This window comes from Triturus cristatus, chromosome 12, assembly GCF_964204655.1.
Source record: "Triturus cristatus chromosome 12, aTriCri1.1, whole genome shotgun sequence".
NCBI classification, from domain to species: domain Eukaryota; kingdom Metazoa; phylum Chordata; class Amphibia; order Caudata; family Salamandridae; genus Triturus; species Triturus cristatus.
This window is the reverse complement of record NC_140595.1, coordinates 838610185-838682273: the sequence shown is the minus strand read 5'-3', so window position 1 is coordinate 838682273 and position 72089 is coordinate 838610185. Positions and strand designations below refer to the sequence as shown.

At 49.3% G+C, this 72089-nt stretch overlaps 1 protein-coding gene across 1 annotated transcript; it reads left to right on the top strand.

The window, feature by feature from the left end:
- The first annotated feature begins 16611 nt into the window (after positions 1-16611).
- On the top strand, positions 16612-68352 carry GP1BA (glycoprotein Ib platelet subunit alpha). The gene is made up of 2 exons (XM_085637870.1): positions 16612-17565; positions 65544-68352. The coding sequence occupies exon 2, from the start codon at positions 65547-65549 to the stop codon at positions 67425-67427; it is 1881 nt and encodes a 626-aa protein (XP_085493996.1). The 5' UTR covers positions 16612-17565; positions 65544-65546; the 3' UTR covers positions 67428-68352.
- Positions 68353-72089: the final 3737 nt, after the last annotated feature.

Below are 72089 nucleotides of genomic sequence, written 5' to 3'. Positions count from 1 at the left end.
TGATTCCCAAACCTGGTAAAGACCCTCTAAGAGCTAATTCGTATCGACCAATCTCCCTGCTTAATGCCGACTACAAGATCTTTATGGGCATTTTGGCAGGGAGATTGGCGAAGGTGGTCCCCAAGTTGGTCCATTCAGACCAAAAGGGATTTGTAGAAGGTAGGCAGATCCAAGAGCAAACTCAGCTAATGATAGGCAATATTGATCTGGCCATTACAAGATCGGATCCTTTGGCTATAATAGCCGTGGATGCGGCCAAAGCATTCGACAGGGTCTGCTGGGTCTATTTATGGGAGCTATTGGCAGTACTAGGGTTTGGCCCAATTTTCATTCAAACCCTGAGAAATTGCTACCAAGGTGCATCTGCCCGTATCCTATTGAACGGGAAATTTACCTCAAGCTTCAACATCCAGAGAGGGACCCGGCAGGGTTGCCCAATTTCTCCACTCTTGTTCAATATATATACTGAACCATTAGCCCAAGCCATCAGACTAGATAATGACATCCATCCCTTTAAATCTCAGCTCTATAGCTGTAAATTAGCTCTATATGCCGATGGCCTGACAGTATATACAAGTAACCCTGGAGTGGCTCTTTCCCGTCTAGAGTTAATTACGGAGGGATTTGGGGCTCTGTCGGGCTACCTGGTAAATAAATCCAAGACAGAGGTGATGGGCTGGAATGTCGGAGGAGCCGATTCTTCAGAACTAAGATACCTGGGTATCTACATAGTTAAAGATCTGGCAAGAGTCCCCCTCGTAAATTTGACTACAGTAACTAAGGAAATTGATCGCCTTTTTTCTAGATGGAGGAACCTCCCTTTGACCATATACGGGAAAGTTAATCTGGTGAAAATGATCATTCTCCCTAAACTCTCCTACGTCTTTTCTGCTATTCCTCTCTCCTTTCCCCAAAATCTAATAAGTAAAATCCAGAGTAAGATTGGGAGTTTCATCTGGGGGGATAAGGGTACCAGATTATCTTGGAAAAAGTTGAGGCGTAGGCTTGTCAAGGGGGGGTTGGCACTCCCGGATATAAGCTGGTATGCAGTAGCTTTCCAGTTTAAAGCTATCCGCACGCTACTGTTGAGACCCGAGGATTCGGTGTGGGGGAAACTGCTGGGTGAGATGGCAAGAGCGGAGGTGGGGGGAGGAAGCGAAGAAGCCTTCTTGTACAAGTTTGGCGCTCCAAAGTACTTCAAATAAGTTTGCCTAAAGGTTTTAAGGGCAGCCTTGGCTCTTTGGCATAAAGTTAGAACTACATGGGGGATAGGGTATTATTCACACTATGCGCCCGTATGGGATTCCCCCGGGACACCTCATTGTTTAAAGGATGGATTGGCTCTACCTATCAAGAGGGCTGGAATAACAATCTGGTAGACTCAGAGGGGATTCTCCCCTGGGAGGTTTTGAGGTCCAGGATTGGCACCGGTTTCTCTAGGTTTAAATTCCTACAGCTGGCTTCGTGGTTTGAGGCTGAGAAAGAGCAAGTGAGAGGAAATTGGGAGATAGAAAGGTTATGTCACTCCGCCCTGGTAATAAAAAAAGATATATTGGTGTGGTATAACTTAGCCCTAGAAGCTGTAGACCCAAAGACCTCCCCTTCGACTAAAGTTTGGGAGCAGTCCCCCTTTGAGCCAACAATAGAAGCATTGTTTGAGCCATCATTGAAGTTGCTGTATAAATATATTAAAACTGCGGCTTTAAAAAAGAACCACTTCTTTGTCATCAACAGGCTCTATTACACCCCAGCACGAATTGCGAAATATGCCCCAGCGCCAACCCCGAACTGTCAAAGGTGTAAGTTTCCTCTAGCTAACGACCTCCACATATTTTTCGAGTGCCCAGAAATAAAGACCTTCTGGAAGGAAATTGGAGTCATCCTCAAAGATGTGTTTAAGTCCAACATCGAGGTTAATATGTCACTAATTTTCTTTGGAGATGATGGCTCATTTTGCACGAGGGCGTCACAACAGCAAAAAGGTCTACTGCTATATTTGGTTCTGCTTGCACGCAGAGAAATATGCAAGAGATGGAAGGACCCTCAACCACCTAATAGAGAAGACTGGCTCAAGGTTACCTTTGCTATGGCTTATCTGGAATATGGTGGAGTAGAGGAAAAATCTACTAATCTTTGGCATCATTTTATGAGTTGGGGACACAACCTACGACTAAATACTCAGGTCAAATGATTACACCAGATACCTACACTAAACTAGGGACTGGTCGACCAACGGAAACATATGTGGTAAGCCGGGTGTTGCCTTCCCCACAGATCGTTTAAGCGGCTTCATAAGATCCACAGGTGTTTATTGGTGAGATGAAGACAAAAAAAAAAAGAAAGACACCCATCAACTCACCTGAAGCACCCGACATCTGTGGGCATTGGTCCATCCTGCCCTAGGTCACTGGCAAGTGACCCAGACTCTGTCCCCTCTACTTTCAGGTTCCTTACATCCTAGATCCAGGCTTGGATCTCTCCAGACATTTCTCCTCTTCACGGCAGCAGCAGTTCTTTGCAGGCTTCCATTGAAATCGACGACGCGACCCAACACCAAAAGACACCTATGCGCCCGGCTTCCCTGGGTGAGATAACTCGAGTACTCCGGTACTCTCGTGGGTGCTAGCCCTAGAACTACCTAAGACCAAGAGGGTTTGGTCCTGACTCGATTAGAAGTGTCCCTAATCTTTAAAATTCCAACCGCGACGTTCCCCATAGAAGATAATAGGAACCTGCGGTTGTGTTTCCACACTGCATACAGTTCCCGTGGGTCCCCTGTGTCACTACCTTGGGTGGTTCCTTGGGGTCCCAGCGATTCTAGAGGCAATAGGCCTAGTGCCTATTACAGTCGTGGTTCTTATACCAATTTTTGGGTATATGGTTTGGTACGCCCCTAGCGCCCAAACGTGTATTTGTGCTTTTACTGATGCTTAATCACTTGTAACTTTAGTACTTCGAACTCCAGTCTCATAAAGAGACTAGAGGGGAGTGTGCTAACCTAAATACATATATTTTAAATATATACCTGGTGTGGTTGTCCTTTCATTTGATCATTCAAGAGATTATAGACTGGTAAAACAAGCTGCTTTACATTCCTTCAAGACTTAGCCTGAAGGCTGCTCTCCATAGCTACCACTAGGATATCTTTCACATAAGGTTGTCTTTAACCATTCACCATAAGGGGTTGTTTGGACTGATACAAGGTGCCCACTAGAACTAGTGGACAGCGTATATCAGGCCACCTTCTCACAGTCAGGTTGCCTGTAGATTTTACCCTTGACAGGCAGACTGTCCCCAGTGTCCACCTCATGGGGGTAGTCTGACTAGGGGTCAGGCTAAACATATGTCTGTACTGTTGCAGAACTTGTCTGCATTCAGTTTGTTGATGGTCAGTAGGGCTGCTTGCCAAAGCAACACCATCTACTGACCCATCATCAGGGTTCTGTGAGAGCAGGTCAGGGAGAGGGTCACTCTCCTCCTCCTGTTCCTCATCAGTTGCCATGAGCAAGCCCATGTCAGCCCTGTCAACATATGGTTTCAATCTGTTGACATGGAGCACCCTTAGGGGGCTCCTGGGAGTTCCAAGATTCCCCAGATAGGTGACTTCTCCCTTTTGCTCAACTATTTTATGGGGGCCACTCCATTTGTCTTGGAGGGCTTCTGGGGCCACAGGCTCCAACACCCACACTTTCTGTCCTGGCTGGTACACAGTCAGCACAGCCTTTTAGTCATGCCAAGTTTTTTGTAATTCTTGGCTGGCCTCCAGGTTTTTGGTTCCCTTCTTCGTGTATTCGGCCATCCTGGAGCGGAGACCAAGCACATAGTCCATCACATCCTGTGTGGGGGGTTTGAGAGGTAACTCCCAGCCCTCTTTTACCAAACATAATGGACCTCTTACAGGGTGTCCAAACAGCAGCTCAAATGGGCTGTAAGCAACCCCCTTCTGAGTGAACCTCTCTGTATGCAAACAAAAGGCAGGGAAGAATAAGGTCCCATTTCCGCCTAAGCTTCTCTGGGAGTCCTTTAATCATTCCCTTAAGGGTTTTGTTGAAACATTCAACCAACCCATTACATTGTGGGTGATAGGGAGGGGTGAATTTATAAGTTGCACCACACTACTTCCACATTGCTTTCAAATACCCTGACATGAAGTTTGTATCCCTGTCAGAGATGACCTCCTTTGGGAAACCCACTCTGGAGAAAACTCCAATGAGGGCTCTTGCCACCACAGGGGCTGTGGTGGTCCTCGGGGAATTGTTTGGGTACCTGGTGGCATGATCCACTACCACCAGGATAAATATGTGCCCAGATGCAGTTGGAGGGTCAAGGGGACCAACAATGTCAATCCCTACCCTTTCAAAGGGTACCCCCCACCACAGGTAGTGGTATCAGGGGGGCCTTTGTTGTGCCACCGGACTTGCCACTGGCTTGACAGGTGACACAGGAGTGACATAACTCCTTGGTGTCTTCTGACATATGTGGCCAATGAAAATGTGGAACAAGCCTGTCCCAGGTCTTGTTTTGGCCCAAATGACCTGACAAAGGGATATCATGTGCTAGGGTCAAGAGGAACCCCCTAAACTTTTGAGGTATTACCAACCTCCTGGTAGCTCCAGGGGTTGGATTTCTACCCTCAAAATATAGGAGTCCTTCATCCCAATAAACTTTATGGGACCCACTAGCACTCCCAGCAGCCTGCTGTCTGAGGGGTTCAAGAGAGGGGCAGAACTGTTGCTCCTTACTCAGATCTTCCCTAGAAGGGCCCCCTGCCCCCAAGAACTCAACCTGATCAGGCTCAAGTCCCTCTGGGGAAGTTCCTTCTTCAGATTCTGCTTCTCCTCCCTCAAGTGATGAATCTGTGATCTGAGACAGAGGGGAAGGCACTGCCTTAACCCTACTGCTCCTCTTCTTGGCAAGCATCTGGTCCATGGTTTCAGAATCCAGAGCTGGTTCAGTGTTATGCATTTTGGCCTGTGACCTGGTCACAGCAAATACCTCTGCAGGAATGCCCAACATCTCAGCATGAGTTCATAACTCTACTTCAGACCAGGCTGAAGTCTCAAGATCATTGCCCAATAGACATTCTACAGGGAGGTCTGCACTTACTACAACCTTCTTGAGGCCAGTTACCCCTCCCCAGGAGAAATTCACAACTGCCAGACTATGGTTGGTCCTGACATTGCTTGCATTGGTCACCTGATACATTTCGCCCAGAATGATCTGTCCAGGGTCCACCAGATCCTCTGCTACCATGGTGACACTAGCACCTGTGTCCCTAAATGCCAAAGCCTGTTTGCCATTTATTACAGGCTGCCATTTGTATTTGCCCAGATTACTGGGGCTCACTAGGAAGGACATATTAATGTCTCCATCACAAATCAGCAATGCCTGAGTGGGTACTCTGACTAGGCCAGAGTCCACTTCAGAACCCAGGGTCAACCCTACTACACCCTTATTCTGTGTATCACCTCCACCAGTAGCTGAACTAGGGGGAACAGTTGCCTTAGGGGCAGGAGTGGTGGTGGTTTGGTCTTTGGACTTGTTACAATCAGAAGTCCAGTGCCCTTTCTGTTTACAGAATTTGCACCAGGGCTTCTTTTGGCCTTTTCCCTTGTTGGATTGTGAATCCCCACCAGATGCAGATATTTGGGGCCCTTGTGAAGACTTCTGGTCTTTTGATTTATCTCCACCTTTCTCAGAGCCCTTAGAATCCTGCTTCTTTGTGTCACCCCCTCGGTTCTGGGTTTTCTGCCTCACCCTGGTTCTGACCCATTTGTCTGCCTTCTTTCCCAATTCTTGGGGAGAGGTCGGATCTGAGTCCACCAGGTATTGATGCAACAACTGGTTCTGGCAATTATTAAGGATCTGTTCTCTCATCATTAGATTATACAATCCCTTGAAATCAGTAACCCTACTGCCAACCAGCCAACCCTCCAGAGCCTTGGTTGCACAATCTACAAAGTCGGTCCAGTCCTGAGTCTGTGCCTTTTGGGTGTCTCTGAACTTCAACCTGTACTGCTCACTGGTTGAGCCAAACCCATCTATCAGTGCACTCTTCAGGACTTCATAGTCATCAGCATCCTCTTCTCTAACAGTGAGGAGCTTGTCTCTACCTTTATCTGAAAAGGAGAGCTACACGATTGCTGCCCACTGCATTTGGGTGACCTGTTGTACTCTACAGGCCCTTTCCATAGCAGTTATCCACTTGTAGATATCATCCCCACTGTGGTAGGGAGGAACAACCTTGCTCGGGTTCCTATGGTCTGGAATATATTCTCTGCCTCTCGGTACACTGTTGCTGCCACCAGGGGGTTCTAACCCCTCTCTTCTAGAAGCTCTCTGGAGCTCAAAGGCTTCTCTATCTAATGCCAACTGCTTGGTTTTGAGGGCAAATCTTTCTTCCTCATATTGCAGCAGTTTGTACATTCTGTCAGAGGGGGTCTCCCTTCTAGGAAAGTAGGAGCTCTTCTGGTGGACAGATTCTCTGCCAGAGTGATAGGAGTGGTCAGACTCCCTAGAAAGGGACCTAGGCCTTTCCTCCACTCTGTCAGTTCTCTTAGGGAGAATTCCTCTGTCCTTTTCAGACCCTTGGGGATCTGGCCCTTTAACCACAGAGTCTTGGTCATCTTGATTTTCATCATCTGACCCAGATACTATAATTGACCCACTCACTGATTCAGACCCATTAGCTCCTAGAGCTAATCTAAGATCATCTGCTGTCAGCAGATCTATCAGGTGTAGTGTAGAGGGACTCTGTCCTAGCTTCAGGTGCCTTGCAGCACACATGGCTTTCAAGTCAGAGAAAGTCATGTCCTTATACTGAGGCTGGGTGGACCCACTGGTTCCAACCCTTAAGGACATTCTAGTGTTGTACTACCTACACTAGTTTGTGGCCTACTGATCCTAGCTTGAGCGGTAGATAGGGTGTGCTATCCCTTGACACACAGCTCTAAGTTCAGTAGAACTTATTGATACTAAGCTTGGTTTTATATGTACCTTGAGTACCTATAGTGGTCTTCAGTTAGTAATTCAAATAGAGATTTTCTGGTAAAACAATAGCAAGCTGGAATCCCACACGCTGCCCACCAATGTGAGAAGTTGGCCTGGTATATGCTGTTCACTACTTAAAGTGGACACCTTGCACCAGTACAATTCGACTCTTATGGTAGTAGGTTTAAGACAACCTTTAAAGAAAGCTATCCTAGTGGTAGCTGTGGAGAGCAGCCTTCAGGCTAAGTCTTTAGAGGAATGTAAAGCAGCTTGTTTTACCATATAATCTCTTGAATTACCAAATGAAAGGACACCACACAGGTATATATATCAAATATATATGTATTTATTACTAAACAACTCTCCACTAATGTCTTTATGAGATTAGAAGGCAGGAACATATGCACAAATCAACGTTTCACAATAAATTAAGCACAAAAATGGCTGGGGTCCTAGGGGCGTACCAGACCATATACAAAAAAAGAGACTTAGAGACAACGACTTGCAAAGGGCCAAGGCCTAGGGCCTTCAGAAGCGTTGGGGCCACACTAAACCACCCAAGGCAGGTAAGTAAAGGACCCACGGGGGACACATGCAGTGTGTTAACACAGCCGCGAATCCCTATTGACTTCAATGGAGCAAGTCGCGTTTGGAAATTAAGAGTTTAAGGATACTTCGGGAGAGTCTACAAGCAAGTCACTTACAGGGTAAGTAGTTATAGAGCCAACACCCACAGGAGCACCATAGTGCTGGAGTTACCTCACCCAGGGAAGCCGGGTGCATTGGTGTCTTTTGGTGTCGGGTCGCGGCGTCGTTTTCAATGGGAGCCAATGAAGGTTTGCTGCTTGTGAAGACAGGAGAAGTGTCCGGTGGAATCCAAGCCTGGATTCAGAAGAAGGAAGACCTGAAAGCAGAGGGGACAGTGTTCAAAGTCACTTGGCAGTGACTGATGGATGCCCACAGTCGTCGGGTGATTTCAGGTAGTCCACGGGTGTCTAGACTCTTCAGCCACGAGGTCCAGGAGGCATCGACGATGACCAGGAGCTGGATTCAGCATGTCCCACAAAGTCTGCAGCTTACTGCTGTGTCGGTGACCAGATTGGAGCCAACAAGCCTTGGCAACAGCAAGTCTTGTGGAAAGGACAAAAAGCTAGCGGTGCAGACCAGCAAGGTCTGAGGGACTCGCCCAGCGAGGGTAAGTTAGGGCAGGCATGGAGCAACCAGGGGAGCCCTTTGGAACTGTAGAAAAGTCTTCAGGGGACCCAAAAGCCAACCGGCAAGGGATCGCGAAGACGCCTCAGGAGGATCCACTCAACAGGGGCCCACGGTCACTCGGGATGGGGTAGGCCTCTGATCTTTGGAGGGATCCCTGATAGAGGCTTGGACCACACGTGGCCCAATGCACAGTTTCGTAGAACGTCGTGAAGGGGTTGCACTTGAAAATAGTGCACGGTACCCAGGGATTGCGGTTCCTCGTCACTCGTGGGGTCCCGTTGCCTCAGCGTCGCTGGGGACTCGCGATGGCCTTGGAGAAGTCAGGAATTCCTCTTCCTGGGCTGCAGGGACTTCGGGCTCCGGCGGGAGCGGTGGAGTTTGTGACCGTAGTTTGCAGTCTTTGGTACCTGCCAAGCAGGGGAGTCAGTCCTTGACTCCAAGGGAGATTGTTCCGTCTTCCAGAGGTAGTGGAACGTCGAAGGTCCGGGATTCGTCTTCAGAGCATCGTCCAGTGGTATCTAGTTTGCAATGGCAAGGGTTCCCTAACTTATACTAGAAGGAAGGGAGAGACTAGCTCTATGGCCTCACCTATGGGAGAGTCAGGGGAGTGGGTGGCTACACCCACTTCCCTTTGTCCAGTTTCATGCCAGAGCAGGGGCAGGTAGCCCCTGAGCTGGTTTGAGCTGGTTTATGCACAGAGGAGCCTACTGCTCCCCCAGTGCAGGACTTCAAAGCACTCAAGGAGTGCACCCAACCAGCCCCAATACACTAAACCCTGTCTGGGAGGTGGTCACACCTCCCTGTGACAGGATACCTATTGTTGGGCCTCCTCCACTGCGAGTTTCGGTCATCAGCAGGAGGGCAGCCCAGTGTCTGTGACTGGTGGCATCCATTTTGTGATGCCAGGGCTCTTCAGGATTCTACTGTGTTTCCACAGTAGGTACATGTCTATCCTTCTGGAAGGGTGGGATCATACTCCTACACCAGTTACTGGTGTGGGGGTATGATTCCAAAGCGTTTGACACCAAACACGACATGTTTTGATGCAGCCATTCCAAAGTTAGCATTTACCGCAAGGTTATAATGCACTTAAGAGTATATGGTTTGACCACAATCACAAACAGCCCCAGAGAATGGACTATGAGAGCTGCAGAGGGACCCTGCTCAGGTAAAGGCACCCCCTCACATGGAAACCAAGCACCCTGCCCACAGGATTGATAGGGCCTACCTTAGGGGTGACTGATAGGTTTAAATGTGTGTGCAGGAGAGATATAGTGAACCTATACCTCAGTGAGGAGTGCTAACACTACCTCACCCAGGCTGCAGTAGCAGGCCTGTGGTGTCAGATTTAGTCTGCTTCCCAGGGGTGGCATAATTCATGCTTCAGCCCCTGGTAGGCCTGTGAAGTACCTATGCCCTTGGTACCTAAGGTACCATATACTAGGGACTCATAAGGCACCACAGTTCTGGCCTAGTCAGAACTCCAGCTCAAGCTGTTCTTGTCTGTGATGGAGGAATAGATGTTGCCTCTTTATTTGTGAGCCCCAGTAATCTGAGCAAATACAGACAACAGCCTTTGATCAATTGTAAGGAGCCCATGGCATATAGGGACACAGGACCAAGTGTCACAATGGTGACAAAAGATCTTGTGGGCCCTGAGCAGATCATACTTGGTGAGCCTGGGCTGAAGTGGAACTCAGGACACATGCAGCAATGTTCGGCAACTCTGCAGATGTGTTTGCTGTGACCAGGTCACAGGCCAAACTGTCTTCAACTGAACAGGCCTCAGATCCTAACAAGCATTGGCATAGCCAATAGGTCTCGCCTTTGGGACCTTATAAGTGTTTAGCCATGCAACAGTTGCATAATTAAATACTTGTAAGGTCCCAAAAGCGAGACCTATTGGCTATGCCAAGCGATCAAACATCAAAGTGGCCGTGCGACCGCGACAGTGAAAGTAATCGTGGCAAAAGCGGCGCGCATGCCCGCGCACATGCACTGTAGCTCTAGGCTGGCCTGGTAGCACATTTTGGAGCCCTCTCAATAAGTCTCGCCAGACCAGCGCATGCGCTGGGTCAGGCGAGACCTAAAAAAGGGACCAGGTGCCTTCCAAGAGAAGGAGCAATAGGGGTAAGGCAGTGTCTTCCCCCCAGTCTGAGAGTGAGGGTCAGTCTCCTGAGGAAGATGATCCCAGTCTCTGTGAAAGAACTGTCTCAGAGGAACTTGAACCTGTTCAGGTTGAGTTCTTGGGAACAGGGGACCCTTCCAGGGCAGATGCGAGTCTGCCCAGTCTGCACAGCTGCCCCTCTCTTGAACCCCTTAGACAGCAAGCTGCTAATGAGGCTGCTAGGAGTGCTAGTGGGTCCCACACGATCTACTGGGATGAAGGACTCCTTTACTAAGAGGGTAGACACCCCAAGCCTGGTGCCACAGGAGGTTGGTCATATCTCTGAAGTTTAGGGGTTTCCTACTGACACTTGCACATGATATCCCTTTAGTAGGCCACCTAGGCCAAAGTTAGACTTGGGACAGGCTTGTCCCTCACTTTCACTAGCCTCATATGTCAGAGGACACAAAGGAGTTTTGTCGCTTCTGTACTACCTGTCAAGCTAGTAGAAACGCAGGACGTACCACAAAGCCCCCCCCCCCCCCGATACCAGTACCTGTGGTGAGGTTCCCTTCGAGAGGGTTGAGATTGACATAATTGGTCCCATGGATCCTCCAACTGCCTCTGAGCACAGATCTATTCTAGTTGTGGTGGACCATGCCACTAGGTACCCAGAAGCAATACCCCTTAGAACTACCACAGCTCCTGTGGTGGACAGGGCCCTCCTGGAATTTTTTTTCCAGAGTGGGTTTTCCTAAGGAGGTCTTAACTGACAGTGGTGCAAACTTCATGCCCAGTTACATTACTGCTATGTGGAAGGAGAGTGGAGTAAATAAAACATTTACCACACCCTATCACCCACAATGCATTGGGTTAGTTGGAAGGTTCAACAAAACCCTGAAGGGCATGAGCATGGGCCTCCCATAAAAGCTTAGGCGAAAATGGGATGTCCTGCTGCCCTGCCTTCTCTTAGCCTACAGAGACGTTCCTCAGAAGGGGGTTGGCTACAGCCCTTTTGAACTTCTGTTTGGACATCCAGCTAGGGGTACCTTGTATTTAGTGAAGGAGTGATGGGAGTTACCTCTCAAACCACCACTTAGCACGACATAGTGGACTATGTACTTGGTCTCCGCTCCAGGATGGCTGAATATATGAAGAAGGCAAGTAAAAACCTTGAGGCTAGCCAAGCATTACAGAAAGCTTGGCATGACCAAAAGGCTGTGCTCACTGTGTACCAGCCAGGACAGAAGGTATGGGGATTGGAGCCTGTGGCCCCAGCAGCTCTCCAGGGCAAGTGGAGTGGGCCAGATACCATTCTTGAGCAAAAGGGAGAAGTCACATACCTGGTGGACCTTGGAACTCCCAAGAGCCCCCACAGGATGCTCCATGTGAAAAGGCTCAAACCATATGTTGACAGGCCAGACATGGGCTTGCTCATGGCTACTGATGAGGGATAGGAGGAAGAGAGTGACCCACTCCCTGACCTCCTCTCACAGAACCCTGATGATGGTTCAGTTGATGGTGTAGCCTTGGCAGGCAGCCCCACTGAACAGCAACAGACTGACTGTAGGAAGGTCCTCAATCAGTACAGACATCGTGTTCCCTGACTCCTAGTCAGACTTGGCGTACCCATGAGGTGAACACAGGTGACAGTCTGCCTGTTAAAAATAAGATTTACAGGTAACCTGACCATGTCAGGGACTGTATCAGGGCTGAAGTCCAGAAGATGTTGGAATTGGAGTAATTGAACCCTCAGATAGCCCTTGGGCTCGTCCAGTGGTCCTGGTACCTAAACCTCATACCCAGGATGGTAAGAGAGAGATGAGGTTTTGTGTAGATTACAGGGGGCTCAATGCAGTCGCTAGGACTGTTGCTCATCCTATTCCTAGGGCAGATGAGCTCATTGATACTTTGGCCTCAGCCAAGTTCTTGAGCACATTTGACCTCACTGCTGGTTATTGGCAGATCAGGTTAGCTGATGATGCAAAGCCAAAAACAGCATTTCAACCCCTAGTGGGCATTATCAATTTGTGGGGATGCCCTTTGGCTTGAAGAATGCACCTGCCACATTTCAAAGGTTGGTGAATAAAGTTCTCACAGACCTGCAAGACTACAGTGCAGCTTATCTAGATGATTTTGCTGGCTTTAGTTCCACCTGGGAGGATCACCTGGTCCACCTGAGAAATGTTCTGGAGGCCCTGAAGAAATCAGGCCTCACTATCAAGGCCACTAAGTGCCAGATAGGGCAGAGCAAGGTTGTATACCTGGGCCACCTTGTGGGTGGAGGCCAGGTTCAACCATTGCAGAGCAAAATCCAGACCATCGTGGACTGGTTCGTATCAACTACCCAGACTCAGGTCAGAGCTTTCTTGGGCCTGACTGGGCATTACAGGAGGTTTGTCAAGGGATATGGATCTACAGTGACCCCCTTGGATGATCTGACCTCTAAGAAAATGCCTAAGAAAGTTCAGTGGACAGTCAGCTGTCAAAAGGCATTTGATGACCTGAAGCAGGCCATGTGCACTGCTCCCATTCTGCAGAGTCATGACTATTCCAAACAATTCATTGTCCAAACAGATGCATCTGAGTTGGGGGTAGGGGCTGTGTTATCACAACTGAATGAAGATGGTCAGGATCAGCCAGTAGCTTATATAAGCAGAAGCCTGACCCCCAGTGAGAAACGTTGGTCAGCTATTGAGAGGGAAGCCTTTGCTGTGGTTTGGGGTCTGAAGAAGCTGAGGCCATACTTGTTTGGCACTCACTTCATTGTTCAGACAGACCATAAGCCCCTGCTATGGCTAAAACAGATGAAGGGTGAAAACTCCAAACTTTTGAGGTGGTCCATTTCCCTACAGGGGATGGACAATACAGTGGAACATAGACCTGAGAGTAACCATGCCAATGCAGATGGACTCTCCAGATATTTCCACTGGTCAACTGGTCATGGTTAGTCTCATGTCCTTTCGTTTGGGGGGGGGGGTTGTGCAGCAGATTAGGATCTGCTTCTTATGGTTACCCCCACTTTTTGCTTGATGTTGCACTGTTTTTGACTAGTCTGACTGGGATTCTGCTAATCAGGACCCCAGTCTATCTGCTTCCTCCTCTAAATTGTTACACATGTACTTTGGTACACTCCAGATTGGATACTGGGGTACCCTCATAAGTCCCTAGTATATGGTACCCATGTACCCGGGGCATAGGTACCCCAGAGGCCTCCCATGGGCTGAAGCATGTATTATGCCACCCATGAGAGGACATGCAAAATGGAACTACATGTCTGCTACTGCAGCCTGTGTAAGCTGGTGCTTCAATCACCTACTTTAGATATAGGTCCACTATATCTATAGGTCACTACACTTGAAACTTATAAGTCACCCCTATAGCAGGCCTTATCAATCCTGATGGCAGGGTCCTCAAGGTTCCTTCAGACTCTTGACTTTGAGGGTTATTCACCAGTGATCCTCAAGGCTCCTTCAGACTCTTGACTTTGGGGCTCAGCTTCCAGGGACCCTCAAGTCTCCTTTAGACTCTTAACTTTGAGTCTCAGCCTCCAGAGGTCCTCATGGCTCCTTCGGACTCTTTACTTTGAGGCTCAGCCTCCAGGGACTCTCAAGCCTCCTTCCGACTCTTGACTTTGAGGCCTAACCTCCAGTTATCCTCAAGGCTCTTTCGAACTCTTTACTTTGAGGCTCAGCTTCCAGAGACCCTCTAGTCTCCTTCAGGCTCTTGGCCTTGAGTCTCAGTCTCTGGAGGTCCTCTAGGCTCCTTCGGACCCTTGACTTTGAGTCTCAGCCTCCAGAGATCCTCAAGGCTCATTCAGACTCCTGATTTGAGGCTCAGCCCCCAGAGGTCCTCAAAGCTCCTTTGAACTCCTGTCTTGAGGCTCAGCCTCCAGGGACCCTCTAGCCACCTTCGGACTCTTGACCTTGAGTCTCAGTCTCCAGAGGTCCTCAAGGCTCCTTTGAACTCCTGATTCGAGGCTCAGCCTCCAGGGACCCTCAAATGCAAAAACAACAGTTGATGGACAGAATGCAGAATAATGTCATCCTGGCTGAAGAGGGGTGAAACCCCGAAACCGGTCCTTGGATGCTTGTTTCCGGTCCAGGGAAGACCTGGCTTGGCAGTTCGGGCTGGACTGTTCCCATGAGGCACAGGGTCAAGACTGATTTACATATGGCTAGGTCTAAACTGGGGTGGCATGGTGAGAAAAAGAATGATGGATTTAACCCAGATCTCTTGACTGGGGGTGAATGTTTTGATTGGTTCTGCATCCCGTCCATCATTTGTGTGACTTTTGCTTTTTCGTCCAGGGACCCTCAAGCCACCTTCGGACTCCTGATATGAGGCTCAGCCTCCGGGGACCCTGAAGCCACCTTGGGACTCTTGATGTTGAGATTCAGCCTTCAGGGACCCTCAAAGCTCCTTTGAACTCCTGTCTTGAGGCTCAGCCTCCGGGGACACTCAAAGCTCCTTTGAACTCCTGTCCTGAGGCTCAGCCTCCAGGGACCCTCAAAGCTCCTTTGAACACCTGTCCTGAGGCTCAGCCTCCAGGGACGCTCAAAGCTCCTTTGAACTCCTGTCTTGAGGCTCAGTCTGCAGTGACCCTGAAGCCACCTTGGGACTCTTGATGTTGAGGCTCAGCCTCCAGGGACCCTCAAAGCTCCTTTGAACACCTGTCTTGAGGCTCAGCCTCCGGGGACCCTGAAGCCACCTTGGGACTCTTGATGTTGAGATTCAGCCTACAGAGGTCCTCAAGGCTTCTTTGAACTCATGTCTTGAGGCTCAGCCTCCAGGGACCCTCAAAGCTCCTTTGAATTCCTGTCTTGAGGCTCAGCCTCCAGGGACCCTCAAAGCTCCTTTGAATTCCTGTCTTGAGGCTCAGCCTCCAGGAACCCTCAAAGCTCCTTTGAACTCCTGTCTTGAGGCTCAGCCTCCAGGGACCCTCAAAGCTCCTTTGAACTCCTGTCTTGAGGCTCAGCGTCCAGGGACCCTGAAGCCACCCTGGGACTTTTGATGTTGAGGCTCAGTCTCCAGGGACCCTCAAAGCTCCTTTGAACTCCTGCCTTGAGGCTCAGTCTCCAGGGACCCTCAAAGCTACTTTCAACTCCTGTCTTGAGGCTCAGCCTCCAGGGACCCTGAAGCCACCTTGGGACTCTTGGTGTTGAGGCTCAGCCTCCAGAGGTCCTCAAGACTTCTTTGAACTCATGTCTTTGAGGCTCAGCCTGCAGGGACCCTCAAAGCTCCTTTGAACTCCTGTCTTGAGGTTCAGCCTCCAGGGACTCTCAAAGCTCCTTTGAACTCCTGTCTTGAGGCTCAGCCTCCAGGGACCCTCAAAGCTCCTCTGAACTCCTGTCTTGAGGCTCAGCCTCCAGGGATCCTCAAAGCTCCTTTGAACTCCTGTCTTGAGGCTCAGCCTCCAGGGACCCTCAAAGCTCCTTTGAACTCCTGTCTTGAGGCTCAGCCTCCAGGGACCCTCAAAGCTCCTTTGAACTCTTGTCTTGAGGCTCAGCCTCCAGGGACCCTCAAAGCTCCTTTGAACTCCTGTCTTGAGGCTCAGCCCCCAGGGACCCTCAAAGCTCCTTTGAACTCCTGTCTTGAGGCTCAGCCCCCAGGGACCCTCAAAGCTCCTCTGAACTCATGGCTTGAGGCTCAGCCTCCGGGGACCCTGAAGCCACCTTGGGACTCTTGACATTGCCTGGAGCCCTCCCCCCCCCCGGTTCTGTGTCTATCAGACTCATACTCGTCCCACCCCTGGCATGCCGCCCGGTTTCGGTGAGCAGTGAGTGCTTTAACTACATGGAACATACACAACATGGCCATGGTGCTATTTCTTTCCAATTCTGCTTGAGGTGGTAACATTGTGCTAATACTCAAAGCGGTAACACGTGTGGATTTGAAACGGTTGCCGTGGTTTTCAATCATCCCTCTGAATTAAGGATACCCCGGCGTTGCCTCCCGGAGCCATGCCCCCCCCCCCCCGCCCCCATCCCCGAGCACATACTTCTGGCAGGGCCTGGCCTTGTCGATAAGGATTGTCACATACCCCAGGACCCTCGGTGACGCTTCACTTTCAAGGGGGGGCTTCACGGCCCCGGACATGGAAGACGGGAGCCGGCAGGAACCAAGGGCAGCTGATAAGAGCTCCGTGCAACTTTCGGAGGGCAGCAGAGGGGCGTGTGAGGATGGAAGGGGCGTGTGAGACGTGTGAGGAGGGAAGAGGCGTGTGAGGGGGGAAGGGGCGAGTGAGGAGGGAGGGGGCGTGTGAGGCGTGTGAGGAGGGAAGAGGCGTGTGAGAGCGTGTGAGGAGGGAGCGGGCGTGGGAAGGAGGCCAGCACAGACCAGAGCCACCCGGAGACCGCCAGACCTTAGCAGCAGTGGACATCAGGGACGGCCGTGGTGTGTAACATACAAAGGACACGGAGCATTGGAGACAGCCCTTGTGAGTGACATGCTAAGGACACGGGGCATTAGAGCCAGTCCTGCATGTGACATAGACCATTGAAAGCAGTCCTGTGTGTGACATGCTAAGGACACGGAGCGTTAGAGCCAGTCCCGTGTGACATCCTTGGACTCTAGGAGACCAGTCCTGCACGTAACATGGACCACTGACAGCAGACCGGTACGTGACATAAGGACACGAGGCATTGGAGGCCAGTCCTGCATGTGACATGGACCTCTGAATCAGTCCTGTAAGTGACATGCTAAGGACACGGAGCATTGGAGAAAGTCCTGCTTGTGACATGGATTACTGAAAGCAGTCCTGTGTGTGACATGGTAAGGACGCGAGGCATTGGATGCCAGTCCTGCATGTGACATGGACCACTGAATCAGTCCTGTATGTGACATGCTAAGGACATGCACTGGTGGAGCCCAATCCTTTGTGTGACACCTTGGGGGTATGGACTAGTGGGGGGCAGCCCTGTACGTGACACATTAAGGGCATGGACTAGTGGGGGGCAGCCCTGTACGTGACACATTAAGGGCATGGACTAGTGGGGGGCAGTCCTGTACGTGACACTGTATTTACACTGATCTCTGCGACCAGTCCAGCGAGTGACATCCCAAAGACACCGAGTACTGGAGCCCTCTCTTGTGTGACACACTCGGCGGAGAGGAGACCCCTTTTGTATGTGCCATACTTGGAGTATTGGAGGGCACTCCTGGATGTGACAGCAAAGCACTGCGGGCGGATCTGTGGGACACGCTCAGACTGTCGACGGCCAGTCCTGTTTGTAAAAATCTAAGGCTCGAAGGTAAATGCTGAGCGTCACCTGCACTGCTTCTCCCTGTGCTGTACCTGCTCTGTGTGTGAGGGAAGCTTGCACTGCCACTCCCTGTGCTGTATCTGTTCTATGTGTCAGGGTAGCTTGCACTGCTACTCTCTGTGCTGTGCCTGTTCTATGTGTGAAGGAAGCTTGCACTGCTGCTGCATGTGATGTACCAGCTCTGTGTGTGAGGGAAGCTTTCACCACTACTCCCTGTGCTGTACCTGCTCTGTGTGTGAGGGAAGCTTGCACTGCCACTCCCTGTGCTGTATCTGTTCTATGTGTCAGGGTAGCTTGCACTGCTACTCTCTGTGCTGTACCTGTTCTATGTGTGAGGGAAGCTTGCACTGCTGCTGCCTGTGATGTACCAGCTCTGTGTGTGAGGGAAGCTTTCACCACTACTCCCTGTGCTGTACCTGCTCTGTATGTGAGGGAAGCTTGCACTGCTACTCCCTGTGCTGTAGCTGTTCTATGTGTGAGGGAAGCTTGCACTGCTACTCTCTGTGCTCTACCTGTTCTATGTGTGAGGGAAGCTTGCACTGCTCCTGCCTGCACTGTGCCTGTTCTATGTGTGAGGGAAACATGCAGAGCCTCTGCCCATGCTGCACCTGTTCTGTGTGTGAGGGAAGCTTGCACTGGTGCTGTGCCTGTTCTGTGTGTGAGGGAAGCTTACACTGCTTCTACCAGAGCTGTACCTGCTCTATGTGTGAGAGAGGGTGGAACAGGGAGGACCTGGCTTGACAGTTTGGGCTGGAGTGTTCCCATGAGGCACAGGACCAAAACTGATTTGCATATGGCCGGGTCTAAACTGGGGCGGCAAAGTGAGCAAAAGAATGATGGATTTAACCCAGATCTCTTGACTGGGGGTATCATTTGTTGCCGCTGCACTTATCGCCCTAAGTGGGATGGGTATGCCCAGACGTGGGTCACTTTGCCACTGGATTCAAGCTAGCCTGGCTGATATGAATCCTAGCCTACCTGATATGGGGTAAAACCCCCAAACCGGTCCCAGGATGCTTGTTTCCTGTCCAATGAGGACGTGGCTTGGCGGTTGGGGCTGGACTCTGCCCATGAGGCGCAGGGTCAAGACTGATTTGCATATGGCCAGGTCTAAACTGGGGAGGCAAAGTGAGCAAAAGAACAACGTATGAATCCAGATCTGTGACTGGGGGTGGATGTTTGATTTGTCCTGCATTCTGTCCATCACGTGTTTGTGTGAGAGAAGCTTGCCTTGCGGCTCGCGGTGCAGCACCTGTTCTGAACGTAAAACGGGGTTACACTGCTGCCACACGTGATGCCTGTGCAGTAGATGAGTGAAGCTTGTAAAATTATGCCTATGCTGTACATGTTCTAAGTGTGTGAAGAGGTTGCACTTCTGTTGCTTATGTTTTACCTCTTCGGTGTGTAAGAGACACTGCACTAACCTACCATGCTATGTGTGTTTTGATGTATAAAAGAAGCTTCCGGTCCTGCTGCCGACGCTGTGCCGGTTCAGTGTGTGAGCGACGCTTGCAATGCTGTTCCGCATGCTGTACCAGTGTGATAGAAGCTTCCGGTGCTGCTGTCGACACTGTGCCGGTTCAGTGTGTGAGCGATGCTTGCAATGCTGTTCCGCATGCTGTACCAGTGTGATAGAAGCTTCCGGTGCTGCTGTCGACGCTGTGCCGGTTCAGTGTGTGAGCGACGCTTGCAATGCTGTTCCGCATGCTGTACCAGTGTGATAGAAGCTTCCGGTGCTGCTGTCGACGCTGTGCCGGTTCAGTGTGTGAGCGACGCTTGCAATGCTGTTCCGCATGCTGTACCAGTGTGAGAGAAGCTTCCGGTGCTGCTGTCGACGCTGTGCCGGTTCAGTGTGTGAGCGACGCTTGCAATGCTGTTCCGCATGCTGTACCAGTGTGATAGAAGCTTCCGGTGCTGCTGTCGACGCTGTGCCGGTTCAGTGTGTGAGCGACGCTTGCAATGCTGTTCCGCATGCTGTACCAGTGTGAGAGAAGCTTCCGGTGCTGCTGTCGATGCTGTGCCGGTTCAGTGTGTGAGCGACGCTTGCAATGCTGTTCCGCATGCTGTACCAGTGTGAGAGAAGCTTCCGGTGCTGCTGTCGACGCTGTGCCGGTTCAGTGTGTGAGCGACGCTTGCAATGCTGTTCTGCATGCTGTACCAGTGTGAGAGAAGCTTCCGGTGCTGCTGTCGACACTGTGCCGGTTCAGTGTGTGAGCGACGCTTGCAATGCTGTTCTGCATGCTGTACCAGTGTGATAGAAGCTTCCGGTGCTGCTGTCGACGCTGTGCCGGTTCAGTGTGTGAGCGACGCTTGCAATGCTGTTCCGCATGCTGTACCAGTGTGAGAGAAGCTTCCGGTGCTGCTGCCGACGCTGTGCCGGTTCAGTGTGTGAGCGACGCTTGCAATGCTGTTCCGCATGCTGTACCAGTGTGATAGAAGCTTCCGGTCCTGCTGCCGACGCTGTGCCGGTTCAGTGTGTGAGCGACGCTTGCAATGCTGTTCCGCATGCTGTACCAGTGTGAGAGAAGCTTCCGGTGCTGCTGTCGACGCTGTGCCGGTTCAGTGTGTGAGCGACGCTTGCAATGCTGTTCCGCATGCTGTACCAGTGTGATAGAAGCTTCCGGTGCTGCTGTCGACGCTGTGCCGGTTCAGTGTGTGAGCGACGCTTGCAATGCTGTTCTGCATGCTGTACCAGTGTGATAGAAGCTTCCGGTGCTGCTGTCGACGCTGTGCCGGTTCAGTGTGTGAGCGACGCTTGCAATGCTGTTCCGCATGCTGTACCAGTGTGATAGAAGCTTCCGGTGCTGCTGCCGACGCTGTGCCGGTTCAGTGTGTGAGCGACGCTTGCAATGCTGTTCCGCATGCTGTACCAGTGTGAGAGAAGCTTCCGGTGCTGCTGTCGACGCTGTGCCAGGTCAGTGTGTGAGCGACGCTTGCAATGCTGTTCCGCATGCTGTACCAGTGTGAGAGAAGCTTCCGGTGCTGCTGTCGACGCTGTGCCGGTTCAGTGTGTGAGCGACGCTTGCAATGCTGTTCCGCATGCTGTACCAGTGTAAGTGTGCACAGCGCGCTGGCTCCACCGCTCTCACTGCTGAATCTATTCTACCTTTGTGAGGGAAGCTGAGGGTGCTGCTGTCGACGCTGTGCCGGGTCAGTGTGTGAGCGACGCTTGCAATGCTGTTCCACATGCTGTACCAGTGTGATAGAAGCTTCCGGTCCTGCTGCCGACGCTGTGCCGGTTCAGTGTGTGAGCGACGCTTGCAATGCTGTTCCGCATGCTGTACCAGTGTAAGTGTGCACAGCACGCTGGCTCCACCGCTCTCAACGCTGAATCTATAGTCCCATTATTGGCAACACACCCCACCCGCACCACAACAGAATATGCATGCATAAATAAATACACAACACAACTTTTGTTTGGGAAAAATATTGCTGCAGGTTTATTCCATGAAAAAGTAGGCAATATGGTGGGTTATCTTACGGGCGATCCAAGGGCCGGCAGCCGTACCAACCTATGCTGCCCTGCCCGCCTGATGAGCCACGCACTGTGGAGAATCCAATCAGCGCTACCCTTTTGGGGGTGATCCCCTTACTGGATCATGTGACACATTGGTCCCTTATTACTCACGCCCCTTTCAGAGCAGGCTCCATCAGGTGGCCCCAAGAAAGGCTAGAGCCGGTGTCCAGCGCCCATATTTCCCTCGCATTAAAACATTTGACTTTAAGGGACAAATGAAGGTTATTTATTTATTATGTCTGTGCTGGACTGCTGCCTTCCTCCCGACCCTGAGTGTTTTAGAGCAGCACCAAGAGAATGAACAAACACCCAACGTGCCCCGAACTCCACCCGAGTGAAACCCAGACGCTGCCTAACTAGTATCCGAGCACTCTCCAGTCAAGCAAACATCCTATACCAAACGTATCTACACATTTGCGCGTGCCATTACATTGTTTCGGGAGGATGCACTTCCAGAGAATAGTTTAAAGAAGTGGGGGTCTCTATCACGTGGTGTTTTAAACACGCCCATAAGCACTCTTTATTTTATGCCTATATTGCAGATGGTACACTGGCCCGTCAGGGACGACCGCTGAGCATAGATGCAGCTGTCCGGGCTTAGGCAGTTACAAAGATGCCGGCGCCCCCTACACAAGAGGTCGGGGGGGGCATGAGCTGATGCTTAGGCACGGGAAGCAATTTTGAGCTCATGGTGCAGAGCACTAGGCCCCCTTCCCCTGGAAGCATGGAGGGCAAATCGCAGGGGCACGCACCCACCCCAGCGTGGCTTCACCTCGTCGGGCCTACACAGGGATGCCCGCAGCGCAATGCACCCGTAGGCTCCTAGTGGGGTGCCCCCGCAATGTGCACCGTGTGGTGGGAGGCACAGCAGACGTGCACCAAGAAACGCAAAATTCGCAAGCATGTTTGCATAAACTAAATAAAATTGCAATTGCGTTTCCAATATTAGCGCTGTGAAAGCCCTGCACTGCAGCATTTGCATTGCACGAGTCTGCAGTCAAATGAACTTGTGATGGAATTGAGGCACAGGTGCCCTCCTAACTACTGAATCGACCGCGCGTTTTATGCTTTACCTGTTTGTTCTCAGTTCAACTTAACACACCCGAGACTTGGACAGGCTTGACGATCCACCGCCAACAATAGCCCTTGCCCAGCGTGACTTTGAGCATAAACCCTCTGAGGGCCCGCCCGCAACTCTACCATTCATGAAGATTGGCCCCCGGAGAACCCGGCCTCCTTCGAATCTAGAGAATAGGAAGGGCACGTGTGTTTAAGGTATACAAGAGCCACAAGAACAAAACTCTCCCTTGAACACCTATCAAAAGTGGTATCTCAACCCCTGTTGGATTGATTGCATACACCTGAGCATGACATCGACGTGAAGCAGTATTAAAACTATCGCAGAGAGACAACGAGGTGCAGAGTCCTGTGATCTGTGACATGCAGAGCTCATGGTGCATCCAGTGGCGTGTAATGTGGACATCACATCCAGAGATGAACCAATTACACCACGTGCGTAGAAACAAAATGGCCCGGCAACACTAACATGTAGTCAGAGCAGACTAATGCAAAAGAGAGTCGAGGGGAGTCGAAAATGTGCGCATGCCTAGGTGAGCGCAACGTGGCTCATGCTCTGGGTAATCAATCGACGCAATGGACTGCGTTTACAAGTAAGGTCACCGGGATAACATGCTAGAAAGTATCCTAATAACACGCACAACCAACAGGGTGGTGAATCACATCAAGTTACGGTACAGTAATAACACGCCTGTGTTCAATGGGATCTCAAACATTTCTATCATGAGAGCTACTTGTGCCTAATGAAGCTTGTCCCGGGCCACAACCTTATTAATGCTTTAATAAGGACCACATCAAACAGGGTTACATTGGTGGCCCCCTGGGCAAGATTACTAGCAATGAACACATCTGTGCAGTTCTAAGGTTTGCTAGCAGACTGTACAACAGACGCGAGACCCTGACGATTCCCACTACTCGGTGATCGCCCCGCCGAGCACCACAAAGGCCGTGCCCGGTCGCGAGCCCTCCACTTGCCGCTTCCTCATGATTTTATTTATTTTTTGCAGATTTATATAGCGCGGGTTCGACCCGAAGGTATGTAGGGCTTAACATAGCACGATATTTACATTACACATTCAGGCACGGGGAGATTAAGTCATTTTCCCAGCATCTCAGGATGTGGACGCGACCTCGAGGCTCGAACCCTGGTTTTCCTGCAAGGTTTCCCGCTCGGCCATGACGACCCACCCCACCCCCACGGATGGAGCCGCTTGATGATGACTTCCCCCGCCACGGCCCCTGATCGACCGGGCCGCTCCGGCTGGGGACCCCACTCACCGCGTGGGCAGAGGGCCCCCAAAACGGTTGGGACGCTCTATTCTGCAACAACCTGCTGGTTGTCCGATGCTAGTGAAGCCACTAGGTGCCAGAAGGAAGCGGGCCAGCGGTCTTCCCGACCCCCAGATCCCCCCCCCCACACCAGCTGCCGCACTCCGCCCATATTCTGGCCGGGGGAGGAGGGCCTGTTCAGAGTTTAGGATTATGCGGGGGGACCTGGACGTTGGGCACCCCACGTAATGGCGAGGCAGTTGCAACCGGGCCCACGCAGCCTCTAATACCTGCTGCCGTACACCACAAGCGTTGGAATAACGGTGTTTAAACACATAGCCTTTACCGTCATAATGGAAGACCTTAACCCCTAGCCACCGTGACACATAAGGATTACACCCCGCCCGTTGGCACCGCCTGCCCAGTCATGTTGGGACCATGTGAGGCCCGACCCGCTGACGGGCGAGGCCTCCCCCACCTGAAGAAAATGCCATTGCTTGTAATGTAAAAATCGTACACCCCAACATTGAAACAGAGGGGTTTTTTTGTTGGTTTTTTTGTGCATCTTTTATATAGCGTGGACTCGACCCGAAGGTATTGGAGCGCTGTACATGAGTACCGTATTTACATTACATATTCAGGCACGGGGAGATTAAGTGATTTGCCCAGAATCACAGGACGCGACCTCGAGGCTCGAACTCTGGTGTCCTGCCCAAAGTCAGCAGCTGCACATGAGCACCGTATTTACATTACATATTCAGGCACGGTGAGATTAAGTGATTTGCCCAGGATCACAGGACGCGACCCCGAGGCTCGAAACCTGGTTTCCTGCACCAGAGTCGGCGGCTGCACATGAGCACTTTATTTACATTACATATTCAGGCACATGTATAGTCCAATCTCCCCCCTAGCCCCCCCGTCGTCCGGAATCGCCACCAGAGCAACTTACTTGCTGGGGCGATGAATGAATGCGTTTTTTTATATAGCGCATAGTTACCCTCGGGCATCCCAGCGCTTGTCCAGGGCGACCAACCACCAAAACAGCTACAGATGTTCACAGCGTCAGGCAGGGAAAAGAAGAGTCTTTAGACGTTTACGAAACCGGTCCAAGCTCGTTTCAGAGCGCAAGCCAATCGGAAGCGCATTCCATAAGTAAGCCATGTTAACCGAAAATCTGCGTCCACCAGCCCACGCCCTTCTCACTCTAGGAACTTGGAGCAGATGATTCTGGTTGGAGCGGAGATCTCTGTTAGCCTTATAAGGGACAGCTAGGTTCCTCATAATAGGGGGTCCCTTCCCCTGCAGAATTTTATGCGCTGTGCATAAGGCCTTGAATTTGACCCTTTCCCGCACCGGCAACCAGTGCAGGGCCTTCAGAGCGGGTTTAGCTGACTGCGTCCTGGGAGTGTTCATAAGCAGCCTAGCAGCAGCATTTTGGACCTGCTGGAGTTTCTTAAGAGTCGCTTCAGGGGCGCCTAGGAAAATGATATTACTAAAGTCTAGTCTGGATGCAATAAGCCCCTGAATGAGCAACTTCCTGGAGGCCCAGGGAAGCAGAGGGATAACTTTGCGTACAGAACGAAGAAGGCCAAAACAGGCTCCCGCCGTTTTCTTTGCCTGCGTTCTGAAAGATAGATCTTGCTCGAGCCAAATCCCCAAGCTCTTAATTTCCTTTCGGGGACTCAGAAGAGCTCCCATACAGCTCGGCCAGCAGGTCACAGGGAGAGAAGGGGTTTTATTCCCAAGCATTATGAGCTCCGTTTTTGAGCCATTAAGCTTTAAAGCCGAGTCACACATCCAAGTGTAAATTTTGGACATGCAGGAACGCAGAGAGTCTGGATTGTCGTTAAGATGGGAAAGAGCAATCACTAACTGCGTATCGTCAGCATAGCTTACGATTCTGAAACCAAATGGGGCCACCACGTCCTCCAGAGGGGCCATATATACATTAAACAATGTCGGGCTAAGCGACGAGCCCTGTGGCACACCACACTGGAGGGGGATAGAGGCCGAGTGAGCACTGCCTTCCGAAACTTGATAAGTCCGGTCGTGAAGAAATGATGTAAGCCACTTCAGGGCAACACCTGTAACCCCTATAGCTGACAGCCGCTGGGTAAGCACTTGATGGTTCACAGTATCAAAGGCCACACTCAGGTCCAGGAGGATCACTGCCACTGATCCTCCTGCATCCAGAATGCACCTCGCTTCCTCCACGACTGCCAGCAAAGCGGTATCGGTGCCCTGGCCGGGTCGAAATCCCATTTGGGAATCACGCAGCAGGTCATTGGTTTCCATAAAGTGCGACAGCTGACGATTTACCAGTCTTTCAGCGATTTTGCTAAGTCCAGGAAGCAGGGAAATAGGCCTAAAATTTGCCAAATCAGCTGGATCTAGATTTGGCTTTTTTAGGAGCGCCTTTACCACTGCTTTCTTCCAGCTAGATGGCACCAAGCCCTGGGCAAGTGAAGCATTGATCAAATGCGCCATCGGGGCCGCAATAGTAGTAGCTACCTGCTTAAGAAGTCTCATCGGCACTGGATCCCTAGGAGATCCACTCTTCATAGAACCCAGTTCCCTAAGGACTTCATCCACTGATACTGCCCCAAAGGAGTCCAGATATGCAAGGTCTCCTGAAGTCATACTGTCCGTGATAGTACTCTGGCCAGCCAGAGGGAGGGCACTTAGAATACTTTCAATTTTCCTATGAAAATAGTTGGCCAACTCTTTGCATTTCTCCCCAGGACTATCATGAGATACCAAGGGCTCGGGAGCTATAAGAAGTTCCTTTACCACTCTAAAGGTCTCTCTGGATGAGTTTGAGGCATTTTTTATTCTTTCCTCAAAAAATTGGACCTTCGCATGGCGAAGAGCGACTTTATACATCCTAATAGCAGAACGGTACTCCATTCGCCTGTCTTCCCTCCCTTCCTTTCTCCACGCCCTCTCCCTCCTCTTACAGCCCCTCCTAAGAGATCTCAACTCGGAGGAATACCAGGGTGCCGAACCCCTTCTCTTCTCCCTCTTATGCAATCTTTTTTTTGGGGAGAATAACATCGAGAGAGCTGGTCAGCCACTGATTAAAATTGGTATCTGCGATGACCGGATCTGACACCAAAGGAGGACGCATCTCTTCAAGAGTAATCGTCCAGTCATCCACTGATAATCTAGACCAAACTCTCTCTAAAGTGTAGACCCTAGGGAGGGGGGTGGCCAATGAATCTACCACATTCCCGGAACCAAGAAATGGTCGGACCAAGGAAGAGAATAAGAAGGCAGAGTTCTGAGACGGGATATGTTGGAGAAGATGGGATCCAGCAAATGACCCCTATTATGCGTGGCTCCCGCGTTGATTAGGCTCAAATCATAGGTTTTCAGGTCACACTGCAGATCTACTGCCACAGCGTCCGCTGGGTCATTAAAATGGAGATTGAAATCCCCGAATACCATAAAATTGGCCGTGGAGGAAGCCAGTAACGTAATTGTTTCCATCAACGAGCCGACAAAATTCCCGACACCGACACCGTATTAGAAATCCGTAGAGAGAACTGACAGCTCTCGCAGTCTGCCACCCCCCCCCATCTGAGCCCTACATACAAAAGTATCTCTATATATAATAGCTATACCGCCACCTCGCCCCCAAGACCTATCCAGATGGAAGATAAGGAAGCCTGGTGGGAGAGCACGAACTATGTCCACCCCAGAGTCCGCAGTTAACCACGTTTCTGTCAAAAACAGAACATCCAAGTCATGATCCTGTAAAAGAAAATAGATTTCTAATGAGTGGCTTGGGAGTGAGCGGCAATTCAATAGGGCCATAGCCAGAACATTCTTACCCTTCACTACGTGAGTCGATTGACAAATCTTACATCCGGTAAATAGCTTAGGGCCCTTATAAATATACTTGCATGAGGTATTCTTAGGAGGGCGTAGTAACAAGATATCCTCACGCGAATATATAGGCACCCTGTCTCGAGGATTGGCCAGAGGATCTGGCCCTAAGCCCGTCTGGGCCCGGACGAGCACAGACGGGCTGGACTCTGGCGTGACTCCGGCGAAACCGCTGCGCGAGACCGCTGCGTGTAGACATGACTTCCTTAAATAGAGGGCGAGCGTCCTTATGACGCTGAAGCTAGAAAGAGGCTAGTGCCGCCCGAGACTCTGACTCCCCCAATATGGCTGCCAGAATGCCAAGTAGCCAGGGACAGGACCCGCAAAGCGCGGTGCTTTCAACAAAATTACAATGCGAGTGAGTGGGCAAGGATAAAAACAGGGGGCAAACGAACTCAAAAATAAAACAAAATAGAATAACAGGAATTAGTAAAAACGCCGAAAAAAAGGCACAAAGACCACAATATACGCTGCGCGCTTAGAACGCTGTAACCGCTCTTGGAGGTCAATTAGCAGCCTGACAAGACTGACCCTGAGATTTATCTGCCTTAAATAGAGGGCGAGCGTCCTTATGACGCTGGAGCTGGAAAGAGGCTAGTGCCGCCCGAGACTCTGACTCCCCCAATATGGCCGCCAGAATGCCAAGTAGCCAGGGCCAGGACCCGCAAAGCGCGGTGCTTTCAACAAAATTACAATGCGAGTGAGCGGGCAAGGATAAAAACAGGGGGCAAACGAACTCAAAAATAAAACAAAATAGAATAACAGGAATTAGTAAAAACGCCGAAAAAAAGGCACAAAGACCACAATATACGCTGCGCGCTTAGAACGCTGTAACCGCTCTTGGAGGTCAATTAGCAGCGATGCGGCTCTCTACCCGTGTGTAACCACCGCTGCCCTCTCCCCAACCCAAGGTGCCTCCAGGGCAGCTGGCGGGAAGAGGAGGCAGGTGCTGGACATAAATGTTCCAGGCCCCCGTCCGGTTGCCCGATGCATCTCCGGCCGAGGAGCATTCCGGTGCCTGGCTCTCACAAAATATTGCTGCAGGTTTATTCAGAAACCCGCTCCGTGAGCTAGTCCCCATCCCCTCCCTCGGCGGACCGGGATTGAGCAATGGCCTATACCGGCCGCACATACTAGTGAGGGGAGGAGGGCGGGGAAGGGGATACACTCACCGGAGGTCAGATCGGCACGGACTCGTGGAGAGGCGGGGCAGACGGCGTGTCCAGGACATCTCCCGAGCGAGAGGCAGCGACGGCGTGTCCGGCGCAAAGAGGACGCCAAGATGCCTAAATACCTCCCCACCTCCTCAGAGCACCGGAAGTGACGCGCCTCTTGCGTCAGGTAAGGAGACTCTTCCTCAAGTCCCCCATTATTCGTGGGGGTGGGGAAGTGCCCAAATGCGACTAAAGGGGCTGCCCGTTGAGGGTGGCCCCCTGCGGGGGCCGCGGGAAGCTGCATTCTACCTTTGTGAGGGAAGCTTCCGGTGCTGCTGTCGACGCTGTGCCGGTCCAGTGTGTGAGCGACGCTTGCAATGCTGTTCTGCATGCTGTACCAGTGTGAGAGAAGCTTCCGGTGCTGCTGTCGACGCTGTGCCGGTTCAGTGTGTGAGCGACGCTTGCAATGCTGTTCTGCATGCTGTACCAGTGTGAGAGAAGCTTCCGGTGCTGCTGTCGACGCTGTGCCGGTTCAGTGTGTGAGCGACGCTTGCAATGCTGTTCTGCATGCTGTACCAGTGTGAGAGAAGCTTCCGGTGCTGCTGTCGACGCTGTGCCGGTTCAGTGTGTGAGCGACGCTTGCAATGCTGTTCCGCATGCTGTACCAGTGTGATAGAAGCTTCCGGTGCTGCTGTCGACGCTGTGCCGGTTCAGTGTGTGAGCGGCGCTTGCAATGCTGTTCCGCATGCTGTACCAGTGTGATAGAAGCTTCCGGTCCTGCTGCCGACGCTGTGCCGGTTCAGTGTGTGAGCGACGCTTGCAATGCTGTTCCGCATGCTGTACCAGTGTGATAGAAGCTTCCGGTCCTGCTGCCGACGCTGTGCCGGGTCAGTGTGTGAGCGACGCTTGCAATGCTGTTCCGCATGCTGTACCAGTGTGATAGAAGCTTCCGGTGCTGCTGTCGATGCTGTGCCGGTTCAGTGTGTGAGCGACGCTTGCAATGCTGTTCCGCATGCTGTACCAGTGTGATAGAAGCTTCCGGTCCTGCTGTCGACGCTGTGCCGGTTCAGTGTGTGAGCGACGCTTGCAATGCTGTTCCGCATGCTGTACCAGTGTAAGTGTGCACAGCGCGCTGGCTCCACTGCTCTCACCGCTGAATCTATTCTACCTTTGTGAGGGAAGCTGAGGGTGCTGGCGCCAAAGCTGCTACTGTTCCGTGAGCGAAGCTTTCACTGCTGTTGTCATACTATATCTCTTCTCTGCTTGACAGAGGCGTGCATTACTCGCGCCCATTCTGTACTCATTCTGTGTGTGAATGAAGCTTTCACATCAACTGTCAGTACTGTTTCTAGTGACGTTTTGAGAGAAGGCTGAATTGCTCCTGCTATCGCTGTGCCTAGTCTCTGTGTAAGGGAAGCTTGCACTGCTGTTTTTATGCTCTTCTGGTCTGTGTGTGGGAAGCCTGCACTATTGCTCACTGTGCTACCAGTTCTCTGTGTGGGAGAGGACGCTTACACTGAACTGCACTTTACCTGTGTGTGTGAGGGAAGTTTACGCTTCTGCTGCTTGTACTGCTCGGTATTTACAACTGCTGTCAATGATGTATATGTTATGCATGTGTGTAATGGAAGCTTGCACCGCTACTACACATGCGGCATCTATTTTGTTTTTGACAGCCGCTTTTGCTGCCAATGTTGCACCTGGTTTGTGTGTTTGTGCCTCTTGCATTTCTGCTGCCTGTAATGTAGCAGTAAGAAGTGTGTGATGAACGCTTGCATTACTGCTGCCAATGCGGTGCCTTTCTATGGCTGTTTAATAAGTGTAAGAGAAACTTACAGAGCTGTTTCCAGTGCTGTACTTGTTCTTTGCATGAGCGACCCTTGCACCACTGCTAACTATGCTGTATACATGTCCCATGTGTGAGGGAAGCTTGCACCGCCACTGTCCGTGTTGTATCTTTTCTGTGTGTGTTTGAAGGTTGCACTGCTGCTTCAAATGCTGCACGTGTTTAGTGTGTGAGAGAAGCTTACACCACTGCAGTATATGCTGTACATGTCCCATGTGTGAGGGAAGCTTGCACTGCCACTGTCCGTGTTTGAAGGTTGCACTGCTGCTTCAAATGCTGCACGTGTTTAGTGTGTGAGAGAAGCTTACACCACTGCAGTATATGCTGCACGTTTCCCATGTGTGAGGAAAGCTTACACTTTTACTGTATGTGTTGTATTTGTTCTGTGTGTGCGCAGCATTTGCACTGCCGCCTCCAGTGCTGCAGCTCTTTTGTGTTTGACGCTTGCACAACTTCCAAAACTACTGTTTATGCTGTCATATCTCATGTGTGGTGGAAGTTTGCATGGCTGCTGTCCTTGTGGTGTGTGTAAAGTGTGAACCGCTGGTTGCAATGCTGCACCTGTTTTGTGTGTGAGTGATGCTTGCACCACTGCTGTCTGTGGTGTACTCGTCTCTTGTGTGAGAGAAGCCTGTCATGGTGCTGTCTGTTCTGTGTGTGGGACCTCTGTACTGCTGCTTTCAATGCTGCACCTCTTTTGTGTGTGTGAAACTTGCATCACTGCCGTCTATGCTGTACCTGTCTCAGGTGTGAGGGATCTTGCACTACTGCTGTCTATTTTGTGTGTGTTTGTGAAGTTTGCACTTCTGCACCTTTTTTGTGTGCAAGTGGCTCTTGCACCACTGCTGTGTATGCTGCACATGTCCCATGTGTGAGGGAAGTTTGCACAACTGCTGTCTGTGTTGTGTCGGTTCTGTATGTGTGAGGTATGCACTGCATATTCCAATTCTGTGCATGTCCCATGTGTGAGGGAAGCATGTCTTATGCTGTACATGTCCCATAAGTGAAGTAAGCTTGCACTGCTGATACCAGTGTTGTAGCCGTTCTGTGCGTGGGTGTAGTTTGTGCTACTGATTGCAATGCTGAACCTTTGTGTGTGTGACTCTTGCACCAATGCTCTCTAAGCTGTATTTGTCTCATGTGTGAGGGAAGCTTGCACTGCTGCTGCTCGTGATATGCTGTACGTGGTCCTTGTAAGACCCCAGAGGTGCTGATGCCTGTGCTGCACGTGTTCTGTGTTGATGAGTTTGCCTGTTCTTTGCATGTATTACATCATTGGTCACTGTGAAAAGGTTAGCACCGCTCCCTTATGTGTTGCTCCCCCTCATGTTTGAGAAATGGAGGGAGAGAAGCTTTATAAACTCCGGATGCAGTTTAATATTTTAAAAGTGCATGCTGCTAATCAGGCAGTAATAAAATCAGAAGAGAGATACATGCTGAACTGCACATACCACACGTGATCAGCGAAAAATCAACAGAGCACCTCTCATACCATCAACAGAACAGCCCTCACCACACCCTTCAATACAAACCATCAACAGAGCACCCCTCAAACCATCAATAGAATAACCTTCAGCCCATCACCAGATCACCACTAAAACATCAACAGAACACCCCTCAAACCAAGCCATCAACACATCGCTCATACGTACCATCAACACAATCTCCCTCAGCCCATCAACAGATCACCCCTCAAACCATCAACAAAACACCCTCAAACATCACCTGAACACCCTCTGAAACAATCACTAGAACACCCTTCAAACAATCACTAGAACACCCTGCAACCATCAACAGAATACCCCTCAAACCATCAACAAAACACACTCAAACCATCACCTGAACATCCCCTGAAACAATCACTAGAACACCCTTCAAACCATCACCAGAACACCCTCCAACCATCAACAGAACACACCTCAATCCATCAACTGAACACAACTCAAACTTTCAACCGAACACCCCTCTCACTATCAACAGAACACTCCTGACATAATCAACAGAACACCTCTCACACCACAAGCAGAACACCCCACAAACCTAAACAGAAGACCCTGAAACCATCAACAAAACATCCCTCAAACCATAAACAGAAGACCCTCAAACATCAACAAAACACCCCTCACACCACTGATCAATCCATAAACAGAAAACCCCTCACACCATCAAGAGAACACCCCTCAAACCATCAACATAAAACCTCTCAAGCCATCAATAGACCTACCCTCAAACCATCACCAGAACACACCTCAAACCATCATTTACCACCCCTAAAACCATCTACAGCACACCTACAAACCATCAACAGAACACCCTCAAACTATCTACAGAACACGTATCAATCCAACAAAAGAAAACCCCTCACACCATCAACATAAAACCACTCAAATCACTTACAGAACGCCCCTCACACCAACAACACACCTCACCCCTTATTTAAGTTCTATCCCCTATCACAGCTTTTAGACCTGTTGGTTTTGAAAAACAGCCTATGAAATGTGTCCAAGGTTTTCCCATTTCAGAAGACGTGGAAAATGCCGGGTGTGGGGCCAGTTACAACTGCGGGATGTGGGGCCACAGTTACAACTGCCGGATGTGGGGCCACAGTTACAACTGCAGGATGTGGGGCCAGTTACAACTGCAGGATGTGGCGCCACAGTTACAACTGCGGGATGTGGCGCCACAGTTACAACTGCGGGATGTGGGGCCACAGTTACAACTGCGGGATGTGGGGCCACAGTTACAACTGCGGGATGTGGGGCCAGTTACAACTGTGGGATATGGGTCCACAGTTACAACTGCGGGATGTGGGGCCACAGTTACAACTGCGGGATGTGGGGCCACAGTTACAACTGCAGGATGTGGCGCCACAGTTACAACTGCGGGATGTGGGGCCAGTTACAACTGTGGGATATGGGTCCACAGTTACAAATGCAGGATTGGGGGCCAGTTACAACTTCGGGATGTGGGGCCACAGTTACAACTGCGGGGTGTGGGGCCAACTACAACTGCGGGGTGTGGGGCCACAGTTACAACTGCGGCGTGTGGGGCCACAGCTACAACTGCGGGGTGTGGGCCCACAGCTACAACTGCGGGGTGTGGGCCCACAGTTACAAGTGATGGATGTGGGGCCACAGTTACAAGTGCGGGTGTGGGGCCACAGTTACAACTGCGGGGTGCGGGCCACAGTTACAACTGCGGGATGTGGGGCCACAATTACAACTGCGGGATGTGGGGCCACAGTTACAACTGCGGGGTGTGGGGCCACAGTTACAACTGCAGGATGTGGGGCCACAGTTACAACTGTGGGGTGTGGGGCCAGTTACAACTGCGGGGTGTGCACCCACAGCTACAAATGAGTCATGTGGGGCCACAGTTAGAACTGCGGGGTGTGGGGCCAGTTACAACTGCGGGGTGTGGGGCCAGTTACAACTGTGGGGTGTGGGGCCCGTTACAACTGCGGGGTGTGGGGCCACAGTTACAACTGCAGGGTGTGGGGCCACAGTTACAACTGCGGGGTGTGGGGCCACAGTTACAACTGCGGGGTATGGGGCCAGTTACAACTGCAGGGTGTTGGTCCACAGCTACAACTGTGGGATGTGGACCCACAGCTACAACTGCGGTATGTGGGGCCACAGTTACAACTGTTGGGTGTGGGGCCACAGTTACAACTGCGGGGTGTGGGGCCACAGTTACAACTGCAGGGTGTGGGGGGGTGGGGCCAGTTACAACTGCGGGGTGTGGGGCCAGTTACAACTGCGGGGTGTGGGGCTACAGTTACAACTGCGGGGTGTGGGGCCACAGTTACAACTGCGGGGTATGGGGCCAGTTACAACTGCGGGGTGTGGGGCCACAGCTACAACTGCAGGGTGTGGACCCACAGCTACAACTGCGGGGTGTGGACCCACAGCTACAACTGCGGGGTGTGGACCCACAGTTATAACTGCGGGGTGTGGGGCCAGTTACAACCCTGGTACAGCTTGGCACTCACACTCCACACACTCACGGTCCAGTGGGCGCTGCAGGTTTGTCTGTAAGTAGGCAGAGAGCACGGCCAGCATGGCTGTCTCCAAACCCGAGTCCGCCAGCACCTTCTGGGGCCAGGGTGTGATCTTAACAATGGAGCTGGGTGCTGGGGGCCCCACACGGAGCCAGGGGCCCAGCCCAGGGTCTCAGCTCTTTTACTGGTAGATCCTTCCCCGAGGAACAAACAGATCTGTACGAGTGCATCAAGTCTGCCACTGGGACGGTTCCTCAGCGGCCCCGGGTGCAAGAGGCCCGGCGGAGCTCAGTTAAGGTGGCTTGGAATCTGTGAAAGGGGCTCACTCAATCCAGTGTCAGTTCAAAGTGCCACTGAACCTGGAGGTCACGTGGAGGGGTAGATGCAACAAATTCAAGGAGGGGTCACCCCCAGCCCTAGATGGACTCTAGGGGCCCGATTCACAGAACTAACTTAAGACAAAATCCTAAACTTACTACCATTTTGGTATTCACAGAAGGCACTTACTCATTTTGGTATTCACAGAAGGCACTTACTCATTTCGGTATTCACAGAAGTTAGGAGTCCTAACTTTAGGACTCCTAAATGCCTTCTGTGAATACCGAAAGTCTTAAAATTAGAATTTTTCTCAATTTAGTAGTAGTAAAGTTAGGACTCCTAACTTTAGGACTCCTAAATGCCTTCTGTGAATACCGAAAGCCTTAAAATTAGGACTTTTCTCAGTTTAGTAGTAGTAAAGTTAGGAGTCCTAACTTTAGGTCTCCTAAACTGAGAAAAATCCTAATTTTAAGACTTTCGGTATTCACAGAAGGCATTTAGGAGTCCTAAAGTTAGGACTCCTAACTTCTGTGAATACCGACATGAGTAAGTGCCTTCTGTGAATACCAAAATGGTAGTAAGTTTAGGATTTTGTCTTAAGTTAGTTCTGTGAATAGGGCCCTAGGTCAGTACCTAAAAGACGAGGGCGCCTGGGCTGGCACGGGGGTCAGCACCCGAGGGTCCCCAGGGGTACAACACTTTAGGGGTCTGTGTACCTTTAATGGCTGCATGCGTTTGAGTGGCGGGACATCCTGGGGCCTGCCCCCACCCGTCCCCACGAGGACTGTGGCTTTCTCCACTGTGCCATCACCAGCAGTGTAAGGCTGGAGAGGGTTCAAGGGGTTCTGGAACCGGAGCCACCACCCCGGCCAGCAGACCCCAGGCCTGGGGCAAAGGGACCGTTCCCTGCCCCCCTCAGGCAGGAGGTCAGGGGGGCTGCAGGTTCAATCTCAGTTCTGGGGTGTCTCCTGCGGGTCCACTCCTGACCCTCCTCCAATGCAGATGTCTGTGATTCGAATCCGGGTCACAGACCAAGACCACCCTTTCACAGGGGTCAGACCCTGGCCTTGATCCTGTCGTCCAAGTCAAAGGTCATCTCCTCCTCACAGCCTGGGTAGTGCGGGCACTGCACCTGCCCTTTCTCCACTGTCTTCCACCGCCTACAACCTCCAGAGCCCCGTGTCTGTTCAGACACATCTGAAAGCTTCTCTCAAAGCCACATGAGAACAACGGACAGCGCAAGGAGGCCAGGGGGTGTGTGGAACTGGGACACCTCTGAGGCCGGGGGCAACCGAGCTGTGTTATAGGGACAGAACTCGAAACCTCAGCCGACCAGTGATCGAAGTCTAGGCTTGCAGAAAGAGAAGGGTGAAGGGGGGGGGGCATCCATCACAGGCCAGACCAGCGCACGTGCCAGACTGATCCCTTCATAGTACGCACGGGAAGTCCCAGGTGGTCACAGATGTGCACATGGCACAAGTCCTAAAGAAGCATTGAAAATGCAATAGGCATGTGCTTTGCTAATGGTATTGTATAGCAAAGCAAATGGCTTTAATTTAATGAAAGGCGCGACCTATTGCATTTTCAATGCTTGTTAATATAGCACATGCTCCTCGATGTTTTTAATCAGGAGGTTGGGGGTATAACAGAGCGACAAACACATTCTATGCCGTACGACGCTTAATAACGTCACGCAAAGCCAGATTTTATCGACCTGAAAAATGTCATTCCTTTACCAAACCATCGCAACCCACTTTTTTCTCAGAGAATTGAAATAAATGAACACAGCAAAATCTCGGGAGTCCACGACACTACAATGTGAGGATACATCTTTCATTTCAAACTAAAAATGGCACAAGACCCAATTTCACGAATAATCTGGTCATTTTCTTTCTCAGTTACAACTAGAAATTAATTTCACCTGTCTTCACTCTCATCACTTCATATTCACTTAGTAGAAACTACCATATGTGTTTTAGGGATGGGAAAGCGCTCGCGATAATAACAGAGGCGCGAGTTTATAGTCGCTCTGCACGGATTCAAAAATAATGCTTTCAAGCTCTGTCCTGCCCTTCGGCTGCGAGGGACTGACAAACACAAAAACCGTCTGCGTGGTAAATGTACATATGAAGTGGACATAAAGGAGGCACCATGAAGTGTGAGGCCTGAAGGAGGCTGGATAGGTGAACGTATCTGCAGTCGAGTAGAATAAAATGGAGCTTCTTTTAATGTGCCGTGCAGCTGGTACTGCCGTTTACCTTTTAAAGAAGATCAAAGGCAGTGGAAGCTCTGAAAAGTTTCTCTGGTTAGTGCCATGTAAAATGCGTTTGCATGCACGCGACTATGCACCCGACTTGTTTGTGTAAATAACTCCAGCCCTGACCCAATCGCGGTGAAACACCTACATCTCGTTGTGCAGAAACGCCACGCGTGCACATATTCTGTCCGTCCGCGTGCACGCTTTGGCAGTAAATCTGCGGCGGCACCTATCTGATGTCACGTTTAATCCCACGCCGAGCGTGCACATCTTGTGTCCGTCCATGTGCACGCTTTGGAATCCGTCTTGATTCCAAAAGGCCCTCGCATGGCGCGAGCAGCCTATGCGCGCTGCTAACGCCAGGCGAAACCTAAAAAAGAAGTGGGGTGACTAATCTAGTTAATCAGAATGCAAGTGGCATCACTTCGCGTGACATCATAGGAAGTGGCATCATAAGAAGTGACATCAGATCTTAAGCTCACACTAATATGTTTAACATATCATGAGTATATTTGAGCGCATTTTGAGTATGCAGAGAGCCCTCCTGATTTAGGCAGAAGGTTCACACTTTTGTGAGCTACACATAAAACAGTGTTGCCTTTTGTCAGCATAAACGTCCCCTACCCATAGTGCTTTAAAAGAAAAAATAGTGGTACTTAAATTATTTCAACGCCTCCTCAGGTGTAGTAAGCTCTATATAAATGCAATTTACTTTGTGTAAATACTGGAAAAGACCAACACATCTGACATTCTTACAGCGCATGCATATCTCCTAAACAGGGACAGAACAAAGTGAAAAGCTGCCTCTCTTAGGTATGTGTGAAGTGCTAACAAGGTGTGAGCCTTTGTTTCCCCTCTGCTGCATTTGCTTCTAGGTGTGAGGCTCCTGACTGCTCCCAGCCAAGAGACTCGAACTAAAGAAGGCCTGATGACCACTCAAATTCGGCCTTTGTTATGGGCCCAGTAGGAGTCTGAACTAAGAAAGCCCCAGGCATCCCCGCCTGCACGTAGCTGCGGATCAAAGCAGACAACAACGTGCCGGTGCTGCTGAAAGTGTCCCGGTGTTTGCAAATTACACCGGGACAATTTCAGCATATTTTTCAGTGGGGCCCAGCTTCTTGGCAGGGTGGAAGACGTCCACCCTGTGAAAATAGTGGGTGGACGCCGTCCACAAGCATGTCTCCCCGACTCGTGCCCTGATGTGCACATTGGGTGGGATGGTGCGGAGGAACCTCCGTAAGGGGCATCAGGAAACAGCAGGCAGAGCACTGGGATACTGAAAACATGTATGTGCCTCCAGCTTTCAGGCGGCAATACAAATGTCAAGATAGCTCTTGTGATTAATGTTCCTGCTAGAGAGAGAGTTCGGAGTTTTGTCTAGTGGCTGTTTTGACTCGCCATAAAGATGCACAGACAGTTAATGGGTCTGCTGCAAAGAACAGATCTGTATTTTATAAATATAGCTGAGTGGATTGGTGAAGCCAGCCTTTACCAGCGCTTTAAAACAAGTGAAACGTATGTGAGAGAGCGGCTATGGAGAGATGAGGGGCTCTTTGGCCAGTTGATGTGAGGGAATCCAAGGTGAAAGTCATGGGATGCAGGCGCTAAAAAATATTGCCGCACCACGAGCCACCATCGCTAAAGCTGGCCCTGCTCCCGATACCCGGCACAGGCCACTGCAACCCGCTTGGATAGCCCTGGTTGTTGTGTTTCGATTTAGATGTCCGTACATATCTTTTCCTAAATCATGTCCTTATATAGGAACAATTCGCATTGCCCTTATTTAGGCATAGAATCCCAGTCCTTGTTTAGGCATTAGCCATGCAATCCAAATACAGGCATGGGCACCTACATCCGTCCATCCCCACGTCACAACAAGTTCTTAGAAACCATACCCTTAAGCCATAGGGACTTTCCCTAGCTAGGATTATTGATTTCTCCAAGAACTCATCTATTATGCATGAACTACTATTCCTTAGGGGATCATGTATGACATCTTCCTCTGCCCGACTTTACGTCAATGCTAACATCCCTAAGCACCTTCCAGGTATAAATATACCTTCCCTTACCATGGCAAACCACGGCTCGGCTGTAGAGCTCAATATGGCTCGCCACGGCAAGTTCGAAAGAATTTGAGTCCCCGCCTGACGCACTGACCAGACGCTGTCATTCCTGCTTGCAGAGAATCCAGCTTCCAGTGTTCTGAATCCCTTCGCGGGGTGTTACAGTTTGAGACCTGGAAAGAGATTCCCACCTCTGTCATTCTAAGGCATGGAGCTGACTAGAACCTAGAGGGACTCTTGGCATATGTAAAACTATAGCTTACCATACTATAGAATACGGCACCTACTTCTTAACTTGTACTACACTTAGGTTAGGTACACTGGGGTAGAACTATTTAGAAGCATCAAGCGAGTAGCCACTTTTTAGCCTATGTTATTTATGTATGTGTATATGAATATATGTCATAGCTAGAAGACAATGCTGTTGCAGTATTATTTCTTCTTACTGCTTACGCTGTGCGTATTATATCTTGCATACTGTCTTGCGATTGTAACAGCTCATATCTCTTACACGAGAAACAAGACTGTTCAATAAATCCTTTTATTGAAACGCCCGTCTATCTATTTCTGTGTACCTCTGGAGAAACTAAGCATGCACGATTGACTGAGTGAAACTGTTATCTGTTGATTCCACGATTCTGAGACATGTTCCGATTCTAAGGGAAACAAAGTTGTCATGTTTATGCGGTTGCCAGAAACTACTCCCTTCTTGTTTATTCAAGGAGTTTCTAGTGGCCTCTGAGTTAGCTGGCACACAAAGTAATTAAGTTTAATGTATTCGATAGAGGCATACTGACCTCAGTCCTATGCCACAACTATAGTGTATATTATTCCAATGCTTAGAACCTATAAGGGAAATAGGAACTACAATACATGGCGCCCAACGTGTTTGGTAAGGCACCAATTTAACGCTAGATACTGAAGTAACTCAGTCGTGCTTTTCTCAGAGACCCCTACTCATAATACTCCATAAGACGTCTGGAGTGGGTAGGCTTAATATCCGCCATAGCTGAGTAGGATGAATATCCTATGAATTAGCTGTTTGGTTTGTTCAACGTTGAAGGATACTGTGTTCCAATATATTGTGGACCTTATCTTTGTTTCCTTGAAACTTGTTCTACATTTTTCAAAAACAATGTTCCAAAACGGGGATAATAATACCGTGACCGGAGAGTCTACGACTGACCAAGTCGTAGCAGCTTTTAATCTTACAGGTTTAAATTAAACCAACGAGGGTGTTATAAACATCCATCCAAATTTAAGGCGAGCCATCACTCTAAAACGTATAAAACATGGCCTAACACCAAGAGGTGGTAGAGCAGTTTTCGTGATAGAGGCACATGAATCTTTTCAGACAGAGGTATTCTATTCATGGAGAGTATTCCCAGAATCAAATCCAGTAACAAAAGTGTTTCACTTCTATAAAGAAGATGAACCACCTGAGGAATATATTCCTTTCGAGGATGTTGAAATTCCACTCACATACCAGGAGCATAATCTCTGGTTTAAAGGCGCCCCAAAACATTACAATCACATTACCAGGCTCGGTCCACTAGGTAGACCAGGAGCAACATGGCCGATTTTAGCCGGCTACACACTTCATCCTGACATCGAAGAGATGTCAGATGATGAATTACTCACTCAACTTAAAGAGTTAATAAAAATTTACAGACAGTTAGTCCAATATGTCATGCGGACTTTCATAGTCCAACCACCATTAACCATTCCAAATCAAACCCCTCACCAGGGGAATACACTAAAAATTACTCCACAGACTTTACATGCAGTCATGGGTAAAATGCCCACAAAACGTGAACAAATTCCATTCTGGATAGCTCAAAAAATTACTCAAATTGAAGCAGTATTTCCTAATACTAGCCCTTATGAGAAACACAGAATCCTAACAATCTGTTTGCCAATGGGGATGCGGTAATACCTGAAGTCCTGAAACAAATTCAAAATAAATACAGGGCAGAGCCTGCTCTGAATTTAGGTATGAAATTACTAAAAAAACTTCGACCAGGTCTCAACAATAATATTATCTAATATTAAAGGGGAGGCAGCATCAGTGGCGATCCGCCAACGCTTAAGGGAATTTGATGTAACAGAACATCAACAAGAACTACCCATAATAATAGAAAAATCCTATGAAGAATTAGGCAGAGATAGTTTGGGTGGGAAACAAGTTAAACCACAACTGTCTGATGGTCATGAGAAGGACTCTATTAAACACAATCCTACATTTTCTAAAAAGAAGTGGGAAAATAAACAACATTCAAAAGAGAAACGTTCTCAATCCCGAGGTAGGTCTCCTCAAAAGGAGCCCTCTGAAAGGAGGTATAACCTCAGGAATAGGGATAATTTGAGAAAACCTGACAGGTGTCAAGATACTGATACACATTCCTCTCGTACCTTTCAGATATCGTCACAGACATCCGAAAGAAGAGGACGGTCAGATCACAAAGAAGAACGTGTAAAGTCCAAAGACGAACAACACGTTCAGAAAAGCAAACCAAAACCTCAATTCACTAAGAAGAAGGTAGCAGGTCTGAAGATCAGACATGCCGAGAATTCTGAGAACACAACTCAAGAACGGAGAATGGGCTCAAACAATGCTGGACAGTACAGCAGAAGTAACAATAGCTTGCCAGAACCTGAAGGAACTTCTGGAGCTAGTGGACTTGAATGAGTACATCACAGTAGAGACTGTAGACACCAAGGTTAGTACTCCACAAAGGTTATATGAAATAACACTCCGGATGGAGGGAGATATACCAAGAAAAGTGAAAGCACTCTTTTGGGAGAAACTTTCAAAGGGTTATGATATACTTCTAGCAGAACAGGACTGGCCACCAGAATTTGTCAGGGAGTCCCCCCGTGGTGGAGACATCATTATGCCAGCCTTCTCCAACCATATTCCAATACACCTAAAATATACATATGCCAGGAAATGGGCAGTTGCCCAGGCCCCAGCATTATACATAAATCATGTAGGATGGGATGAGGACTCACCTCACCACAAGATACATACAAAATCAACCTACTGCACAAAGGCAGTACCCAATTAAGCAAAAAGCTAAAAAAAAAAACAGGTCAGGGAGATCTTAGATCAACTTGAATACCAAGGGGTGATTGACACATACACCTCATCAATGAACAATCCTTTGTTTCCTGTTTCGAAACCAGACAACACATATCGTCTAGTTTTGGATTACAGACACCTGAACACTTGTTCTAAGACATTTGCAGTGCAAAATGCACACAGTACAGCATTAATGAATAACATTGCGCGTCAAAAATATAAAACCACATTAGACATTTCAAATGGGTTCTTTTGTCAAAACATAGCATCTGAAAGTAGGTACTTGACAGCTTTCTCAATAATAGGGACCCAGGGTCACTTTTGTCGCCTCCCTCAAGGGTTCAAGATCAGCCCGGGGGGATTCTCTGCAAGAGTAACAGAGTTACTACAAAGTTATGATGAAGAGGCATTGTCATATGTCAATGATATCTATCTGACAGACAATGACCTGGACAGGCAATTGAACAGGGTAAATACCATTATACTGGGCTTCGCCGCTGAGGGCTACAAATTCAATTTTAAAAAATCAAGAATTACCCATCTCAATGTCCTTTTCCTAGGATATGAGCTTTCAAGTGAAGGCAAAAGCCTGGCAGCTAACTTTTTAGAAAAGCGTGCGCTGCTCCAACCTCCAAAAACGCTGAAAAACTTAGTCGATTCTAGGTTTCCTGAATTTTGGAAGAACTTACATTCTAAATTACACAAAAGGGTTAAATCAATGGACACAGGAACACACAGATATCCTGCGTTCACTTCAAGCTGATATGTTAGCAACAAATCACTTACAAACACGCGTAAATACATGCAATTTAGTGATCCAAATAATTTCAGGTCAATGCGGATTCACCTACATCACTTTTAATGAAGGTGAAAAAGTACCAATTGCATACAAATCACACTTGTATACACAAGCGGAAATGCACTTCACTTCGACAGAAAAAATTCAGACAGCAGTTCAAACCACAGTAGCAAAAGAAAGAGCTCTAGCTCAGGGGAAACGCATTATTGTCGTGACTTTGGTACCAGCCTTAGAGGCAGTTATAAAAGCGAGCATTCCAAATGCAAAAGCTTTACATCCAAGATGGATACAATAGGTTAATTCTCTTGCTGCAACGGATGTTGACTATGTTTTTGATCCTTATTTAAAAACACAAGCATTCCTGCAATACGAACACGAATGTCCTCTGCCCATTGAGATTCTTCCTCTTGATTAGTACGAATTTATAATTTATACTGACGGATCAGCACAACCCCCTACGGAAAGTAAGCAAGCTTACAATATAGCGTGCGCAATCGTTAAAGGTCGTATGCGCGATGGTAAATTCCGACCAATGGTCACTAAAACTCAATCTCTAGGAGATTGTACAGCTCAGCGAGCTGAACTACAAGCATTCACATTGGCACTTGAAAATATGGATCGCGAATTCAACAAACAAACAAACAAAGCAATGTGTTCCTGACGCCAGCCACCACTGGGGAAATTCCAGCTGTCCCAGCAAGGCCTATCTGGATCCCAAAGCTCGGGGATCTAGTCAGAGAGAAGATCACGGACAAGCAGGAATTTGGGCCTTCTTACAGACAACCAGTACCTGTCCTAGCCATCCACGGAACAAGAACAGTACTTCTGCCGCCCCTTGCTGGAAAAAAGGAGAAAAGATTTGTGTCAATCAACCTCATCAAACCACACTATGTGGCCAATACTAAGCAGTAGGCCTTGTGGACTCCGACCAAGTAGCAGACGCACTCCTCTAGCTACCATTCAAGAGTTTCAAACTGAAAGACTCATCACCATCGAGGAGTCAGTAGTAAGAAATGAAGGACTAAGCAACAATGCTATGGAACTCATTCCTCTTGAAACCCAAATAACAGTTTGTCCTGATACACCCGTCTACACCAACGTAACACGTGATCCGCTGGTGCCAGCGATTTAAACGAATCCTGATGCAATTTCAACCATTGACAGAACTGCCTCTGGCTATTTCATTAACTTTGATACGTTTTCTGAGGATCCCAGCGAACCGGAAACGATGCCAGGACTTTAAGAGAACGAGCACAAGACTTGTTTTCATCTCCTGGACAAGACTTATCTGGTTTCAAATGGATTGAACTATGGATTATTTCTGGAATACTTTTCTTTCTGCTTTGGCGAGCTTTAGTGATGACTCTGAGCATGCTGATAAATGGATGATATATTCACTTGGACACAGAAAGTAAAAATGTGAACTTACTTTAGAAACCACACAAATCATCCCATCGTGAAGCAAGAGACTTGTCAGCAGTGAACATCACAGCCGTTCCTATACAAGATGGTATAGTTTGGGACAAAACGGATTAGATATATTCGGCCCGTCGGATCTTTTGAAGATTCCACACTTATTTAAGATTTCATTAAGTGACTTTATTACCTCTAGTACCTATTCTGATGATTGGGACTTTGAGACTGTTAATAACATGATGTCTGATCTAGAGGTCTGCTGTGTTCTCTAACAATGAAAACTTACAGGGTTCATCAGACTCTGAACAGCTTTATTGTTACAACCACTATGGTCATCATTTCTTGCATAAATCTGCAACACCTAGAAATGTATTTATGTGCAACCAATAGGAACATTGTCCTACACCACCAAGGGGTAGCTCAAAAACATTTGCAAGGAAGTTTTCATATTTTTCAGGGTACAATACATCCAATCCGGAAACTTTTTACTTTAAAAATGTGAGCAAAACAGGAGCGAAAAATATGTTAACTAATACGAAACAGATTTATTCTGCAACCTTTATTGCCCAACTGTCTAGACAGTGTTTCGACTTTTGGAAAGACACAATTGACACAAAATCTGTTTGGGGTACAAAAGATTGGAAAGTGCAGGGGGTAGAAGCTTTGCTTAGAGCCTGCATCATCCCACAGCTAATAATGTTTTTGAATGACCCTGTCCAACAAACGTCTTGCCGTGGGTTAGTCAAGATCAAAGACATGAACAAACCGTCCATACCTTCACCTGCAAGTAATAGCACTACACAGGGGGAGGTCGCCGTACATACTATTTTACAAAACAACAAATCAGATCCTGAATGGGAAAAATAGTTGCTCTGGCCCACAGACACAAACATCTCTCAAGAAAGATTCCTGAACAGAATACAGGGTTTTAAAATCAATAGGCCAGACCCACGTTATGTTCAAAGACCGCATCCAGGAGTAGTAACAACATACAGTGTAGGAAAATTATGCCTTGATTGGCTACAGAAATCTACACTAGAGAATGTGAAACAACACTTATCTTTACTTAAAGAAAGCGCAGACCTTAGGGAATTCTTGCTAGGTCCAAGAAAACCGCGACAAAAACGTTTCATATATGCCGGCATCTATGCTGCTTATAATGAAATATGGAAGGTTACCCAAGCAGACGCCGCAGAAAGAATACGAGAGATTGATCGTATTAATTTCGAGAAATCTCTCGCTGTGGTCGACAATGGGTTAACGACTCTGTCATCCAGGATATATTCACTGGGCAACATTGTATCCTCTGCTATAGACATCGTGGAACAAGATTTGGTCCTGCTGCGACATGGCCAGTCTCAATTACGTTCTATTCGGTTATTATGCTGGACGCTACCAAACTTGCGTGCAGGCTATGTGCCTTGGCGTTTCATCAACACGTTGTCTCTGTTTTCAGAATACAATCTCACTGATAAACAGATTGAACTGGCACAGACGGGAGCAAAGTATACAATGCTGAGCATTGAAAAACTGGAAAAATTGATCATTCATGGCAAAATAACTCTGCCTGTCACAACTTTCCATTTTCTGTATTGCCTCAAACAAATGCAAGCAGACAAATATGAAAGGTTGGGTAAGGAATACATCAAGATATCCTGGTATTTACCTTACACACACAGATGTTGGAGTAGGGGGCATGAAGTGTTTCTTAGCAGTACACACTGTGAAAATGCACTGAGCGGTTCACTCATATGTCGGCATATTAGTTTACACGGCGCCTGTAGCGGTTCTACAGCAAATTTACCCTGCCACCTGCAAGGTTTACCAGCCGCTGTGATTAATCCAACGTTTGGCCAACTTTCAAATGGGAGTTACCTCATGTTGAATGATCAGAGCTGTTGTGGCATGTTGCCAGGTATCCCATATCTGGTAACGGTTGGCTCCAGGGTCACTTGCTGTATGCAAGTTTTGTTCCCCCAAATAGACACAGTCAGGGAGTCGCATTTATGGCCTTCACTGAACATCTCTTCTATACGAATTGATACTTTAAGCAGAGTGAAAGCCATTCTTTTACAGAAAACCGTGCCTTTGATCTCGGCCAAAGAAACCTATGATCTACAAATTGCAAGGACTTCGGCTGAGATACAGGCTCTGTTACGTACAAACTGCCCTACACATTTCACAGAAATGTTGTGACGTATCTTAAACATGTCTGATACAAGCGGTATTGTGCATGTATTTAAGACCATATGTTCAGGACTGTTAACACCTTTTCAAGCAATCCTTGGAATCATTTCAAACTTCATGCACTCGGTGTTTGGTTGTCTGACGGTACTTATAGCACTCGTTGCAGGAATCCTGTTTTTATTCCTACTACTACGCTATGGCAAGCCAATCCACCAGTGTCACTCCCAGCACCTTGGAGAAAGCTCTCCTGGAAAGGAAGTGTCATGAGAGCAAAGTACAACGTTTGGGCTTACCTCGTCTACGAGGATTAAATACCACATGGCTTCTGTCATTCAAACCAATCTGGCAAGATTGCATCTTACCTGTTCTACGCTGCCTGCTCTGGGGTGAAGAATGCGTGCTAGACATCTGTCTAACAATCCCATCAGTCATGCCAACGGATATCGATACTTTGCTGGACCTGATTACGGCCCTTGCTCTGTGTTGTCCCCAGAGGCTATCAATCCTGATGACGGCATTCGTTGAGATTTCACAGACGCTTCCTGCTGCTGCTGAGGTACGAGATGGATCAACAGGCACACAGGTAACAACGGACGCGAACATTGCTACTGGCGATGCTTCACATTAATCTTCTAAACGAGGTATTCCAACTATCACCGACATCGGTAGACAATCTTTTGTCTACAGGAATAGAGGATTTCATGTTTTCACCAGCTCCTTACATTGACTTTTGATTCGACTCACAGTGTACCGGGAAAGCTACGAATTTGGCCTTCAATTTTCAATGGCGAGGCAATATGCTTAAAGTAGAAATATTCATAGAGAACAGACTTCTTTGAACACTTCCAGGGACAAATTGTCACCTTTATTCACCACAATTTCATTTATGTACCATGACATAAAATGGCTTTGACCTTTTCTTCTGTAATCGGGAGCCATTTCATCATATGGGTATATATTTCTGTTCATTCACTTAGCATTCACTGTAAACATATGCTCAGAATTAAACATTGCTTTAATATGTACAACACCTTTGTATATTTCATGTCTAGCAAACGTTTTTTTACCATAAACGTATTTTAGTATGCTTTTACAAATGTTTTTAGCAACATGCAGTACTCAGTTTTAAATGTTTCGCATTTCATGTTTAGCATTTAGTAATATCGTTCATTCGGAAGTGGAGTGGGTGTTGTGTTTCGATTTAGATGTCCGTACATAGGTTTCCCTGAATCATGTCTTTATATAGGCACAATTCGCATTGCCCTTATTTAGGCATAGAATCCCAGTCCTTATTTAGGCATTAGCCATGCTATCCAAATACAGGCACGGTCACCTACATCTGTCCATCCCCACGTCACAACGAGTTCTTGGAAACCAGACCCTTAAGCCATTGGGACTTTCCCTAGCTAGGATTATTGATTTCTCCAAGAACTCATCTATTATGCATGAACTACTATTCCTTAGGGGTTCACTCATGACGTCTTCCTCTGCCCGACTTTACGTCAATGCTAACATTCCTAAGCACCTTCCAGGTATAAATATACCTTCCCTTACCATGGCAAACCACGGCTCGGCTGCACAGCTCAATATGGCTCGCCACGGCAAGTTCGGAAGAATTTGAGTCCCCGCCTGACGCACTGACCAGACGCTGTCATCCCTGCTCACAGAGAATCCAGCTTCCAGTGTTTTGATTCCCTTCGCGGGGTGTTAGAGTTTGAGACCCAGAAAGAGATTCCCACCTCTCTCATTCTAAGGTATGGAGCTGACTAGAACCTAGAGGGACTCTTGGCATATGTAAAACTATAGCTTACCATACTATAGAATACGGCACTTACTTCTTACCTGGTACTACACTTAGGTTAGGTACACTGGGGTAGAACTATTTATGTATGTGTATATGAATATATGTCATAGCTAGAAGACAATGCTGTTGCAGTATTATTTCTTCTTACTGCTTGCGCTGTACGTATTATATCTCGCATACTGTCTTGCGATTGTAACAGCTCATATCTCTAACACGAGAAACAAGGCTGTTCAATAAATCCTTTTATTGAAACGCCCGTCTATCTATTTCTGTGTAACTCTGAAGAAACTAAGCATGCATGATTGACTGAATGAAACTGTTATCTGTTGTTTCCATGATTCTGAGACATGTTCCAATTCTAAGGGAAATAAAGTTGTCATGTTTATGCGGTTGTCGGAAACTAATCCCTTCTTGTATATTCGAGAAGTTTCTAGTGGCCTCTGAGTTAGCTGGCACACAAAGTAATTAAGTTTAATGTACTCGATAGAGGCATACTGACCTCAGTCCTATGCCACAACTATAGTGTAGATTATTCCAATGTGCAGAGCCTATAAGGGAAATAGGAACTATACTACACTACTTTTGTAAGCTACACATAAAACAGCGTTGCCTTTTGTCAGCGTAAACGTCCCCTACCCATAGTGCTTTAAAAGAAAAAATAGTGGTACTTAAATTATTTCAACGCCTCCTCAGGTGTAGTAAGCTCTATATAAATGCAATTTACTTTGTGTAAATACTAGAAAAGACCAACACATCTGACATTCTTACAGCGCATGCATATCTCCTAAACAGGGACTCAACAAAGTGAAAAGCTGTCTCTCTTAGGTATGTGTGAAGTGCTAACAAGTTGTGAGCCTTTGTTTCCCCTCTGCTGCATTTGCTTCTAGGTGTGAGGCTCCTGACTGCTCCCAGCCAGGAGACTCGAACTAAAGGAGGCCTGATGACCCCTCAAATTCGGCCTTTGTTATGGGCCCACCAGGAGTCTGAACTAAGAAAGCCCCGGCCGTCCCCTCCTGCACGTTGTTGCGGATCAAAGCAGACAACAACGTGCCGGCGCTGCTGAAAGTGTCCCGGTGTTTGCAAATTACACCGGCACAATTTCAGCATATTTTTCAGTTGGGCCCAGCTTCTTGGCAGGGTGGACGGCGTCCACCCACACGTACCCCCGACTCGTGCCCTGATATGCACATGGTGCGGAGGAACCTCCTTAAGGGGCAGCAGGAAACAGCAGGCAGAGCACTGGGATTCTGAAAACATGTATGTGCCCTCAGCCTTCAGGCAGCAATACAAATGTCAAGATAGCTCTTGTGATTAATGTTCCTGCTAGAGAGAGTTCGGAGTTTTGTCTAGTGGCTGTTTTGACTCGCCATAAAGATGCACAGATGGTTAATGTGCCTGCTGCGAAGAACAGATCTGTATTTTATAAAGATAGCTGAGTAGATTGGTGAAGCAAACCTTTACCAGCGCTTTAAAACAAGTGAAACATATGTGAGAGAGCGGCTATGGAGAGATGAGGGGCACTTTGGTCGGGTGATGTGAGGGAATCCAAGGGGGAAGTCATGGGATGCGGGGCGCTAAAACATATTACAGCACCAGGAGCCACCATCGCTAAAGCCGGCCCTGCTCCCGATACCCGGCACAGGCCGCTGCAACCCGCTTGGATAGCCTTGGTCTTCTGTCTTCGGCAGCTTGGCGCCGCCGGCACCTGATGCCATCAAACACTGGTACAAGTGTGGTAGGGTGCTAAGTGCTGTGCCTTCCAGCCTCCCCCTAGCACACCAGGATCTCTTCTGAACTAGACCACTGGGGCAACAGCTTCAGTGACAGTGGTCCCAAGGACATCAGAGGGATTAAAAGCTGACTCAGCCCCAGAGAGTATCCAACTGGTGACTGTCAGACACTCTAACAATTTACACATTAGAGCCATGAACCCACATCGAAGCGCCATCATCCGGATGTTTCGCGTTCTGTTTTTCTGAGCTTCAGCTTCACAGGAGCAGTCACTTGATGGTGATCAGTCACTGTCGACGCTCGCTCACCTCCTCACGCTGACATCTTGCAGTGAGGGTCCCCAGGTACTGCTTGTCATCAAGTGGCCAATCTGGTTTCTGTCTCTGCCAGTGGGTGAGCACCAAGTTAGTTTGTGAATGTCAGGTTGGGGGAAGAGAGTCCCTCCTCTGAGCAGATCATACGTGCCGTTAAATTCCATCAGTCTTTCTCCATTGTTGATCATTTTTCACAGGCTTCCTTTCCCATGGCTTGTCACGTTGTCATTTCCCACTTTAGCATTCAAGTCCCTCATCACGATCTTCAGGCATGGCTTGGCACGGCTTCAAGCTCAGCTTGCATGTCTATGTTGAATATGACCATGACTGTTTCCTCTGTGTAATGTGTTGGAGCGTAGCACTGGGCAATGGTGGAGTTGATGTGTCTGCCTTTCAACCTGTCATGAGCCTTGTTGGCTTTCACTCAGCTAGGCATTTCTCTGTCTCCTTGCTTAGGATAAGGGCTGCTGCTATGTGATGCTGTTATTGCCCCTTCCCGAGTACAGTACCATCTCTCCTGTGGTGGTTTTCATTCTGCCAGATACGGTCCAGTCTCTTTTGCTGACCCCCATCATGTGCACATTGTAGCGCCTCATCTCAGATTTTACTTGAGCGAGCTAGCCTGTGTCATACATAGTCCGTACATTCCAGGATCCATTTCTGGTCATACGCTTGGCACTCAGAACTTTCTTTTTTCTGTCAGTAGTTTCTTGAGGCTTTGACTACTGTCAAACATGCACGTCTCACACAGAGATTCTGCAAGTCACCTTTGTGACCAGAAGATTTAGTGGTTCTTGCTACTTTTACAGTAACCAATGCTTTTTATGGGACAAGGCTGTTAGATGTGTGCCCATCCTCCAGCCTGGAGGACCAGTGGATCGCTCTTCATCAGGTGTATCCTCTGGATCCAAGGTATCATCATCAGGACTCCAAAGAAGGGAGCATTAAACAACTGTCAATCACCAGTAAAATCCTTACAACACAATATAGAGCCCATTTCTGATGCCGTGGACAAGCAGTTAAGGATAGAACAGGCTTAGTTCCCCTGTGTTGATCAGATCCGTATTCTACGCAGCAGCATAGAGCAGTGTACAGAGCTGCAGAAGCAACTATGCATCAACGTTGTCGATTTTGAGAAAGCCTTTGACACTATCCACCATGACAGCCTCTGCCATATACAGAGAGTCCATGACAAACCGCAGCAGAGAGTTCTCCTCATCAAGGGCTTCTATAATAATTTGACCTGCAAAGTGGGAGCTAGTGAGTATAGCTTCGAAGTCAAGACCGGTGTGAGGCAGGGATGCATGAAGTCAGCGTTGCTCTTCAAACGAGTCATCGACTGGGTGATACGCTGCACAACAGAAGTCCAATCCAGAAGCATCGGATGGACCTTATTCTCTACACTGGAGGACCGTAGCTACGCAGATGGGGATGGCCTAGTCTTGCTCTCACAGAGAGCAGAATTTGTAGGAAAAGACGTCTCTCCTCAACATCTATGCACAGCAAGCGGGCCTGAAGATCAACACGAAGAAATCAGAAGTCATGACACCAACATCCCAAACTCTTCACAAATCTGGGTGGATGGAGGGGACCTAGCCATGACTAAAGAGGTCACCAACCTAGGTAGAACTATCAGACATGATGGAGGCGCAGGCAGTGCCATCAAGCGCAGACTGAACACAGCCATGAATATCTTGAGGATGTTGAACAATGTGTGGAGGTCATCTCAGTAGGGCACCAACAGCAAGTCGAGGCTGTACACGAGCTGCGCTCTGTCCACAACCTTGAATGGATCAGAATGTTGGTGGATGACCAAAAGCGAAATCACCAAACTGTCAGCCTTCCACACCAACAATCTGAGAAGGATCTTGCACATGTTCTGTCCGCAAACCATATTCAACCAGGAAACTGCTCACCAAATGCAAGCAAGAAAACATGGACACCATCATTGCGTAGAAGTTGGACATGGATAGGACGCATTGTCAGAAGAGAATAAGACGCCATCAAAAGAACAGCTCCACACTCGACCCCAGAAGGAATAGAGGCCGAGGGTAGGATGCACCATCAGAAGAGAAGAAGACTCAATTACAAGAAGAGCTCTCCACTGGACCCCAGAAGGAATAGAGGCAGAGTATAGGGCCCGCCATCAGAGGAGAACAAGACCCCATCACAAGAACAGCTCTCCAATGAACCCTCAGAAGGAAGAGAGGCAGAGGACAAAACCCACCATCAGAGAAGAACAAGACTCCATCACAAGAACAGCTCACCACTGGACCCCAGAAGGAAGAGAGGCCGAGGGTAGGACACGCCATCAGAGGAGAACAAGACTCCATCACAAGAATAGCTCTCCACTGGACCCTAGAAGGAAGAGAGGCCGAGGGTAGGACGCACCATCAGAGAAGAACAAGACACCATCACAAGAACAGCTCTCCACCGGACCCCAAAAGGAAGAGAGGCAGAGGGCAGAACCCACCATCAGAGAAGAACAAGACTCCATCACAAGGACAGCTCCCCACTCGACCCCAGAAGGAAGAGAGGCAGAGGGTAGGATGCACCATCAGAGGAGAACAAGACTCCATCACAAGAGCAGCTCCCCACTGGACCCTCAGAAGGAAGAGAGGCAGAGGGCAGAACCCACTATCAGAGAAGAGCAAGACTCCATCACAAGAACAGCTCCCCACTGGACCCCAGAAGGAAGAGAGGCCGAGGGTAGGACGCACCATTAGAGGAGAACAAGACTCCATCACAAGAACAGCTCTCCACCGGACCCCAGAAGGAAGAGAGGGAGAGAGCAGAACCCACCATCAGAGAAGAACAAGACTCCATCACAAGGACAGCTCCCCACTCGACCCCAGAAGGAAGAGAGGCAGAGGGTAGGATGCACCATCAGAGGAGAACAAGACTCCATCACAAAAGCAGCTCCCCACTGGACCCTCAGAAGGAAGAGAGGCAGAGGGCAGAACCCACTATCAGAGAAGAGCAAGACTCCATCACAAGAACAGCTCCCCACTGGACCCCAGAAGGAAGAGAGGCCGAGGGTAGGATGCACCATTAGAGGAGAACAAGACTCCATCACAAGAACAGCTCCCCACTGGACCCTCAGAAGGAAGAGAGGGAGAGAGCAGAACCCACCATCAGAGAAGAACAAGACACCATCACAAGAACAGCTCCCCACTGGACCCCAGAAGGAAGAGAGGCAGAGAGTAGGACGCACCATCAGAGGAGAACAAGACTCCATCACAAGAGCAGCTCCCCACTGGACCCTCAGAAGGAAGAGAGGCAGAGGGCAGAACCCACCATCAGTGAAGAACAAGAAGCCATGACAAGAACAGCTCCCCACTGGACCCCAGAAGGAAGAGAGGCAGAGGGTAGGACGCACCATCAGAGGAGAACAAGACTCCATCACAAGAGCAGCTCCCCACTGGACCCCAGAAGGCAGAGAGGCCAAGGGTAGGACGCACCATCAGAGGAGAACAAGACTCCATCACAAGAACAGCTCTCCACTGGACGCCAGAAGGAAGAGAGGCCGAGGGTAGGACGCACCAGCAGAGGAGAACAAGACTCCATCACAAGAGTACCTCCCCACTGGACCCTCAGAAGGAAGAGAGGCCAAGGGTAGGACGCACCATCAGAGGAGAACAAGACTCCATCACTAGAGCAGCTCTCCACTGGACCCCAGAAGGAAGAGAGCCAGAGGAGAGGACGCACCATCAGAGAAGAACAAGACTCCATCACATGAACAGCTCTCCACTGGACCCCAGAAGGAAGAGAGGCAGAGGGCAGAACCCACCATCAGAAAAGAACAAGACGCCATCACAAGAACAGCTCCCCACTGGACCTCAGAAGGAAGAGCGGCCGAAGGTAGGATGCACCATCAGAAGAGAAGAAGACTCCATTACAAGAACAGCTCACCACTGGACCCCAGAAGGAAGAGAGGCCGAGGGTAGGACGCACCATCGGAGGAGAACAAGACTCCATCACAAGAACAGCTCTCCACCGGACCCCAGAAAGAAGAGAGGCAGAGGGCAGAACCCACCATCAGAGAAGAACAAGACACCATCACAAGAACAGCTCCCCACTGGACCCCAGAAGGAAGAGAGGCAGAGGGTAGGACGCACCATCAGAAAAGAACAAGACTCCATCACAAGAACAGCTCTCCACTGGACCCCAGAAGGAAGAGAGCCAGAGGAGAGGACGCACCATCAGAGAAGAACAAGACTCCATCACATGAACAGCTCTCCACTGGACCCCAGAAGGAAGAGAGGCAGAGGGCAGAACCCACCATCAGAAAAGAACAAGACGCCATCACAAGAACAGCTCCCCACTGGACCTCAGAAGGAAGAGCGGCCGAAGGTAGGATGCACCATCAGAAGAGAAGAAGACTCCATTACAAGAACAGCTCACCACTGGACCCCAGAAGGAAGAGAGGCCGAGGGTAGGACGTACCATCAGAGGAGAACAAGACTCCATCACAAGAACAGCTCCCCACTGGACCCCAGAAGGAAGAGAGGCAGAGGGTAGGACGCATCATCAGAGAAGAACAAGACTCCATCACAAGAACAGCTCTCCACTGGACCCCAGAAGGAAGAGAGGCCGAGGGTAGGACGTACCATCAGAGGAGAACAAGACTCCATCACAAGAACAGCTCTCCACTGGAGCCCAGAAGGAAGAGAGGCAGAGGGTAGGACGCATCATCAGAGGAGAACAAGACTCCATTACAAGAACAGCTCCCCACTGGACCCTCAGAAGGAAGAGAGGCAGAGGGCAGAACCCACCATCAGAGAAGAACAAGACACCATCACAAGAACAGCTCCCCACTGGACCCCAGAAGGAAGAGAGGCAGAGGGTAGGACGCATCATCAGAGAAGAACAAGACACCATCACAAGAACAGCTCCCCACTGGACCCCAGAAGGAAGAGAGGCAGAGGGTAGGACGCATCATCAGAGAAGAACAAGACTCCATCACAAGAACAGCTCTCCACCGGACCCCAGAAAGAAGAGAGGCAGAGGGCAGAACCCACCATCAGAGAAGAACAAGACTCCATCACAAGAGTACCTCCCCACTGGACCCCAGAAGGAAGAGAGGCCAAGGGTAGGACGCACCATCAGAGGAGAACAAGACTCCATTACAAGAACAGCTCCCCACTGGACCCTCGGAAGGAAGAGAGGCAGAGGGCAGAACCCACCATCAGAGAAGAACAAGACTCCATCACAAGAACAGCTCTCCACTGGACCCCAGAAGGAAGAGAGGCCGAGGGTAGGACGTACCATCAGAGGAGAACAAGACTCCATCACAAGAACAGCTCTCCACTGGAGCCCAGAAGGAAGAGAGGCAGAGGATAGGACGCACCATCAGAGGAGAACAAGACTCCATCACAAGAACAGCTCCCCACTGGACTCTAGAAGGAAGAGAGGTAGAGGGCAGAACCCACCATCAGAAAAGAACAAGACGCCATCACAAGAACAGCTCCCCACTGGACCTCAGAAGGAAGAGCGGCCGAAGGTAGGACGCACCATCAGAAGAGAAGAAGACTCCATTACAAGAACAGCTCACCACTGGACCCCAGAAGGAAGAGAGGCCGAGGGTAGGACGCACCATCGGAGGAGAACAAGACTCCATCACAAGAACAGCTCTCCACCGGACCCCAGAAAGAAGAGAGGCAGAGGGCAGAACCCACCATCAGAGAAGAACAAGACACCATCACAAGAACAGCTCCCCACTGGACCCCAGAAGGAAGAGAGGCAGAGGGTTGGACGCACCATCAGAGGAGAACAAGACTCCATTACAAGAACAGCTCTCCACTGGACCCCAGAAGGAAGAGAGGCAGAGGGTAGGACGCATCATCAGAGGAGAAGAAGACTCCATTACAAGAACAGCTCCCCACTGGACCCTCAGAAGGAAGAGAGGCAGAGGGCAGAACCCACCATCAGAGAAGAACAAGACTCCATCACAAGAACAGCTCTCCACTGGACCCCAGAAGGAAGAGAGGCCGAGGGTAGGACGTACCATCAGAGGAGAACAAGACTCCATCACAAGAACAGCTCACCACTGGACCCCAGAAGGAAGAGAGGCCGAGGGTAGGACGCACCATCGGAGGAGAACAAGACTCCATCACAAGAACAGCTCACCACTGGAGCCCAGAAGGCAAACAGAAGAGAGGCCAAAGAACACATCGGCCTTATTATGTATGCAGCCCATTTTCCTGGTTAGCATTGGGCACACCTTTCAAATGGTGCACCCAGCACTAACCAGGAAAATGTGCCGCATTATGGTGAATGTGCTGCCCCCAGGGCTGCCGCGGATTTGCATTGCCCTGGGGCAGCGCTTTCATGTGAAGACACGGAGTGGCTGTGTTAAACTCGCTCCGTGTTTTCACAGTGCAGACGTCTACCCACGTGCACTTTTAAAGGGGATTAGAGATCCCCTTGCAAGCGGGTGCAGTAAATGACTGCACCCTCCTGCAAGGCGATGTCCCTTGGACCCCCTTTCCCCCCGCCAGAGGGATGCTCTCAGGGGATGCACTGACAGTGCCCTGTCTGTAATACAGCGCGGGTGCAGGGGAAAAGGGATTCCCTCATTTGCATGGGGTACGCCTCCATGCAAATTAGGGAATGCCCTCTTGAGGAAGCACTTGTGCTGTATATGTGTCAGTGCTATCGTTATTACAGAAAGGGGTGAACAAGCATCTGCCGCCCCTTCTGTAATACCAAAGGGCCCTGGGGTGCGCAAAGCGGGTGGAAAATCCCGTTGCACCCTCGGGGAACTTCTATAATACGGCCCTTGGAGGTGAACTGTAGAAACAGAAAAGAAGACAATGAACCACAGCTGGGGCACCATACAGAACCTTGCCCACAACAGACAGACAGCCTGCCTTACATGCCAGCAGGCATAACTGAGCTGACGCAACAGGTGACGGGTCCTTCCCATCGGGCAGGTCACACACTCGACGGGATTTTCTCCAATACATCAGAACTAGCATTTACAGCTTTGTTACCGCTGGCCGGGTCGGACCATGCGGGTGTCAGGTTTAATATTGCACCTATTCCCCACCCACACAAGGGGCGCCCTCTAACACTGGCCAAAACAGTTAGAGCCTGGAACAGGGTAGAAGCAGAGACCCTATCTAGGGTACTCTCCACCTCACTTACTCCTATTCCCAGGAACACGGAGGAAGCAGCTCTGTCCTACACAAACTGGCTTTCCCAGGCCTGTGTAAAGCTGGCGCCACCAAAACCAGCAGTCTTTAATAGAACTACGCCCTCAGCGCCGTGGTACACGACCGAATTGAAATCACAAAAATGCGTATGCAAGAGATCAGAACGCAACTGGAGGAAGACATACGCGGATGAAGAAAGACATGCATATCTGGCTAACCTGGCTACATACAAACGTATGCTAAGGGAAACTAAACAGAAGCACTTTACCGCTCAGTTTGCAGCAGCGAAAAATCCCACGAAAGAGATCTTCGCCACTATTAATAAAATGTCGCGAGTGGAACCAGCTTCAGTACCGGCCAGCACAGAGTTATGTGAAAAGTTAGCTCTGTTCTTTCAGAACAAGGTGAAAACCATCTTCACTAGTCTCAGCGGCCCCACTCATAGCGACCAGGATGGCGGGAGTAAGCCTAGCAAACCTCATCCACCGTTTGTCCTCAAGGAATTCACACATCTGACCCCCCAGGACACTTTGGAGTTAATGGTTAAAGTTAAATCCGGATCCCCTTTGGACCCCTGCCCGCTCAAAATCATCAAACTGGCACCAGTACCAATTGCAAATCATCTTACAGCAATCTTCAACGGCATGTTTGATGAAGGGGTATTCCCAGGAGTTTGGAAAAAGGCGTCAATTCTCCCTTTGTTGAAAAAACCTAGTCTGGACCCTTCCGATCCGAATAACTTTCGACCCATTTCGCGCCTTCCATTCCCGGCCAAACTAGTGGAAAGGGTGCTAAACCATCAACTTACCACCTTTGTAAAGGACATCTCACTTCTGGATCCTTCGCAGCACGGTTTCCGCGAGGGTCATAGCACCGAATCCGCGCTGATAGAGGCTACAGATCAGATTAGGCTTACGGTGGATCGGGGGGGAAAGGCAGCGTTGATCCTTTTAGATCTATCCGCTGCTTTCGACACGGTCCACCATGGTCTATTAATGGAACAATTAAGGAACAGTGGAATCCAGCAGAAGGCATGGGAGCTATTGAACTCCTTCCTTTCCGATCGGAGTCAAATTGTGTTGTTGGAAAACTGTGCTTCCCAACCATTCTCGCTGCCATGTGGGGTCCCGCAGGGATCCTCACTAAGTCCCACTCTGTTTAATATATATGTTTCCTCCCTAGCGCCTATCATCAGAAATCATGGATTCAGCGTAACCTCCTATGCGGATGATACGCAAATTATTGTGTCCCTTCTACCTGGTAATGAACTTGGGATGGACCACAACTTTCAGTCCTGCATGTCAGAGGTAGCTCGTTGGATGGCAAACAATTGCCTCAGGTTGAATTCCAACAAAACCGAGGTGATGTTATTTGGGAATAACCCTAATTTCTGGGGCCCTACATGGTGGCCGCAGGACCTGGGTGCACTTCCCACCCCGGTTAATCATGCCAGGAACCTTGGAATGGTATTGGATACCAAACTATCCATGACATTACAGGTCAATTCGGTAGCCTCCAAATCTAGCTACATCCTGAGAATGTTGAGGAAGATTCTGTTCCTGCTTCCGCAGGAGCATACACAGACTGTGGTAAGGGCCCTGATAACCTCAAGACTGGATTACTGTAACAGTCTATACCTCAACATCCAGGAAGGCTTACTATATAGACTACAGTTGCTGCAGAATGCCACGGCCAGACTCCTAACAGGCCTCCCTAAATCTGCCTATATCTCTAAGGCCATTCAGGACCTACACTGGCTCCCTATTAAGAGCAGGGTCCAGTTTAAATCATTATGTCTGGTGTTTAAGGCTCTACATGGAGTAGGCTCAGACTTCCTGATCAACAGGCTTAGGAGGTATATACCTGCCCGACATCTTCGATCATCCGATGCAAATCTGATCAAGGTCCCCCCAACAAAGAAAGTTAACTGGGGTGGCCGCAGTTTTTCATATGGTGCGGCAAGGCTGTGGAACGGTTTGCCTCCTCATATGCGCGCCATGGAAAATCTATTTCAATTCAGGAAAGCATTGAAGACCTGGCTATTTGTCAAATAATTCTGGAGTAAGCCTAATTGGAGCAGTGGACAGCGCCAGGACACCTCTTTTTGGTAATCGCGCGCTTTACAAATCTCGTATCTTATCACATATTCCCACTGTCAGGCTGTATCCACTTCTCATATGGCTCAAGTAGTTAAACCACCAGCTTCAGAGATCAGCCTGTGTCCAGGAGGACTTGGGGTTGGCACACCACGACTTAGGTAGCTCAGTGGGTTGATGTGCTGGCTGAAGCAATCTTTATGTTACCAGCATACCATATATCTAGGACGATAGCTCAGTGGCATAAAGTGCTTGCTCCAGGTCCCAGCGAACATGTTTGAATTCTCTGGCAATAGTGTAAAGGGTTAATGTGCCTGCTTCAAAGCACTAGGTGTAACTAGCAAATATTTTATTTTATCTTGCTTTCCCTGAGAGTTTGCTTTTTCCAGATGTTGTGATTCTGTAGTTTTTTGTCATGCAACATCTGATATTCGTATAATTCATACTGGGACCTGAGCCTCAAGGGGGGATAGTCACAAGGAAATGGCGCAGCGCTGCACGCAATTTAGCAGTGCCGCACTGCCTCATTTAAAAAATTCAGGGATGTGCTGTATTTACAAGAATACGGTGCACCCCTGCCTCTTCCCTTGTGCTGGCACTAAAAAAAAGCTGCCTAGCGCCAACATAGGCACCCTTGCATTATAGTGCAAAGGTGTCTGCGTTGCAGAGATGATTGTTTATGTGCAGGAAGGAGCCCTTCTTACACATAAGCAATCCTATTAGATTTGCTCTTTCTACGTGTGCTGCAGAATGCCGATCACATAGGAAGAGCAAAAACAAGGGGAAATACAAATATTTCTCCTCGTTTCTCCATGCTAAAGTCTGCTTTTCAGTGGTGTTAGTTTTTGGTGCTGCCTCAGATTTACAGATCCATGTAAATCTGGGGCAGCGTCAAAAGCAATGGGTGCTGTGGTGGAACGCCCCCAGCAACACCCTTTGCGCGCTCCTTTCACGCAAATACCTGCGTGAAAGGGTACGATATTTACTAAGCCTCTGTACACATGGAGCAGGGCATTGCGCCAACAGAACGTAAGAAAAAGTGAAGTTCCAGTGGTGCAATCCCCTTGTAGGTATGCCCCTAGGAGTCTGGATGAGGAGAGGTTTTGGGTGAGTTTGGGTTCATTTCTGGCAGTGTGGCCACTTCCCTACCTGTCATCATGGGCGCTGCTTCCAGTCCTGATCTTTTCTCATTAAATCATCGCTATCTGGTGTGTGATTCTAATTAAGTAAATGCAAGCATTCCAAGACTACAACACCCATAATGCATTTGCTTGTCACAAAAGTCCAGGGGAAGAATGTCCATACGACAGAGCTTTTCCTCCAGTCGCTCAGTACGGGAAGCCATAACATTTGCGACATACTTTGAAAACACACTATTAGAGACCATATGATGTCCTCAATCGCAGTCAGTCCTCGCGCACTCACCGGGTCTCTTGTTTGTCACGTGATGCACACCCGTCTAGTGATGAAGCCGGTGCATGTGAGCCTTGCATGCGTGACACTTGAATTCAAAAGGAGCTGTGCAACCATCACGGTACATGAACACCAAGGAGGTGCACAGGAGCCGGACCCTCCAAAGGCACGGACTACCCTGTGCCACGGCCACCTTAAGTGGGAATCGAACTGTGCATTCACTAACACTTCTCCTTATGCGACCATCGAATCTATAACTGCCTCTAAGCTCCATGAGTCATTTCAGGGTTATGCTTCTGGTAAAGCAGATTTCCCACTGTCTCCGCAACATCGTCCTTAAATAATTTTTTTCGCAGCATCCCCGTTTAGCTGAGGTCCATATACGTTGCCTCAGTTTATAACGCTACTCAGTCGTTTGCTTCTCCTTGGTAGATGTCCACACCCTCCTGACAGGCTCCTCCTCCCCAGCAGCCTGAGCGGACACAACTTGCCAGTGGATTTGAGGATGGGTGGTCACAAACTAGTCCTCCATAGTCGGCCATCTTCCTGGTCACAGGTTGTAGTAACAGCCTCTCTTCAACCGTCCCTGTCTCTTAATATCCACTGCCGACCATACAGCAGCAGTCTATCCGGCACACAGGGATGTGGCATCCTGCCAGCCCATGTACTCGCCAATGACCACGCCACACATAGAGAGTAGTTTTACACGTCTTTATTCCACTGCGTGTAAGTCAGATCTCACGATTCTAAGTCTGCCTCCAACTCATCCCTCCAGCGCTTACGTCACAGGCCTACGGTGTACAGTGGGAACCAAAAGAGTTCTTTTATTTTCAAGACACTACATGGGATACTACAGCTCTCTGCCTCCTCTGCTTCCAGGCACACCAAGGATCAACTCGCTGGAGCCTCTATTTCCAGACACCAGCGAGCCGGAAGAGAGAAAGGTTTTCTCTATAACTCTGATTGCTGCTTGTGTGCCCGAGCCATAGAGCGAGCCAGTCGTGTCACGTCTATACGGTGCACTGATGCTCACATCAGTAACCCCACTGCGACCCAGTTGTGTCATGTTTATAAGGTTCACTGATGTTCACATCAGTAACCCCACTGTGACCCACTCTCATCATGGTAAGGGATTGTGCTTTGTAATGTCATCCACCACACTGACCCGAGGGGACATCTATGCCCATAAGGTCTATATTGTCGCACCAGTAACATCAGGGCCAGAGCCCACAAGAGGGTTTTCTCTGGCACTGCTGTATGTTATGCTTCATGTGAACCCCCCCCCCCCTTTGACCTAGGGTTAAGGTGTTTCAGACCTTGCTGCCTTTCTACCCCTGAGTGGAATCTACACACCCGTACCACCTTCCACGCAGGTGGCTGCGATGACCCAGCGCTGCCTCTGGGGAGTCTATGATGCAGACTTCCCAGATGCCTCGTCGTCTTCCCATGGGGGCACTACAACACTCTGCAACCTTTCGTTGAACCAGTCAATGAACATAGGAGAACTGACCTTAACATACTTCAGTACTCTGGCAACACTCCGTTCCATCTCAACCTTAGGTGTGAACAAGAAACTGCTTACCCAAGAAAGCCCTTGAAAGAGTGCAGGCCTGGCAAACAGCTCCTCCAGCTCAGTCCCTAGTCCATGGGTGGACACTAAACTCAAACACCGAAGGAACCAGACCAACGATAATAAGTAAAGCCAAGCCTTTGGGATTCAGGCTGGGCACTCACCTCTGTAACAGAACATGTCAACATGGCAACCAATGTCCAGGAGTGTGGTGCACCATTCACAACCTGACACTCTTCATATCCAAACATGACCTACACGTGACAGCCCGCTCTCTAGTTACCTCCAGACTAGACATGGTGCAGCCTATATGCACTTATTGACAGTCCTGGGATCTTGGAACCAGCTCCCTGTCAGGAACTCTGCATACCCCGCATGCCATGTTTACCCTCTAATGCATCACCTACCTTACGTTTCTTAGCACGAAAACAACAAACCCATGGGAGAAAAACCAACTCCAGAAAAAAGGAGACTCTGGAACTTGAAATCTCAAAAAGTACTGTCAGTCTGTCTCCGAGGCAGCGACCCAGACCTGAAACCACATTTCAGTAGTATGCATGTGGAAGGCTACTGCGTACAGCGAATCAAGAGAGGATGAAAGACGTTCTATCTTAAAAACTACAATACCTTGAACCTCCTTGGACATCCTGCTTCCGGGTCCAGAGTCCTTATGGCTCCATGCTTGACTTCACCCTCGGTACAGTCTGCACTCTATTGTAGCCTGGCTCACAGTCCTGAAGATGTAAACATTGGATTATATGATTTTGACTTCACTAGCATTAATAATTTCACTATTGTTTATAAGGTCAATGCTACAATGTGATTATTTTTTCACATGCATATTCTAATTATGCGTCCTCTATACATTCATTCTCTATTCCAATGCAAAGCGCTCTGACGCTGACTTGATGTGGTCAGCAATATACATTACCTCAAATAAAGCTAGAAATGAAATACATTCCAGGGAAAGCATTTATTTACTACTTTTATCTCCACCTACACGTGCCTCGGTAAGCATGTATAGAATTAGGAACAGTAATTACTTATTAGACTCAGCATCTTTGGCGTGGTTTCCCCTGACCTTTTGTCTCTGCCTCCTGCATTTTTGATGCTGTGCTGGATTTCGTTTTGCTGGCTTAGAGCTTTGGGCACTTTGCCACTGCAGATCTTTGTCAAAGTGCAAGTGCTCCCTGTGTAAATTGTTATTACAATTGGTTCTCTCTGATTGGCATATGTAAGTTATTGGTAAGTCCCTAGTAAAGTGCACTAAGCGTGCCAGGGCCAGTAAATCAAATGCTACTAGTGGGCCTGCAGCATTGATTGTGCCACCCACACGAGGAGCCCTCAAAAGGTATCTCAGACCTGCCACTGCAGTGTCTGTGCACAGTTTTAAACTGCCATGTCGACCTGGCAAGTGTACCAACTTGCCAGGCCCTAAACTTCCCTTTTCTTACATGTTAGGCACCCCTCAGGTAGACCCAAGGTACTCCATGGGCAGTGTGCAGTATGTGTGAAAGGAAGAGCTTGTACTGGTGTGTGTGTGTGACATGTTCTGATAGTGAAATACTGCCACTTTCATTTTTCACTACTGAAAGGCTATCTGTCCCATGGGAAATGGGAGATACTTTGTAACATCTTACAAGTATAACTTCCCATTGGGACAAGATAGAAGAATAAAGTTTAGGCTCTCTGAACTCAGATTTCAGAAACACATCTTTTGGTAAAGATGGTTTTTAAATTATGTGTTTGAAAGTGCCACTTTTAGAAAGTAAATGCAAAAAGAACAATTGATGGACAGAATGCAGACAATGTCATACATTCACCCCAGTACAGAGATCTGGGCCTAAATCCATTGTTTGTTTGCTCACCATGCCATTCCATTTTGGACCCAGCCATATACAAATCAGTCTTGACCCCGCGCCCAATGGGAACAGTCCAGCCCGAACTGCCAGGCTAGGTCCCCCCTGGACTGGAAACAAGCATCCTAGGACCAGTTTCGGGCTTTCAGCCCTCATCTGCCAGGATAGCTTGACTCCAGTGGCATGGAGAGCACGGGACCCACGTCTGGGCATACCCGTCCCACTCAGGGTGATAAGTGCAAAAAGAACAATTGATGGACAGAATGCAGACAATGTCATACATTCACCCCAGTACAGAGATCTGGGCCTAAATCCATCGTTTTTTTTGCTCACCATGCCATTCCAGTTTGGACCCAGACATATGCAAATCAGTCGATAGGGCGGTTTCAGTACTTTGAGGAGCCCTAAAACCTGACTATGAAGGGTCCAAATGATTGTAAGAAGTTACATGAGCATTTATTTAAATTTGAAACATTTTGGATGGAAAGGGGGGTAAGGAAATAGGTTGGAAACTGGACAGGATGAAAGGGTCAGTCAATGTTTTTTGGAGCAGGTTGAGAAGATTGACATGTTTCCAGGCGGGCAGGAAGTCAAGAGCTGAAAAGATTAGTCAAATGCACACTAAAAAGTTTAGCTTTGGACAATATTATGAGATGGGGGCAAGGGTTCTCAGTGGAACCCAATCGTGTTGATTGCATAGCTTCCACCAGTTCGAAGACTGCGATAGTGAATGCTGGTGACTGTGCCGTAAGACCCCCGCCGATGGCACTGTGGCGAGCCTTCTCTGTAGATGAGCAGTGAGTCTATCTGTGATTTGTTTTATTGTTCTTTGCAATCCTGAGCAGAACCAGTGTTCTCCAAACCTACACAACCCCTGCTGGGACCCCAAAACCTTTTCCAAAGTCTGACACCTTTAAGAAGCCCATACACTCACACATGAACCCATAGGGGACACGTCTGTGGAGGCACCCTACGTATACACCCACTAGTAGGATTACACAGGCCGTGGTTCAATGGTAGCTACGTCTCAAGGAGATGGGCAGATGCTGGTTTCAAAGGATACAAAGTATCCAGGGCGTGAGTCAGGGCTGAGTAAACACTATTAGAACCAACCAATGACATCTCCTTTCTTGTTTTTTGTCCTTTTAGAACATGGCTCCTCAGCAGCGGAACACATTCCGTCTCTTCCTCCTTGCTTCTGCCATGATTGGAGTTGCAAACGTAAAGGACGTCTGCAAAACTGACACAAACGAGCACGGAAAGAGTGAAACCAACTGCAGCCAGCAGAGCCTCTCAGAGGTCCCCGTCTCCTCCATACCCACGAGCACAGACGTCCTCCTCCTGAACTTCAACAATCTGCGATTCGTCTCTACCAGCTCCTTCGCAGGACTCCCAGGGCTATCCAAGCTGGACCTCTCCAACAATGAGCTGACCAAGCTGGACACGAGTGACCCACTCCCACTGGAGGAGCTGAACCTGTCTAACAATTCTCTCGCTCAGGTTCCCAGCTTCATCGGCTTGAAGAAGTTGACAAAGGTACTTCTCGCTCACAATTCAATCACAGAGGTTCCAGAAGATGTCTTCCGGGGCTTGGACAAACTCAAGGAGATAGACCTCCAGGGGAACCAGATTGCCTTCCTTTCTGATCAGGTTTTTGAGGACCTCCATGTCCTGGAGTCCCTTGACCTGTCTTTCAACCAGCTGAGGATCCTCCCCCGGCACCTGGTGAGTCGCCTACAGATGTTAAACAGGTTCTACCTGTCTGGGAACCGCCTGACCGAGCTCCCAGACCAGTTCTTTGAAGGCTTGGACGCCTTGCAGTATGTTTACCTCTATGACAATCCTTGGAACTGCAACTGTGCCCTGGAGAATCTTAAGACGTGGGTTACAGAAAATGACTTTAACATTTATATTTTGAATGGCACCATAACACATTTAGATCCGGAGAGTGTGCGGTGCTCGTCCCCTCGGAAGCTGAAGGGCACCCCAGTCATGCAGTTCCCTACCGATCACTGCGGCAAGGCTGTCGATGGTGCACTTGCAACTGAGGAAGAACCTACCACAGCTCTCGCAACCACTCCAGAGTTTACAACGCAACCCACCACTTTGCTGCCCACAACTACTGAGAGAGTAACCGTGCCTACAACTGTACCAACAGAGCCAGTCACCACATTTACAACAACCACGATGCTCATAACAACAACAGATCTAGTGACCGAACCAATCACTTCCATCACAACAACAACACAGAGATTGACTACACTGACCACACTGCTTGAAACAACCACAGAACAACCCACAGATCCAACAACTGCAATCCTAACAACCACAAAGACAAAGACAACCACAGAACCACCAACTACTACTGAGAAACTGACACAAAAGACCACTGCATTCTCAACCACCATCAAAATACTGATTCCAACAACCACACACAGACCTGTGATGAAGCCAACCACCACCTCTATCACCACCAACCATAGAAAAACACGACCCACCACCCAACAATACACAAGCTTTACTCAAACAGCTTCTCTTTATGAGGAGACAACAGCCAACATCAGCACCATCGAGCCAACAGGCTTCACCACGGCTTTCCTGAATACCATTGATGTCTTCTCGGTGATTGGGAGTCACGACAAACAACTAGGGACGCTCGCCGACTACATCGCCAAATACTGCTGCTTCCTCCATCTCATCTTGTACCTGGTCTCCATCCTGATCCTGCTGTTGGAGATCCTGGTTCTCCTCATCTGGATGTGTTGGGTTTATGTTAAATATTACAAGCCCACCAAGGTCTACGTGCAGAAACCACCCAACATCTGGCTGGTGCGCTACAGCTTGCTGAATAAAGAGGAGTCCCCACAGCGAGCGCCAGCCCGCGCAACGGGCACCTCCAGATCGACTTTCTCAAGTTTCAGAGGAGCAGCGGGCGCCCGCCAGGACAGGAAGAGATTCTCCGGTCCAAGTCCAGAGATGGAAGTCCAGCCTCTGGCCACCGGCGTCAGAGAATATTCTCTGTCCACGCTGTAGGACCGGTCCTTAACGCACCACGTTCCTCAGTCAGTACTCAATACTGTGCCCATCTGTAAATGTTGATATAGGACAGGACGGTGGTACCTGCTGCCCTGGTCTTGTGGCAAAAAACACAACTTTAGCACTCAGAGTCCAAGAGGAAACTGCAACAAGGTGAAGAAACGTCTTCACTGTTGAGACCGGATAATTAACACCAAAACTGACAGCATTAACTGTCAGGACTAGGAGGCACGCGCTTAGGTTTCATTAGGTGTTTCTGTATGCAAGCTAATGGAAAGGATTGAGGTAGGTGGGTGGCAGACGTTGATTGGACAGTTTCTGAGGAGCAGTACCACAATGGCCAAGTTACTCCGATGACCAATGAGGTGTTGAGTTAGGAAGCACCCCCACCTTACAACGTTCACACCATGCGGGCAGTGGCCGGCCTTTGGGGCGAGGTCCAACCGGTGACCAGTCATGGAGTTATGGCCCGATAGGTGCACGACTGCTCTCCTGGGAGTCTTTCACGCCCACGGGCGGCTGGCGATAAGGAGGGACGTGGGGTCTCAACTGAGGGTACGTGAAGTGCTCCACTGTGCTAAGTATCCAAAGCCTTAAAGAAGAGCGGGTGAAAAACCTGCTTAAAGCGACTTGGCAGGTGATAAATTGTAAAAATATGATTTCAGCAAGACATTTCCTTAAAGGGTTTTGTGGGAAATTCGACCTTTGCTGAAAAATGTACCTGAAGGAAAAGTTATGCAAAATTCACTAGCTGAATATAGTGCACAAAATGGTCACCTTCGCCAAAAAACCTTGGCAGCCGTATTTTAATTCAGGATTCTGTCGCTATATTATGTCTGGACCCAGGTGTGTGAAGGGTGAGGTGAGCCCATGACACGTAAGAGCTGACCCTTCATTGATAATAAAATATAACCGCATCTGCATTCATAACTGTTTCGGTTTTCTATTAATGAAGCATTTGTGCATTGTTTTCGACGTTAGTGATGTCACTTCCTGTGAGGTCGCCAGGCATGTGACATACTGTTGGTTGAAGGTCATGTGATATCACTCCCATACGTCATCAGGGGCAGGAGCGGGAAGGTCAAAGGGCGCACAATAGCCATTCCACAACCCCTGCCATGCCATTTTGGTGAATCGAGTCTCCGAGTTTTCTAAAGATCAGAAACATTTTACCCGAGGTGGGCGGAGCCCTCTGCCAGCTACGGGAGTCCCGGGCTAACTCTGCCCCTGAGACATGAAGCAGGGAGCCCCCACCCCCCCCCCCCCCGCCTCCCTCGCGTGCCATCCACTGCTGCCCAGCTGACCCATCCCTGCCCCCGGGCTCACACTCGGCTCTACCTGCTGTTCTTGGACCGGACAAGGGGTGACCTCATGCTATCGGTGTCGGACGGGCCCCTGGCCCCGGGCCCCCTGCAGGCTGGGTGGAAGCGAGATGATAATTCAACTGCAGGCCTTGTCCTTCCGACAGACCTGGGGCCAAATACCTCCTCCATAGTACAGCCCTGCCCCCACAGCTCCCTACAGGCCTATGCCGGGCTCTGCACCCTCTACTGTAGTACAGCTCTACCTCCACAGCTCCCTACAGGCCTATGCTGGGCTCTGCACCCTCTACTGTAGCACAGCCCTTCCCCCACAGCTCCCTACAGGCCTATGCTGGGCTCTGCACCCTCTACTGTAGCACAGCCCTTCCCCCACAGCTTCCTACCGGCCTATGCCGGGCTCTGCACCCTCTACTGTAGCACAGCCCTGCCCCCACAGCTCCCTACAGGCCTATGCCGGGCTCTGCACCCTCTACTGTAGCACAGCCCTGCCCCCACAGCTCCCTACAGGCCTATGCCCGGCTCTGCACCCTCTACTGTAGCACAGCCCTGCCCCCACAGCTCCCTACAGGCCTATGCCGGGCTCTGCACCCTCTACTGTAGCACAGCCCTACCTCCACAGCTCCCTACCGGCCTATGCTGGCCTCTGCGTACCCTCGACTGTAGTACAGCCCTGCCTCCACAGCTCCGTACCGGCCTATTTTATTTATTTAATGCGTTTTTATATAGCGGACTTTACCCGAAGGTGTCAGAGCGCTTCACAATAGCAGCAGTAATGATACATAAGGAGCAAAGTTACAAGTGAGCCTGTTACAAAATCAAACGGTACGTTACATGAGGCAATAGTGACAATTGTGCAAGTATCAGGAGCAAACAGAATACAAGAGGTAGCAAACGATACGTTACAAAAGGAGAAAGTGACATGTGTGCATGTTACAAAAGCGATCTTAATACAAGTAAAAGTATAATACTGCAATATATGGCAGACACTCAAAACACAAAACACACTGGGAAGGCACTTCTATAGGCATGGAGAACAGAATTTCCTATAATGGAAGGACTTCCTTCAGAAAATAGAGGGCGTGAATTAAATTTGGAAGTGTCTTTGAAGGAGGAGAGCTTTGAGGTCAGTTTTGAAGGCCTGAGAAGAGGTGGTGGTCCGGAGCTGAGGCGGAAGTGAGTTCCAAATTCTCACCGCGTTGCCTGAAAAGGATTGGGCCATCGAGCTTTCCTTCTTGAAAGTGGGAGGTTCAAGCAATACATTTTCTGCATTACGTGAAGGTCTGGAGCCTCCAGAGAGTTTCAGTTTATTCGCCAGGTAGCGAGGGGAGGAGGAGTGCAAGGCTTTGTGGGTGATACAGGCAGTCTTGTAGATAGATCTTGCCTCGATGGGAAGCCAACGGAGGGTGGATAAAATGGTGGATAAGCCCGGCGCTCGATCTGCACCCTCTACTGTAGTACAGCCCTGCCCCCACAGCTTCCTACCGGCCTATGCCGGGCTCTGCACCCTCTACTGTAGTACAGCCGTGCCCCCACAGCTCTGTACCGGCCTATGCTGGGGTCTGCAACCTCTACTGTAGTACAGCCCTGCCTCCACAGCTCCCTACACACCTATGCCGGCTCTGCACCCTCTACTGTAGTACAGTCTTGCCTCCACAGCTCCGTACCGGCCTATGCTGGGCTTTGCACCCCCTACTGTAGTACAGCCCTGCCCCCACAGCTTCCTACCGGCCTACGCCAGGCTCTGCACCCTCTACTGTAGTACAGCCCTGCCCCCACAGCTCTGTACCGGCCTATGCTGGGGTCTGCACCCTCGACTGTAGTACAGCCCTACCTCCACAGCTCCCTACCGGCCTATGCCGGGCTCTGCACCCTCGACTGTAGTACAGCCCTGCCTCCACAGCTCCGTACCGGCCTATGCTGGGCTTTGCACCCCCTACTGTAGTACAGCCCTGCCCCCACAGCTTCCTACCGGCCTATGCCGGGCTCTGCACCCTCTACTGTAGTACAGCCCTGCCCCCACAGCTCTGTACCGGCCTATGCCGGGCTCTGCATACCCTCGACTGTACTACAGCCCTGCCCCCACAGCTCCGTACCGGCCTATGCCGGGCTCTGCACCCTCTACTGTAGTACAGCCCTGCCTCCACAGCTCCCTAACGGCCTCTGCCGGGCTCTGCACCCTCTACTGTAGTACAGCCGTGCCCCCACAGCTCCCTACAGACCTATGCCGGGCAGAGGCGTAGCTAGAGCTTGTGGCGCCCGGGGCTATCCCTCAGATTGCCGCCCCTGGAGAGGGGGATGAGGGGTGCTGGGGAAAAAGGACCGAGAGACACATAGTATCGCCGCTAATAATTACCTCGATCATGCAAGTTACATGCACATACATGACACCGTCCAAGGCTACACAGTTAAATACACCGGTGACCGGCAGTACAAAGGAGAACACACAGACTGCCACCCTGCAGGATTTCAGGAAGGGCCTAAAAACATGGTTATTCGATTAACGTCCCTAATCAGCAGCACCGCCCCCACCCTCCAGCGCCTAGATACCCTCACAGGTGATAAGTAGCGCTATGCAAATCCTGTTTGTTTGATTGATTGACACCCGATTTCCACACATCGTTTGTGCGCTACATTAGTTTTATCTGTAAAATTGTGTATGTCTTTGCAAGTTAAGTGACCACTTCAAGGGAGATTGTGCTGTCTATAAATGACACTGCGCGAACACACCATGCTTTAATGATATATGCTCAACATTGTGAGTTTGGTGATGAAGCACTGATGGCAGCGACGCCACTCTGAAAAGTGTTCGAGCACCACTGGGTGTTCCCAATCCTGTTTCTCTTGGTTATTACCTTCTCTGACTCAACGAAATTCTAGTCCCCCTCCCATATGAATGTGTCACAAGCCCTCTGGACATTATTAAGGCAGGTATTGGCCTGATAATGTGGTAACCAGATACTTTACTCATTCGCATTTTTAAAGAAGGGCGCATGTTGTGTGTGTTTTTAGTGTCTCACCAGAGTGACCAAAAAAGAAGCCTGCTGTGGTCGGCCCTTTATAGTTTTCAGAGCTCGATACAGTCTCTGACAATTCTATGTTTATTTGTAAATTGCAGGCCCCTGTGCTGAGGCCGGGTGTGAAGCCGTCTGGATTCCTCCTTGCACAATTGTTGGCTCAATTACTTTAACTGTAACTCTAAACCTAGAACACAAACCCTAACCACAAACCTGCGGTAAGACCCAATCGAAACACTTGTGTTCATCCAAACCTTAAAACTAACCCGCAATCTAAGCATAATCATACATGTATCTCTAAACCTATTGTTAATCCAAGCGAT

Excerpts from the sequence above, each read along its gene's own strand:
- GP1BA (XM_085637870.1), top strand. The coding sequence starts at position 65,547 with ATGGCTCCTCAGCAGCGGAACACATTCCGTCTCTTCCTCCTTGCTTCT.